Genomic DNA, 65,826 nt, shown 5'->3' on the forward strand with positions numbered 1-65,826 from the left:
AATAAATAAAACTATTTTACACTACAAAAATAATACAATATATATAAAAAAAGTATATAAATATAATATAAAAAATATATAAAAATGAAAAATAATAATAAAAAAAATATATACAATGAAATATATAAAAATAATGTATATATAATATATAATAAATATTAAAATATAATAATACGACATAAAAAAACATGACACAAATAAAGTATAGTATTAAGGACACATATATAATACATGAAGAATATACATAATACTAAAATATTTAGGTAATATATGCGTATATTAAAAACTAGTAATAATATTACCGAGGTATATACAAATATGTCAAGTATATATACGTATTATAAATATATAGATATATAACAAAACATAAACTAATAAAAATAAAAATAATAATAATAATAATAATGATAACATTGGAATATAAAAGAAACAAACATAAGATTAATAAAATATTAGAATAAAATGAAATAAAAATATTAGATATGAAAATATATATATGTATACACATACATAATAAAAATATACTAATACATAATAATATACTAATACTAATAATACTAATAATATAAAAATAACAAGGATATTTAATAAAGATATAAAATAAACGAAAAAAAGGACTAAATTGAATTAAAAACAAAGTTGTGGGGCAAATGTGAAAGGAAATGAAGAGAAATGGGCTTATTGAGCGCGCACAAAACATAGGGGGACCGAAACAACAATTATTCCATTCCATTAAAACGCAGCACATTAGCGGGGACTAAATCAAAAAGCGCGAGAAATTATGGGGCCAAATTGGAAAAAAGAAAATGACTTAATTGCAAAACCCTGAAAAAGCGGAAGGATTGCGCGCATAAATATCCCATTCAAATGAGAACACGCGGATCCTCTAGCGGGTCGGGTCGGATGGGTCGGGCATGGCTAAAACGACGTCGTTTGGGGCTTAAGTGTAGCCCCCAAAACGACGTCGTTTTGGAGGCTATATAAGGCCTAAACTAACCAAAAATCATTTGGGGAGAGGGAAAGAAAAAAAAAGAAGAGAGAGGGAAGAGAGAAGGGAAAGAGAAGGGAGGGGGAAGGAAAATCCGGCCAGGGGGCCGGTCACCGGACGGCCACCGGAGGCTCGCCGGCACCGGCGCCGCGCCGGCCACCGCACGCGGTGGCCGGAAAAGGTAAAAAATATTTTTTTATTTATTTTTTTGTTTATTATATTGTTATTTTTATATTTTTTTAGTATATATATATGGGAAAATAGAACAAAAGACAAAACAAGAATAGATTCACAACCACCTTAGGTTTCCGGTTCTGATTTTTTGACTTGTTGATTTACTGATTTTTGGGTGTTCGAATCTCTGCCTTTCGATGTTAAGATTGTAGTATTTCGGATATCAATTGTTTGCTTTTGGTTAAGAAATTGAAAGAGAGAAGAAGAAAAAAAAGAAAAAAAAAAGGGTCCCCCAAAATACAACCGATTCTTCCCTTTGAAATCTCCAAAAAAAATCCAAATCCCCCCCTTTCGATGACCATAGGGCTTTTATATAGCCCAAAATCCAAAAAAAATACAAAGAATTTCATTTTTGGTGTTTTTCTTTGCTGTCCTTTTTTGTCTTCTTTTGCAGGCATAGAGTGGTGGAGGCAAGTGGGTGTGCTGGTGGCAGACAACTGTAGTGGCGGGCCAAGGTGGGCGGCGGCTAAGGTTCTTCTCCTCTCTTTTTTTGCTGAAAATTGTTTAGGTTTGGGCTGGGCTTAGGGTTTTAGTCTGTTGGGCTAAATGGGTTTGGTTAGGGTTGGTTTAATTTGTGATGGGTTGGGCAAATATTGGGCTATACAGCAATGTTAAACTAATTCTAAATATTTATATCTTAAACCAAACTTTCAAAAATCACTACTAATAAATACTTTTTCACAATACTTTTTAAAAGCATTTATGAAGAGCAATAAATTAAAACAAAAAATTTCTACCGCCTACTCTTTCTCTCATCTTTTCATCTCTTTTTTCCTCTTTTAAGTTCATATTTATCTCACGATTCTCATACCTACCCTTTGCTGTTTTGTGATATACTGCTATTTGACAAATAAAAAACTATGATTATGTTTTCCCCTTTTTTCTCATATTAAACGCACAAAATATGGAGCAAATTTCACTGTTTTATCTCCAACTTTCTCCTTGGGTGATTTTGTACGATATCCTGAAAGCATTGATCGGTGATTTTAGATAAGTGATGTGTTTACTTGTGGTTAGTATAAAAATAGCAGTGGCGATGATATTAAATAATATAATGATATTGTAATGTGAAACAAAAGGTAAACTAAACGCATTGCACTACACCACAAACTCACACTAAGATGGTAGCTAGCTAGTGGCAACAAGGAAACAATAATAGCAGTGGGCTGGTTGCAAAAATTGATTCCCCCACTTTTTTATTGGTCCATCCAATTTTCAATTCAATCGATTTTTTACGTTTTACAAATGCGATACAAGTAAGTGATGATACATTTGAGGTGGATAAAGCATATTGTAACTAGGAAATGGCAAATAGTAGTTATGTGGATTTAAGTAACCATGAGGAGGTTGAAAAAATGGAAGTTGCTCACCTTAAGTACTAGCAAATGAATCACTATACCCAATATTACTAGAAGTTGGTCTCCTGTAAGAAGAAGAACCTTCAAAAGTATGCTTATTTTGTTTTCCTTTGGATGGATCTCTATGTTTATTTCTCTTTCTCCTAAGTTGCTTTGATGGATTTTTTTCTCTTACAATCATTTAGATAGTAGATCATCATCTTCGAAGATAGGACCAACGCTAATAGAATTAAAACTATCATTTTAGCTCATCAATGCTTGTTCTTTTATGATATCTCATCTTAAATTTCATGTGTAATAGGAAAATACTAATTTTCAATTCTTTGAAACTTTAACCTATTTCTATCATTGGTATGGATGTAGCTACCTCTTGTTGAAACCCAACAAAAACCTAGTAAAAACGAAAAAACAATTGATCACTTGAAATTTTAGAACAAATCTTAGAACTCACATGACCCAAAAATGATTGAAACTTCTCAAATTTAAAATCGATTCCTTAAACCAACATAAACCGATATTCTTAAAAGAAAAACTTAAATATTCATATGAAAATTTGAATAAACCCATAAAATTTCCCAAGAATTTCCATTTGAAACACTCAAATCTTTTATGTAAAACCCGCAGCACACATATCCTAACCCCAAAAATATTCTTATCCAACAAAATACGTTTATGGGAATACACATTGACAAAGACCGAAAAGTACAAAATATATGTTTGAGTGAGTGAGAAATTTGTAAAAAGAAAGTTATTTGCATGAATATTTTTAAAATTTTAAAAATGAATTTACTAATTTGAGTATATTAGAAAATTTCAAATTTTGTGAGTAATTTCAAGAAAGGGATTTCAATAGCACAATTTTCTTTTTCAAATTTGATTTACATGGGTAGATTTTCAAAATCTTATTATTTTATTTGATTTAATACACATAATCGTACTATAAGATAAAAAAATTAAAATTAAAAACCCTTTTTATTTATTTTTATTAAAAAAGAAGAGAGAGGGAAGAGAGAAGGGAGAGAGAAGGGAGGGGGAAGGAAAATCCGGCCAGGGGGGCCGGTCACCGGATGGCCACCGGAGGCTCGCCGGCGCCGGCGCCGGCCACCGCGTGCGGTGGCCGGAAAAGGTAAAAAAAATATTTTTATTTTTTATTTTATTTTTTTTGTTTATATTATATTGTTATTTTTTATATATTTTTAGTATATATATGGGAAAATAGAACAAAAGACAAAACAAGAATAGATTCACAACCACCTTAGGTTTCCGGTTCTGATTTTTTTGACTTGTTGATTTACTGATTTTTGGGTGTTCGAATCTCTGCCTTTCGATGTTAAGATTGTAGTATTTCGGATATCAATTGTTTGCTTTTGGTTAAGAAATTGAAAGAGAGAAGAAGAAAAAAAAGAAAAAAAAAAGGGTCCCCCCAAAATACAACCGATTCTTCCCTTTGAAATCTCCAAAAAAACATCCAAATCCCCCCCTTTCGATGACCATAGGGCTATATAGCCCAAAATCCAAAAAAAAATACAAAGAATTTCATTTTTGGTGTTTTTCTTTGCTGTCCTTTTTTGTCTTCTTTTGCAGGCGTAGAGTGGTGGAGGCAAGTGGGTGTGCTGGTGGCAGACAACTGGTAGTGGCGGGCCAAGGTGGGGCGGCGGCTAGGGTTCTTCTCCTCTCTTTTTTTGCTGAAAATTGTTTAGGTTTGGGCTGGGCTTAGGGTTTTAGTCTGTTGGGCTAAATTGGGTTTGGTTAGGGTTGGTTTAATTTTGTGATGGGTTGGGCAAATATTGGGCTATACAGCTGCCCCTCTTTGCTCGTTGTCGTGTAACGAGAACAGAGCAAAGACATAGAAAGACCAATTTTGCCCAGCCTTGCAGGGCCTCGACTTCTTTTGACACTTCTCTTCTTCAGGTAGCCTCATTCCGTCCACTGTGCCTTGTTGCTTCGATCCATTCTACTGTACTTCAGGAAGATCTGATTTGTAGCTTTAATCTTCTTCGCAAGGGAACGAAATTTATGTTTTTAGTCTATTCCACTGCAACATCAGGGGGATAAGACCTGACACGATCTCCTCTACTGTAACTTCAAAAAGGTAAGATCCTTTATTTTAATCCACTCCGCTGTAATCTCAGGCAGATAGGATTACTATCTTCAATCTACTCCTCTGTAATCTCAGGGAGATAAGATTACTATCTTCAATCTGCTCCATTGTAATCTCAGGGAGATAAGATCTGAAATTTTTCGGTCTGTTCCACTGTAATCTCAGGGAGATAAGATCTATCATTTTGATCCGCTCCACTGTAACTTCAGGGAGATAGGATAGTGTCTTCGATCTGCTCCGCTGTAATCTCAGGGAGATAAGATCTCTGGCTTCAATCTGCTCCACTGTAACCTCAGGGAGATAAGATCTGGAATTCTCCGGTCTACTCCACTGTAACCTCAGGGAAATAAGACCTGATGTGATCTTCTCTACTGTAACTTCAAAGAGATAAGATCTTTTAATCCGCTCCATTGTAATCTCAAGGAGATAGGATTACTATCTTTGATCTGCTCCGCTGTAATCTCAGGGAGATAAGATCTCTGGCTTCAATCTGCTCCACTGTAACCTCAGGGAGATAAGATCTGAAATTTTTTGGTCTGTTCCACTGTAATCTCAGGGAGATAAGACCTGTATAATAAACCTAATTATGCCTAATGATTAGGATGACATGATCAAAATGAAACAAATGCTCCTAACTAGACATATGTGAATGGTGTTTGCATGAATGCAGAATTTTATTTTTCCGAGAATGATCTCGCTTAGGTTATCACTACTCGAAGTTTATCAAGGTTTTGTGACTGATGTGCTACAACGCCTTCTCGCTTGACTGATTTTTCTGAAGAAACATTTAGCCAGACTGTCCCCATTGTAAACCTCAAAGTTATATCCACTGGGACGCCAAAATTTGTACCATCATTCTCTCACAGTAATCTAAGGGTAGAAATATGTGGCCTTTCCTCTGTCCTCTTTTATCACAATTTGGGGATATAGGATCTGAACCGTTCTGGTTTCCTACACCATTCTCAAGGTGTCGTACCAAAGTCTTATGCGCAAGTGAAGGCTCTCTTCTCCGAGGTAACCTCTTCCTATTGCCTGATGATCATTGCTTGCTTGTTCATTTAAGCTTTGTAATTAACACGACAGCTCGTCATTTTGTTCAATCAATGTTTAGACAACAAAATCTGAAAGGATAGTCTTTAGCTTAGACTTTCCTTCTTAGATATTTCACCCTTTAAACTTGGTATTTTCTAAACAATAGTCATGTTTCAGGTCCCTATATTATTTAGAAATTTTCCAGAGTAATGTGCAAAACTTCTTTCCTGAAAGTTTCATTAGTTCGTTAATCACTATTCCTATGCAACATGTTTGCAAAAAGATCATAACAATGGATAAGAATAAAGCTAGTTCTGATCATAACTCAAATAAAACATCACAGATGGCGAAAGAAAAGGTAACAAAGAAATGGATTGAGAATGTGCGTTTTCACAAAAAGAAAGGAAGAAAAAAAAACAAGATAATGTATTTTCAAGAATACACATAAGAACTAGGTGCCCCAGTTATCGCAGCTTGAGTTTCTCTGTACAAACTTTCCGAATACCCTTCTAAGTTTGACATGTGTTCAGGAGATCTGCAATACTCTGTCAATGTTCCAAGACGTTGCATATCCTTTCTTATTGGTTCAAGTAAAGGAAGATCATCATATCCCCCGATCAAAATTTGATCCGCTCAAATCCTGATGTTCCAATCCTGCCCAATACTTGAGTCGCCTTTTCCGGGTTTTCGACTCAAGCCCTCTTTGGTCTCAAAGTGCCCTTTACGGGTTTTCACCTTAGCCTCTCCAAAGTTTTTTTTTTTTTCAAGTGAAGTATTTCTTGACGAAGTCTGCGTTTACAGGATTTGGTAAACTTTCGCCATCCATCTCGCATAGGATCAAAGCTCCACCAGAAAAGGCCTTCTTTACAACATAAGGGCCTTCCCAATTTGGCATCCATTTTCCTCTAAAATCTTTTTGCATAGGAAGAATCTTTTTTAGTACCAAGTCCCCTTCACGAAATTCTCGGGGGCGAACCTTTTTATTATAGGCTCGCATCATTCGTTTCTGGTACATTTGCCCATGGTGAATAGCTCTTAGCCTCTTTTCTTCTATTAGGTTCAACTGATCGTACCGAGATTGGATCCAATCGGCTTCATCCAACTGTAGCTCAGATAACACCCGTAGAGAAGGGATTTCAACTTCAATGGGTAATACTGCCTCCATTCCATAAACCAGAGAAAAAGGCGTTGCCCCAGTAGAAGTTCTAACAGATGTTCGATAGGCAAGGAGAGCAAATGATAATTTCTCATGCCAATCCTTGTAGGTTTCAGTCATTTTCCCCACAATCCTTTTAATGTTCTTATTGGCCGCCTCCACTGCACCATTCATTTTGGGACGATACGGCGATGAGTTATGATGCTTAATTTTAAATTTGCTACAAACTTCAGCTATTGTGCTATTATTCAAGTTCATCGCATTGTCGGATATGATCCTCTCAGGCATTCCATATCGACAAATGATCTCCTTCTTCAAGAATTTGCTGACTACTGCTTTCGTGACATTTGCATATGAAGCAGCCTCCACCCACTTAGTAAAGTAATCAATTACTACGAAGATGAAGCGATGCCCATTAGAAGCCTTTGGTGATATTGGCCCAATAACATCCATACCCCACATGAAAACGGCCAAGGAGAGGTCATGACGTGAAGAGGTGAAGGGGGCGCGTGTATTTTGTCTCCGTAAATTTGGCATTTGTGGCACTTCCTGGCATAATCAATACAATCTCCTTCCATGGTGGGCCAATAGTACCAAATCTCATGATCTGTCTGGCCATCGTGAAACCACTGGCGTGCGTCCCACAAATACCCTCATGGACTTCTTCCAAAATTTTCTTGGCTTCCACAGCATCCACACACCTTAACAGTACTTGATCCTTCCTTCTTTTATATAACACTTCTCCATCTAAGACATATTCAATGGCTATCTTTCTCAGAGTTCTTTTGTCATTCTCTGTCGCTTGATCAAGGTATTCCCGATTCTTCACATATTGTAGGATACTCTGATACCAAGGACAATCATCTTTTCCCTCCTCCTCAATATTGCAGCAATTAGCCGGGGTCTCAGAGATACTCATCTGAACAGGCCTCATTGCCTCAAGTCTATTCACCTGAATCATCGAAGCTAGAGTAGCTAAAGCATCAGCCATTTGGTTTTCCTCCCGTGGGAGGTAATAGAAGGTGATATCGTCAAACTCCTCAGCCAATTCAAGAACTAGTTTTCTATAACCGATTAGCTTAGGATCCCTAGTCTCCCACTCCCCTTTGAGTTGGTATATCACCAACGCTGAATCCCCGTATACTCTCAGTACTTTGATGTTCCGTTCAATGGCTGCACGAATGCCCATAATACATGCTTCATATTCTGCCATGTTATTTGTACAATCGAAGTCCAACTTGCTAGCAACAGGATAATGATCTCCACTTGGGGATACCAAAACTGCCCCAACTCCATTACCCGTAGCATTTGAAGCTCCATCAAAATTTAACTTCCATACGCGATCCATTTGAGGATTTTCTTCAGTATTCGCCACATACATCAAGTCCTCGTTTGGAAAATCGAAATTCAAAGATTCATAGTCCTCCAAGGCTCTACTAGCTAGGAAATCGGCTATTGCACTTCCCTTTATGGCCTTCTGACTGACATATACTATATCAAATTCTGAGAGCAAGATCTGCCATCTAGCCATTCTCCCGTTCAAAGCAGTCGATTCCATCATATACTTTAAAAGATCTAACTTTGAAATCAGCCAAGTCGTGTGATACAACATATACTGCCTCAGTCTTCGAGTTGCCCAGATTAGAGCGCAACACAACTTCTTAATTGATGAGTACCTCATTTCGCAATCGGTAAATTTTTTACTGAGGTAGTATATTGCCCTTTCTTTCTTTCCTGTCTCATCATGTTGGCCCAATACGCATCCCATGGAATTCTCCAACACTGTTAGATACAATATCAATGGCCTATCTGGACTTGGAGGTGATAAGACTGGGGTATTAGCCAAGTACTGCTTTATCTTATCGAAAGCCCTCTGACACTCTTCATCCCATTCACCCAGATTATGTTTCTTTAAGAGCCGGAATACTGGATCACATTTCTCTGTCAGTTGTGAGATGAACCGAGCAATGTAATTCAGCCTCCCTAGGAAACCTCGAACCTCCTTCTGAGTGCGCGGGAGAGGTAAATCTCGTATTGCCTTTACTTTGTCTGGGTCAACCTCGATCCCCTTTTTGCTAACTATGAAGCCTAATAACTTCCCTGATCTGGCTCCAAACGTGCATTTGGCCGGGTTAAGCTTGAGCTGAAATTTCTTTAATCTCAAAAATAACTTTTTCAAGACCTGAACATGCTCTTCTTCCGTTCTAGACTTCGCGATCATATCGTCAACATAGACTTCGATCTCTTTGTGCATCATGTCGTGAAACAAAGTCACCATAGCTCTTTGATATGTTGCTCCCGCATTCTTCAATCCGAAGGGCATTACCTTGTAACAGAATGTTCCCCATAAGGTAATGAATGTGGTTTTCCTCATGTCTCCAGGATGCATCTTTATTTGATTGTACCCAGAAAAACCGTCCATGAAAGAAAACAATGAATAGCCCGCCGTGTTATCTACCAAAGTATCAATATGAGGCAGTGGAAAGTTGTCCTTTAGACTAGCCTTGTTTAAATCCCTATAATCCACACACATTCGTACCTTTCCATCTTTTTTGGGAACAGGGACGATGTTGGCTACCCAATCCGAATACTTGACCTCTTGTAAGAATCCAGCGTCGAATTGTCTTTTGACTTCTTCTCTTATTTTCAACACAATGTCAGGTCTCATTCTCCTAAGCTTCTGTTGAACGGGTTTACAATCCTCCTTTATGGGCAGACGATGCACCACAATGTTAGTACTTAGCCCAGGCATATCTTGGTACGACCACGCGAAAACATCCTTGAACTCTCGGAGCAAATTAATGAGGTCTTGCATTGTCTTTGCGGTGATTTCAGTTCCAATTTTCACCTCCTTTCCATCCTCTAGGCTCACTATTTCTAACGATTCCCTATGAGGTAGGATATGCTTATCCTCTTGTTCCATCATTCTTAACAAGTCCGGAGATGCATCATAATCTTCGTCATTTTCAAAGTCGTGGGATCCCTCTGAACACACTTTTTGCTCAAAAATAGGCTCCGTGTTTGAGGCAGCGTCACTCATGTCATTGATATCTGAAGACCTATGAGGGCATATCAAAGAATATACCAAGAATATAAATTTATGAATATGTTTGTGCAAAAGAATTACAAATGAAAGAATTATTTGTAAGACAATCAACCAAATGAAAAATATAAAAGGAAAAAAAATGACTGATTGAGATGAACGTAGGCACGTATTTCATTAAAATAATGATATTTAGGCCCAATGCCTATTTCACAAAAGATTTCATATCGTTTCTAGGCCAACAAACAACAGGAATGTTTTGAGCATTACTCTGAATAAGCCCTAAAGACTACAGGGATTTCTTCAGCAGTCCAATTGTTTAGCTCGCTTCCAGGCTCATAAGGGCAGATCTCCAACAAAGCCCTCCTTTCCGTTGCTTCTATGGCGTTGGTATAAACATTTTCCAACATTCCTCCCATGTCGCTACCGGACACTCCACATTCAGAATGAATAAATCCTCCCGACACAAAAGATGTAGATATGTGGGGAAAGGTTAAAGGCTCACACTTAGCTTCATGTCCATTCAAACGCGCCCTTCTTCTCTCTTGTCTCTTCTCTACCTCTTTCTTCTTCTGCTTTATGTCTGGCCTGTACCCTAAACCAAATCTATCAAACTTTTCCTTCGGCATTGGTGCCTCAATCCTTCCCTGAAGATATTTTCCCAATCCTTTCCCGGGTAAGGCTCCTCTTCCTACCATCAATCGCAATCCCATCTCAGTGGTCCTGGATATTTTCGGTACTGGAATTCTATTTCCCTCCGCAATAAACATCGCGTTTACAAATTCTAACGACCGAAAAGAACATTCTAGTGCCTCATTGTTGATGTCCACATAAGGTGCATCGCTAGTCATCATTGCGATAATATCCTCCTCTGCATCTATTGTTACCAACCGATCCTCCGATACCAACTTCACCTTCTGATGTAATGATGAAGGTACTGCCCCTGCTGAGTGTATCCACGGTCTCCCCAATAGACAGTTGTAGGAGGGTTTAATATCCATTACCAAGAAATCCACCTCATAAGTGACTGGGCCAATCCTTAATGGTACCTCAATTCTCCCCATAACCTCTTTTTTGTTCCATCAAATGCCCTTACTATGCTCTGGCATGCTTTCATGTGCGAACTGTCTATTGGTAATCGACTAAGAGTGGACAAAGGCAATACATTTAGTGCAGATCCATTATCAACCAAGGCCCCCAGGAGTGTGTACCCTTTGCATCGGACAGTAACATGCAGGGCTTTAGTAGAACCTCTTCCTCCGGATGGTATTTCATCATCATTGAAGAAGATAAAATTGTCAGCACCAATATTGTTGATCAACCGATCCAGCTTGTTTACCGAAATATCGTCAGCCACATATGTTTCGTTTAGCACCTTTAAAAGTGCATTCCGATGTACTTCTGAGTTTAGGAGTAAAGCTAATACAGAAATGCGGGCTGGCTGTTTGTGCAGTTGCTCCACAACACTGTATTCACTGTGTTTCAAAAACTTCAAAAACTCCTTTGCCTCCTCTTCTTTTATTGGTTCATTTACCAATGGCTCAACTTCTACTGCTTTCCCTTTCCTCTGTTCTTTCTTCCAATTCTCTTCCCTGGACGACTCTGCTTGAGCGTCATATCTTTTTCCATTGCGCGTGTAAGAACCTATTTCCTGATTTCTTTCTGCTCCTTTTCCCAAAATGGTCACATTACACCCGTAATTCCACGGCACCATTTTGTTATCCCTATAAGAGAAATTTGATGGTTTCTGGATTACAATTTTCGGTGTTACCTGAGCCCTAACCTCATTACCCCTAGGGCGTGAGATAATGACCACAGGATGATTTATTTTTGGAGCCTTTGTTCCCAACTCTGTCGCGCATATGCTTCTCATTTCCTTCGCATCTTCATAAAACCTCATCTCCTTGTTATCCATCATGCTTTGAACCAAAGCTTGAATCCTTCACATTCTTGGATTTCATGCCCTGTTTTATGGTGAAATTCACAATAATTTCCCATCTCATGCCCTTCCTCAGAATCTGAAATAACCAACCCTCTTTTCGCCATTTCTTTCCAGACCCGTTTCAGTGGAGTTTTTACTTCAGCAATGTCAGTCTTGACTTCTTCTCCCGTACCTTCGCTAACCATATTCACCCCTTATCTGCGTGATTAGGTAACGGATTCTTTGCGTTAGGTGAGTCGTCAAGTTTGACGACACCTAAATTGATAAGTCCTTCTACTACCTTCTTGAAGGCAGTACAATTTTCTATCGAGTGCCCAGAAATTCCCGCATGATAATCACATTGCGCGTTCATATCATACCATTTTGGATACGGGGGTTGTAGAGGATTCAAGTAACGGGGAGCAACAACATGTGCATCGAATAAAGTCTGATACAACTCCTTGTATGACATCGGGATTGGCGTGAATTGGGGCTTTTCAGTAGTTTGCCTAGCTCCCGACTCTTGTCTTGATGATCCCTGTTGATTAGCAACCACTTTCTTTGGTTGATTCACGGTAATTGACCTACCATAAGCATTCACATTATTCACTTCATTTTCTCTTTTCCTCGGGGGTGCCCTCCTATTATTTTCTCCTCCATCTATTTTTCACTTTTAATGGCATGCTCAATCATTTCACCATTCATGATTATATCCGAGAAATTTTTTGAAGCGCTTCCCAACATGTGAGTGATGAACGGGGCTTTCAAAGTATTAATAAAAAGCGTCGTCATCTCTTTTTCCAAAAGCGGTGGTTGCACCTGAACCGCCACCTCTCGCCACCTCTGCGCATATTGTCTGAAGCTTTCGTTCGATTTCTTCTCTAAATTTTGCAGAGTTATCCTGTCAGGCATCATTTCTGAGACATGATTGTATTGTCTCAGGAAAGCCTGTGCTAAATCCCTCCAAGTAGCAATTTTAGCTCGGCTCAGCTGATTGTACCACTTTGACGCCGCTCCCGTAAGACTTTCCTGAAAACAATGTATTAATAATTGATCATTATTAATATGCCCCGTCATTCTTCTACAAAACATAGTAATATGGGATCCTGGGCAACTAGTCCCGTTGTATTTCTCAAATTCGGCATCTTAAATTTGTAAGGGAGCACCAAGTCCGGAACCAAGCTCAGATCCTTTGCATCTATTCCATAGCTTTCGATGCTTTCTATTGCCCTAAACTTCTCTTCTATCCATTTCCATTTCTCCTCAAATTGTTTTGGAAATTCCTCCTTCGCCTTGTCCTTTTCAACCATCTCGTCAATATCTGAGACAGCAATATTATTCGGGCTATCACCGGGATTAAAGCCCGCTCCGAGTTGAAAATTCATTGGGATTGAAGCATCGCCTTGGAACTGCTGGGGCCTAACCGACACAGAGGGTCTCCGCGGATGCAGCTCAGTCTGTACTTGCGCATGCGGAGGCGTGAAACCTGGAGGATAAAGTGGTTCCCCATTGTTTTCTTCTTCACTAACAATCACAGGACCTTTACCCCTATCTATTCCCTTCAATAATTGCGTCATCTTAGCCACCAGATTGTTTTGGGACTCCTCCATCTTTCGCACCATGTCACGCTGAATCTTTTCTATTTGCTCTTTCATTTGCGCCTGCAACTGGTCTTGCATTTCTTTTTGAAGTCGCTCTAGCTTCTCCAACCTTTGGTCCATAATTTTTGTCTTAGCTCGGGTGCCGTAACTTTGTTGGTTTTCCAGGTTAACTGAAATGATTTTATTCGATTAGGTTTTTAATGGTCATTAATGCATATGATGTGATGCAATGCATGAAAAGAATGCAAAGAAAAAGAGGCACTGATTCTAATTCAACTTCATTAGAAAACTTTACTAGATAAAGAGTTTCTTTACATAAAATAGATTACATATATGGCTTTGCCCTTACACTCAAAGCCTTAACCTTTCTAAGAAGCCAAGCTAATTCTCGGCCCCTGTCTGACTCTGACTCATACTTCAAACTTAATAGATCAGCCTGAACCGCTAGAGTTTGCAGATGATCAGCTACTTCGCGCACTTGAGTCACCGCCTCTCCCATAATATAATCTCTTTCTCTAATCTGCTCTTGAGACCGACAGAATTGTCTTTGCCACTGCTCATTATTTTCTTCCAGAAGCTCTATCCGGATTTCACTATTTTGTAATGCATTCTCTAGCCCTCCTATTTGTCCTTTTAATTCTTCAATTTTGTCTAAGCTCGCCCTTAATTCAACCGTAGCATTACGATTACAGTACTGGTGAAGTGATCTTTCTAGTTCAGTTATTCGAACCTTCAACTCCGTCTTCTCGTCTTGGCAAACTAGTAGACTCTTTCCCAAGGCGACTTCCCGAGCCCGAGTATCCTGAAATTTCTTTTCCCATTGATTAGCTTTCGTCTTTTCCTCCTGAATTTCTTGTCGCCATTGTTCTGGCGTTTTACCCAAGCCAGCAGCTCTTACCGACCTACGCAACTTCTTGTAATCTGTCTTCAGGCTGTCCAAATCTTCTTCTGCATTGTTCTTTCCTTTTCTCAATTTATCGGCCTCTAATCTTTGAATGTCCACATCCAGTCCTAACTGCATTTTTTCTTCCTCTAGTTGTTCTATCTTCTTCCCCAATTCTAAACTCCTTTTTTCAAATTCTTGTTTGATGATTTCTATCTCAGAAGGCAAAACTTGTAAGTGTTCCTCTAAAGATCGAGCAGTTTCTGAATTTGACGCCGGGATGTTGTCGTTGATCCTTTGATCACGCCACTGACTATACTCGGGGGTAATTGTCGGACCTACGGCTAAGATCTTCATTCGACGAGTCTGGTTCCAAGCACTAGATATTTTTCGAAGCTTCTTCTTGTAGTTGTCCTCCCTATAGGAAAAATCACAATAGGCCAACCCCTGCGTTGCTGGTATGAATTGTCGTGATCTATACTGTCTTGATACGAGTAGAGGAGCATATCCGATAGCTCTCCATATCCCGAGCAGCGGAACCCAGTCAAAATCTCCACATCGGTACAATATCTCATCAGGAATTAACCAAGGAGCCCTCCATTCAATATTTTCATCCTGGAGATTCTGGAGTATCTCTATCCATTTTTCTTCTGGAAGATCATCCCGTCTTGGCGTGGCCACCAATTCTCCTAGAGGGGAGTAGCTATCAGAGAATACCCGATAAGAGACCTTTTCGACTTTCCAAAAGTGGCTATGGAACCATGCTAATAAGAGCTGCGCGCATCCAATAAACCTTCCCTCCCCTGCTTTTCGACACGCATTCAAGGATCTAAAAGTTTCAGCGAGTATTGCCGGAACCGGTGTAACCCCTTTACTAAGCCGATCAAACAAATCAGATACAGCCTCGTCTATGTGTCCTAAAGCTTTGGGGAAAACCACTAGTCCATAGATACCTAAAGCGAAGACATCGACCCTTTTCTTTAAGTCAGGATGTACCAGCACCAAATCTCGCAAACTTTTCCAAGGAACACATTTACTGTCGCCCTTCTGTTGGATCCGGGCTGCGACCCACTGCTCGCTCATTCCAGTGATGTTCATTAATTTCTTTAACAACGGAGGGACACAAGCAGCTCTGGAATAAGCCTTGTCGACTTGAATCTTTGGGCACCGAAGCAAGGTCGTATACTCCTCCACAGTAGGCGTCAAATCTACCTTCCCAAAAGTGAAACAACTGTAGGCAGGATTCCAAAACTGAGCAAGGGCTCGGAATAAATACTTGTCCACTTTGACACTAAGCAGATAAGGTAGGTCACCGTAGTTACAATAGAACAGCTGCTTGGCCTCGACATCCCATTGATCCCAGACTTCTTTCATTTCTCGAAGGTTATTCTGGATTACACTGATACGGGTAAAATCCCACAATTCTGACACGTACCCTTCGGTAAGACTATCGCCTTTCTCCCGTTGTGTCGTTTCAGCCCACATTCGCACAGCCGCATTATCCTCTACTTTATCAACAAACCCCTTTTCCATGATAAGCTTTCTACCAAGAAACTGAACGTAAATCGATACCTCTTTTAGAATGAAGATGCCATGCAATCACACACAAAGTAAATTAGCATTAAACACAGAATAAGATTTAAAATAAGCGACAATAAATACAACATTCATTTAGGTAAGCACTAAAAATTTGGAGTAGCTCTACCTAGGTCAGTTCCTATGGCTCATTACATATGGTTTGGTTCTAAAGTAGGGTACCTGAACCAGCAAATTCCTCGATCCTCACCCATTATAGGCTCATACGGACCAAGTTCGATTCAGGGGGATACATTTCCCTATGGCCATGCGGAGATGAAAATCTCACGAAGACATAGGTACGGATATATCCCGAAAGCGATTCACTATCCCATGCGGAGGTGAAAACCTCACGAAGGCGTAGCTTCTCACTCCCACTTAAAGGTGTGACCAACGGTCATGCAATGCAATGCGGAAAGATACCAAAATTTAAACAAACAGAGCAAATATAAACCCCAATGGTGATGATTATGATAAAGACAGATAAAATGCGATGAAAGGATCGTAATTTTAAACCGAATTTTCAATTTTTGACAAAAGACAAAAAGTAATCACCACGTGGCTTGACCCTCTTATCGGTTTCCCCAGTGGAGTCGCCAAGCTGTTGACACCATTTTTGATGAAAACGGGGTCGACTTGGATTTTAAAAAAAAGAATGAAAACGGGAGTCGCCACCAATCCTTTTTGACGAGGTGTGATCGGGTCACCTCAAAAAAGTGGTTGTTTTTAATAAATGATTTAATTTTATTTAAACAACGATTTTGGTCTACGAAATTCAGAAAAATGAGTTCGGGAGTCGGTTACGCACGAGGAAGGATTAGCACCCTCGATACGCCCAAAATTGGTACCTAGTTGATTAATTAGTGTCTTAGTGTCGAAAATTGAAAATTTGAAGAGTTTTAAAAATACGATCCTTAAAAGAAACTCTGATAACGTGAATTGAAATATAAGATTCTCTTGTTCCGAAGGAATATCACATCGAGCACGTTAGGACACGATACTCTAAACCATCGAAACCAAGATCACCTTATAGTTTAATGAAACCACACTTTGAAGCTTTAAGAGGATATTTGGCTATTTAGTCGAACGAGAAATCGAAACCCAGCACGTTAGGGCACGTTTTCTCGATTTTCCAAACGCGAAATATTGCCTTATTTAGAAAAATTTCCTTTTGATGCTTGGTGTTAATGCTTGACAAAACAATAACGAATACGACAAGGTAAGCAAAGTAAAGTGAGTAACAACAATACAATAGGCAAAAATGAAATGACGAGGCGATTACATAAATAAAGCATACAAATAAATAAATAGAACTAACATTTTAGAAAAAGCACAAGTGTACATGGATAAATAAACAAACACCAAATAACAATGATGACAATAAATACAATTATGTAAAAATGTATATACATGTATAATTTTTAGCCATAAAATAAGAAACGCATATAAATTATAGAATATGAAAACATAGATAAATATATACATATATAAAAAAAATCGGTAAGTATTATAAAAATAAAAATGTAAATATGTGTTTATATATATTTACAAATTGTGATAATATAAAATATATGTATGTGAATTATAAAATATGTGAAGTATACAAAAAGCATTTTTAAGAATATAAAGAATATGTATAAGTATGTATATGATGTAAAATATGCATAAATATATGTAAGTATATAAAAATTATGAAATATGAAAAATATATTTAAGTATGTATAAGTACGTATATATACATATATGAATTAAGATGTATGTATTTATGCTTATACCTATGTATACATAAAAATATGAGATATAAAAATATAAAAAGTATATTTATAATAAATGAAAAGTATGTACGTAAATATATTATAAAAATGTATCAACAATTTGAAATTATGAATATTAAAATATTTTAATATAAATAATATATAAGATGATGACATATATATTTAGCGATATTAAGAATCCATATAACATACGTAGAACATATATAGTATATGCATACCTTAGAAATGATAAGAATGATAATAAAACTATTTTCTACACTACATAAATATATACACATATATATATAAACAACAGTATATACAATATAATATTAGAAAAATATATATAATAATGTAAAATATAACTAATAATAATAAAATATATACAATGATAATATATATAAAAGATATATGTATATATAATTATATAATATAATATTAAAATATAATAATACGACATAAAAAAACATGACACAAATAAAGTATAGTATTAAGGACACATATATAATACATGAAGAATATACATAATACTAAAATATTTAGGTAATATATGCGTATATTAAAAACTAGTAATAATATTACCGAGGTATATACAAATATGTCAAGTATATATACGTATTATAAATATATAGATATATAACAAAACATAAACTAATAAAAATAAAAATAATAATAATAATAATAATGATAACATTGGAATATAAAAGAAACAAACATAAGATTAATAAAATATTAGAATAAAAATGAAATAAAAATATTAGATATGAAAATATATATATGTATACACATACATAATAAAAATATATACTAATACATAATAATAATACTAATACTAATAATACTAATAATATAAAAATAACAAGGATATTTAATAAAGATATAAAAATAAACGAAAAAAAGGACTAAAATTGAATTAAAAACAAAGTTGTGGGGCAAATGTGAAAGGAAATGAAGAGAAATGGGCTTATTTGAGCGCGCACAAAACATAGGGGGACCGAAACAACAATTATTCCATTCCATTAAAACGCAGCACATTAGCGGGGACTAAATCAAAAAGCGCGAGAAATTATGGGGCCAAATTGGAAAAAAGAAAATGACTTAATTGCAAAACCCTGAAAAAGCGGAAGGATTGCGCGCATAAATATCCCATTCAAATGAGAACACGCGGATCCTCTAGCGGGTCGGGTCGGATGGGTCGGGCATGGCTAAAACGACGTCGTTTTGGGGCTTAAGTGTAGCCCCCAAAACGACGTCGTTTTGGAGGGCTATATAAGGCCTAAACTAACCAAAAAATCATTTGGGGAGAGGGAAAGAAAAAAAAAAAGAGAGAGGGAAGAGAGAAGGGAGAGAGAAGGGAGGGGGGAAGGAAAATCCGGCCAGGGGGGCCGGTCACCGGACGGCCACCGGAGGCTCGCCGGCACCGGCGCCGGCGCCGGCCACCGCACGCGGTGGCCGGAAAAGGTAAAAAAATATTTTTTTTATTTATTTTTTTTGTTTATATTATATTGTTATTTTTTATATTTTTTTAGTATATATATATGGGAAAATAGAACAAAAGACAAAACAAGAATAGATTCACAACCACCTTAGGTTTCCGGTTCTGAATTTTTTGACTTGTTGATTTACTGATTTTTGGGTGTTCGAATCTCTGCCTTTCGATGTTAAGATTGTAGTATTTCGGATATCAATTGTTTGCTTTTGGTTAAGAAATTGAAAGAGAGAAGAAGAAAAAAAAGAAAAAAAAAAGGGTCCCCCCAAAATACAACCGATTCTTCCCTTTGAAATCTCCAAAAAAAATCCAAATCCCCCCCTTTCGATGACCATAGGGCTTTTATATAGCCCAAAATCCAAAAAAAAATACAAAGAATTTCATTTTTTGGTGTTTTTCTTTGCTGTCCTTTTTTGTCTTCTTTTGCAGGCATAGAGTGGTGGAGGCAAGTGGGTGTGCTGGTGGCAGACAACTGGTAGTGGCGGGCCAAGGTGGGGCGGCGGCTAGGGTTCTTCTCCTCTCTTTTTTTGCTGAAAATTGTTTAGGTTTGGGCTGGGCTTAGGGTTTTAGTCTGTTGGGCTAAATTGGGTTTGGTTAGGGTTGGTTTAATTTTGTGATGGGTTGGGCAAATATTGGGCTATACAGCAATGTTAAACTAATTCTAAATATTTATATCTTAAACCAAACTTTTCAAAAATCACTACTAATAAATACTTTTTCACAATACTTTTTAAAAGCATTTATGAAGAGCAATAAATTAAAACAAAAAATTTCTACCGCCTACTCTTTCTCTCATCTTTTCATCTCTTTTTTTCCTCTTTTAAGTTCATATTTATCTCACGATTCTCATACCTACCCTTTGCTGTTTTGTGATATACTGCTATTTGACAAATAAAAAACTATGATTATGTTTTCCCTTTTTTTCTCATATTAAACGCACAAAATATGGAGCAAATTTCACTGTTTTTATCTCCAACTTTCTCCTTGGGTGATTTTGTACGATATCCTGAAAGCATTGATCGGTGATTTTAGATAAGTGATGTGTTTACTTGTGGTTAGTATAAAAATAGCAGTGGCGATGAGATTAAATAATATAATGATATTGTAATGTGAAACAAAAGGTAAACTAAACGCATTGCACTACACCACAAACTCACACTAAGATGGTAGCTAGCTAGTGGCAACAAGGAAACAATAATAGCAGTGGGCTGGTTGCAAAAATTGATTCCCCCACTTTTTTATTGGTCCATCCAATTTTCAATTCAATCGATTTTTTACGTTTTACAAATGCGATACAAGTAAGTGATGATACATTTGAGGTGGATAAAGCATATTGTAACTAGGAAATGGCAAATAGTAGTTATGTGGATTTAAGTAACCATGAGGAGGTTGAAAAAATGGAAGTTGCTCACCTTAAGTACTAGCAAATGAATCACTATACCCAATATTACTAGAAGTTGGTCTCCTGTAAGAAGAAGAACCTTCAAAAGTATGCTTATTTTGTTTTCCTTTGGATGGATCTCTATGTTTATTTCTCTTTCTCCTAAGTTGCTTTGATGGATTTTTTTTCTCTTACAATCATTTAGATAGTAGATCATCATCTTCGAAGATAGGACCAACGCTAATAGAATTAAAACTATCATTTTAGCTCATCAATGCTTGTTCTTTTATGATATCTCATCTTAAATTTCATGTTGTAATAGGAAAATACTAATTTTTCAATTCTTTGAAACTTTAACCTATTTCTATCATTGGTATGGATGTAGCTACCTCTTGTTGAAACCCAACAAAAACCTAGTAAAAACGAAAAAACAATTGATCACTTGAAATTTTAGAACAAAATCTTAGAACTCACATGACCCAAAAATGATTGAAACTTCTCAAATTTAAAATCGATTCCTTAAACCAACATAAACCGATATTCTTAAAAGAAAAACTTAAATATTCATATGAAAATTTGAATAAACCCATAAAATTTTCCCAAGAATTTTCCATTTGAAACACTCAAATCTTTTATGTAAAACCCGCAGCACACATATCCTAACCCCAAAAATATTTCTTATCCAACAAAATACGTTTATGGGAATACACATTGACAAAGACCGAAAAGTACAAAATATATGTTTGAGTGAGTGAGAAATTTGTAAAAAGAAAGTTATTTGCATGAATATTTTTAAAATTTTAAAAATGAATTTACTAATTTGAGTATATTAGAAAATTTCAAATTTTGTGAGTAATTTCAAGAAAGGGATTTCAATAGCACAATTTTCTTTTTCAAATTTGATTTACATGGGTAGATTTTCAAAATCTTATTATTTTATTTGATTTAATACACATAATCGTACTATAAGATAAAAAAATTAAAATTAAAAACCCTTTTTATTTATTTTTATTAAAACCATTTATAATTTTTTTAAAAATATAATAATATCCATATTGAATTTTTATATTATTTTTAAAAAATAGTTATTCTTACTTTATAAATTTTAAAATATCAATAAGATAATTTTTTTCTAAACCAATTATTTAATTACAAATTCTAACATTTAAATTCTAAAATCTAGCATTTAAAAAATCTTAAAAATTTTAAAATTTCTCATTCAAACCCAAAAATACGAATGTGCTAACCCATCTTGGCTTTTACAATGTTAGAAATTTGTATTATCTACCTTTTATTTTTTCTTGTGTAAATTATGGTTTATAAAACACGTCAAACAATTTTTCCAAAGTATAAATATAAAGATAATACTGAGGACACCCAACCCTATGTTATTTTGGTAACGATAGATGTGGACCACGCATGCCTTTTGTTCATATTTTCTCACCCATTTCATCAACTCGCTCTTCCTCTCTAATGATATATTTCTTAGTTTTTCTTTTATTTAATTATTTCATATATATACTTAGAGTTTTTATATAATTTTATATTTTTTTTCATTTTTATAATGTATAGTTTTAGATTACATATATTTTCTAAATTTGGATATGTTTATTATAATTTTAATAATATTTTTAAGTTTTATATATATTTATAAAATAAAACGTATACTTTTTTATAAAAATAATGTCATGTGAGTTTAAATTGGATTAAAAAAATATTAAAGTAATTTTTTTTTCAAAACCTTAAAATTTTTTTCTCTAAGTCTTTTGTTTCTTATTTTTTTATTTTTACCTAGCGGCGGTGTTAGGTTTCGAGCTAGCTACCGCCCACCTTTTTCTCCTACCCATCAACTTTTTTTTTCCTTCTTCTTCTTCTTCTTCTTCTTATTCACTCCATACGTATTCTCTCTTTTCAGTTTACAGATCTATTTTGTGGGTATCTTTGTTGTCTTCAAAAATTATGGTGGACAGATGACGGTGCCTATCATCGTTGAAACACCACCGACCACCGACAGTTTCTTTTAAAGAGTGGGTAGCTCTTCGTTGACTTCTTAATCTGTTTCATGATTCGGTTTGACTCGTGCTACCTTAAGTTTTATATATATTTTGTTTGTTTTTTCATTATTTAATAAGCTTTCACTTTTAGAAGTTTTTGTCTACTATTGTAGTACGCTTGTTAGTCTTACTTATGCATGTAGTCTTGCTTTTGTGAGTGATTTTAAGGTTGGTTTTTTCGCCACCCTCTCTAATTTGGAGGATGCTCGGTTCTTTTGCCGATTTATGCCCGTTGCTTTGGACCATCCGAAGCTGATTTTCTTATTATATTAAGTGTTTGGAATCGCTCCTGATATATATGCTTGAGTTGTGATAGAGCCAATTGTCAATGTGTCGTAATATTCTATTGATGCTAAAGCTGAAGCTTTTGTTGTGTTGATGGAGTTTGTCCTTAAGTGTGTACAGCAGATGTTTATTAGTTTTTCCACCAAATTGTATGATCTCATTCATTGAATGAATTAATCAATTTTCCTTTAAATAAAACATATATGTTTTAGAATTCAAATGGTGGATTGAAATTTTCTTTTGATTGAAGGGTTTAAAGTGAGAATTCTTCATTGCATTGTTGGAAATTATTTATTCACGAATTTTTTAAATAAAAATATATTAAAAATTAATATAATAAATTTGTTATTAAAATTTTAATTTCATAAATACAAGTACAACTTTTGAACTCAATAGTTATATACATATAGTACTATATTATAATTAGAGTAAAAAGTCAATCTAAAGTTGTTGTAATTCATTCTTAAATCACGTGTATATTCTCTCAAAATTTATTCTAATTTCATGACGGTATCCTATCTTAGAAGCAACCTAAGTGTGCAGTTGATTACGTCGACTACTTGTATCATTATTTTTATCTCCATTTTTAGATTTAATCTAATTTAGCAAATAATTTTTAAAAAATTTATTTATCTCAAGTTACATTTTAGTAACTTATGTTTGAAATGTTACGTTTTAGTCACTTACTTTATCGTGTTGTAATATTTTAGTCACTAAGTTGCTAATTGTCGTTAACGGTGTAATAGTAAGCTGACGTGGCACGTTAAACAATTGTTTCAAACAAAGATTTTAGGTTAATTTATATAATCAATCCCCATATTTTTTTGTTTTGAGGAATTTAATTTTTTTCTTTTATGTTTTTCAACTTCCCTTTTTTTATCTTTATTTTTCATTCTCTTCTGCTTCTACTTTCATCCCTTCTCCATTTGTTTTAATGTAGTTTTTTTATGCGTTCCATTTGTTAAAACTAGTCCCTATACTTTTCTTTTTTTAAACAATTTAATTTTTCTGAGTGAGGCGAGCTTGTGGACTAATTTTAACAAATGAGAAATATAGAAAAACTACGTTAAAAGAATTGAATAAGGGAGGAAATTAGAGGGAGAAGCAGAAGAGATTAGAAAAAAAAAGGAAAGTTAAAATAACATAAAAGGAAAAAAATTGCTCAAAATGAAAAAAATATAGAGACTAATTGTAGAATTTAACCTAAAATTTTCGTTTGAAATGATGATTTAACGTGCCATGTCAACTTACCATTACACTGTTAACGGCAATTAACGGCACAGTAACTAAAATGTTACAACATGATAACGTAAGTGACTAAAACGTAAAATTTTAAACATAAGTGACTAAAATGTAACTTGAGGCAAATGAAAGTGACTATTTTGATAGTTTACCCTTAAAAAAATAGATGTAAGGAGATGATACCGCATTAACAATATTAACAGGGGCAGAGCTAAGGGGGGATTGGTAGGGGCCCTAGTCCCCCCTAAAATAGAAAATTTCACTTTTAGTCTTTTTATAATTTTAAAAATTTTAAAATAGTATATAGTAAAATTACACTTTGACTCCTTTAAGAATGAGAAAAAATTAATTTAATCTTTTTAAAATTATAAAAATATAAATGATTAAAATGATGAAATTCCACTTTTACTATTATAAAAATATACAACTTTATTTCGGCCCTTAAAAAAATTTTGAATTGACCCCTAAATATTAATATATCTTATTTAAAAAATGTATATCTTATAAAAATGGAGTAAAAATGATGTATTACTTTTAAATATTTTAAAACTTTTTTTATAATGTAAAATAGTAATACATTTATGGTTTCAGCTTATTTTAAAACTACTTATTTATTATATAAAAAGAATGATAAAGGAAAGAAAGGAGCGGCATTAATGTTGCAGACAAGTTGCAGGGGGAAAAAAATTATACATTAATGTTAGAGCTAACGCATTGAATGCGCAATAATGTAATTATGACACATCACCTACTTGGAACGCCAACTTAGAATACCTTTTCATATATATATATATATATATATATTCTTTCTTCCATGAGGAAAACTGTTTTTATGATTTTTTTTAAACAAAATATCTTATAAAAATACAGATTTTTCAAGTATAACATAATCAAAATATAAATACATTTTTAAGTAATCACAAGTATTCAATTATTAATAAATTGATTAAACTACTTAGATTAAGACATATTTATGATAATCACATATGATGAATCTCAAAAGTTTATACATCTTAAATTTAGATATTTAAAACCCAAAATTTCAATCTTTATCTATTCAACTAAGAATTTATTCGCATAATCATATTTTAATCTTTAATTAATGGATGAGAAATGGTCTAAACTACTATCAACTCTAGGACTATTCAAGAATTTCTTCAAATAAGCTTTTATTATGATAAAAGCACCATCGAATTTAGTGGATAAAAAACTAGAATTATATCACGATTTTCTTGACTAAAAAAAGTACAAATATAATAAATACTATATTATGAAAAATTCATATGGATAAAGAAATAGATATAAATATATTTATTAATGTTTAAAATTTGACATGTAAATGTTTTTATGATTAAATTTTTATTGATTTTTTTAAGAAGACAACAACACTGTGGTATTAATATGATTTACTTTATATATTAAAAAAATATTTTATATAAAAATATAAAAAATTATATTTTTATAATAATATAACTAGAAAGATATTTTATTAATTTTTTATAGAGATTGATAAAAATTTAATATAAATATAAATTTTACGAAATTTTTTAGTACTTAAGTCATTGTTTCATTGGAAACGCAGGAATAAAGAAACATTAATGAATGAAAAATGACACCACTATTCAATTTTGAAGATAATATGGATATCTTTCAAAATAAATATAATATGGATAAGCAGTCGTGAATTCAGAAATATAATTTAAAGAGTTAAAAATTATTTTTAAGAGTCAAAATTAAATTATATATTTTTATAATAATAAAAATATAATTTTATCATTTGAATAGTTTATAGTTTTATAATTTTTAGACGATTAAATTAAAATTATATTATTTTTAATTTTATTATTATTAATTTAAAATTTTATAAATTATAAAGAATTTAAATAAAAAAATTTCATTTTAAGAAGAGTTGGCACCTATAGCTTTCATATCCGTCCTAATTAAAATATGATAGGAAAAAGGTTAATATTAATATATTAACATTTATATAAAAATAAAGACAGTTGAGAACAATTAATAGGCAGCCTTCTTATTTAACACGAAATCAAAGTTGGATATATGAAGAAAAATCATACTCACCTTATTTAGCTAACATTGGTCATAAATAATTATACTTATTTTGTCTAATACTGATTTAGATTATGTGACTTTTACCAATTCATTCATATGGGTAATGAGAAAATATTTGTGAAAAAAGTCTCTCTTGTTTAGGAGCTTAAACCAAACAATTATGAAATTAATGATTGCAATATTTGTGTTCCTTTGGTAAAAATGGCTATACTTTGTTGGAATATGAAATAGAAATTGAATGAGCATTGGCCAAGAGATTGCCAGCCGACCTTATACTATACCAAATTACATTAGTTTTTCTTGTTGACGAGAATTAAATTCTCAACAGGGTTTGAAAAAAGAAATTCCCAAAACGACGAGTAAGACCAGTTCAAGATTCCATAAACAAATTCCACCATTTTTTTTAAACACCTGTTTACACGACATAGAATTCAAATAAAACGAAATGTAGAGATAAATTTGATGAATGTCTTAGCATTGTCTCACAAGGGGACAACGATCGCACTCCTACTTCCTCGACAAATTCACCGCCAAACTGCTTTACATTAAAACTAATGTTAAGAAAATTATACCAAGGGAAAGTGTCAATGACCAATGCTTGGTGTGGCTTCTTGCAAGTGGTGTTTTTATTTCAACTGCCGCATCCCACTTTCATTCTTCTGATATCGAAAGCTTTGTTGCTTTTATAAGTATTGATTGTTTTTCGGAATCTTGATCAGAATCGTACTTAAGAAAACTTGCGTATCTGAAAAAGAAATAAAAAAATAGAATTAAAAGTTTTGATTGAGTTTTCGAAAATTAAAAATAATAGAAATAAATAAAGTTGAGGAAATTGTGTTCTTATAAAGAGATTCTAGCCACCAGTTGTCTCGATCTGCCTTGGATTCAATCTTCAGCTTTTAGGTGATCATTCTGAAATAGAATAAGCCAGTTATATTGGAAGAGGACGCCTACGACCACCAACTCCAAGAATTTAGACTTACAATTTTAGCAAAACTTGACTCTAGCCAACAATCGCTTCTGTGGGATTATCTTATGTTAAATCATCACTTCTCAATGACAAATCCTACGCCATTTTGTCTCTTGGGCTTGCAAACCTTCGACACATTAAGCTAACGAACCAACTATACAACCTTCTCAAAATATACAAAGCGGCCACCTTTGCACATGTTGAAAAGATCATCTTTTAAGGGATATGGATGGAAACGTCATCCCCGTAATACGGAGTAGCGATGAATATTCGTTGAGAAGGCTAAGTACGGGTTCTAAGCCTCAAGAACCTTTTTTGGGGAATTTTGACAATATTCGGCTAAATAGATTTAGTGGCTCGTAATTTTTTTGGGAAAAAAAGAGACTAAACTTGATGGGGAGAGAGTATTTACAGAAAAAAAAGGATGTGAAACTTGTGTTACTCCATCCCCTATTTAGAAAAGATAGTCTAGTCCTACTTAAATTCTAAAAAATAAATACAAATAATTAAATATAAATAAAGATAAATAAAAATAAATTCTAAAAATCTAACTAATAATCCTTAATAATTATCCTAATATAATTGGAATTAAAATAGAGTCTTGTGATAAAATTTCTTCTTTTGCACTTTAGCTCTTATGTTGTCCATGCTTGCATTTTTTGCACCACCTTTTTCCTTATGTTGCATGTTGGCCCATTTTATCTTTAAATTCGTGATTTTTTCACTTAAATTTCTTTTTACCTCTAATTTAGTCTCTAAAAAATAAAACTATAAATAGCTTAAACTAGTAGGATAGTACTCAAAATAAATATATAACTAATACATACAAATATGTGATTTTAGAGTATTCTATGTTTGGCGTGGCTTCTTGCAAGTGGTGTTTTTATTTCAACTTCCGCGTCGGACTTGCATTCTTCTGATATCTGACAGCTTTGTTGCTTTTATAAGTATTACTATGGCTCACACTACCACTCAAAAACATGCATGGGTAAAAGGTATTCACACCTTTTCCTCCAATATATTGGATATTTTCGACCCATCCCTTTCGTTTCCCTTCCCACAATTACCATATTATTTAAGCTTTACACCTAATGGACCCTGCTCCCCTCATCAAATTGGCCCTTTAATTCTTAACTCAACTTGCTCTGGGGGTTTTTAAGAGGCTTACAAAAGCTGTTAGCATTACAGTGTTTTATCTGTATTGACAAGGGGAAGATGAAGTTCGGGAAGGAATTCGCGTCGCAGATGGTGCCGGAATGGCAAAATGCGTACATGGATTATGAATACTTGAAGACTCTTTTAAAAGAAATCCAACGTTTCAAGCATAGGACGAAGCCACCGTCTACTGGTTTAAAACGAAAACTTACACTTTATAGAGCTTTCAGTGGGCTAACGCAGAAGAACCACCACAACCCCACCAGCCCTTCTTCTGCATCACCCGATATCGAAAGCCAACCCATTCTGGTAAACTCCGTCGAACGGAACGGTTCTGAAAGTTACGAAACCACGTTCCTTATGTCGTCGGATGAGGGGGGAGAGTATGAGCTGGTTTACTTTAGAAGGCTTGATGATGAGCTGAACAAAGTGAACAAATTTTATAAGGATAAGGTGGAGGAAGTGATGAAAGAAGCAAATGTTTTGAACAAACAAATGGATGCTTTGATTGCTTTTAGGATCAAAGTTGAGAATCCCCCGGTGAATTTCGATAGGTCCGTCGAGATGACTCGTCTTGCTTCCGACATTGCTGTTTCCACTGCATCACTGTCGGTTCCTACTACTCCATCTGGGGGTAGATCAAAGAGCAGTAAGTTGCAACTTACAATTATATTTATATCGAGAATTATCGTAAAAATAATTAATTGAACTTCAACCTGTTTGATGTGCAGAAAGAGCTGCTCACTTGGAAGCCATTGAAGAAAGCATCCATGGACAAACTGAAGATGATAAAGATGATGAGAAAGAGATGGAAACTCCAGTTCAGGAGCCAAAACCGCCGAAACCCAAAATCAAGGGGGTGAAGCCCGCACCGCTAGAAGTACTAGATCGGGTGAAGATGAACAACACTCTCGAAACTCCTCGTTCCACCATTAAAGGTGTTCTGCAGGTTCCAAAACAGGCGGAGATGAGTTTCAGTAGGGAAAATCTAAGAAAAGTTGAAGATCAACTCAAGCGGGCTTTCGTTGAATTTTACCAAAAGCTTCGCCTGCTTAAAAGTTACAGGTACATAACTGGCCAGGCTTAATTTATTTCATCGTTAGGTCTTATTACTCAGTTTTTGTTTTTCCTGGAACTCAACAGCTTTTTGAATACCTTGGCATTCTCCAAAATCATGAAGAAGTATGATAAGATCACATCGAGAAGTGCATCGAGATCTTACATGAAAATGGTGGATAACTCCAACCTTGGTAGCTCTGATGATATTACAAAGCTGATGGAGAGAGTTGAAGCTACATTCATCAAGCATTTTTCCAATGCCAATCGTACTAAAGGGATGAATATCTTAAGACCCAAAGCCAAAAGAGACAGGCATAGGGTAACTTTTTCAACTGGTAAGATTTCTGTTGTTGTTGAAAGTGGCTTTTTTCTTAATAAAAATAATATAAAAAATTAATTAATTATAAAAATGGGATGGGAGAAAATTATTTACAAAAATTTTGTGTTGCATAACACACTTGCAGCACAGCACCTTTCAATTTTTCAGTAAATCATTACAATTTTTTTTATTAATGCCGCTACTACGTAGACAGCATAAAAATATATCTTTTAAAATATTTGTTTTTTCACGAAAAAAATTAAATAAAAATTTATTAGAAAACACCTTTTGAAGTAAAAAAAGAAAAAGAAAAAAGAAGTCTACTACGAAAACAAACAGCTAAAGATAAAAAAGAAACTTCTCACTAATAGATCTTAGCAAGTCTTTTAAAGCAGGAAAGGGAGTGTTATCCCCCCACTTATCTCTTGTCCTGTTAAATTGAAAAAAAGTGTATGTCAAAAATCACCATGTATGTAAATGATAGTGTATAATCTCAAAAGAGAAGTAATTGACAGTCTCAAAAATAAGTGAGATATTTTTTAAACACTCATTTACAAAAATATATATATATATTTTATGGTATATGTACACGAAAATATAAGTATTTTAAAAAATATATATATTAGTATTATATGAGACAATAACAATACCAATAATTTTTTTTTAAAAAGGATCATTATAAACTAATAATTGACTGAAAAATTAAGTGGTGTCATTAGTGTGTCAGAAGACACCGATTTGCATTATACCGAAACAATCTATTTTCATAAATATTTTTTCTTCCAACCTAATTTTATAATTAATTATTTTTAATATTATTTTTTATAACAAAGGGGTTGAAAGTTGATGTTCTAAACTATCATTTTCTTTTTCTTCACACACGATTTCCGCTCTAAACTATATACCTTTTTTCATTTTAGTATTTAATTTTTTTCCCTATTTTATTACCTAAATTTTCTCTGTTATCCTTTAACGGACGTACTGTTGACTGACGATGTCAACATTGACCTGCGTTGACTGAAAAATTGTAAAAACATGTACGAATTATTTAAAACTGTAAAAATATTTTAAAATTATGAAAAATTATTAGAAAGTATAAAAATATGGATTTTTCCCAGCATTTTAAATAATTTTACAATTTTAAGAATCTTTTAAGTCTTTCTTAATTTTCACGATTTTTGTAATAAATTGTAAATTTTTTATAACTTTTAATAATTTTTTATTTGATCAAGGTAAATCAACAATCAATAGCTGATACATGATACGTTTTGATTGGTTGAAGGTTTTTTAAACACTATTAGTTTTAGAGGCAAAAAAATATAACGAAACAATAATTTAAGTATCAAAATGAAAAAAAAAGTTTAAATATAAATTTAAAAAACAAATAAATTTCAAGAGCCAAATCCTAAATAAAACTTTTTTGGAAAGAAATTTTAGTGTACTACTAATAATATATAATTTTACACACTCAACTGGATGCATTTTAAAAAAAAATTACAGGATATTGACAGAATCCTGTGTTAATGTATTCCCTGATTACGTCTTTCTCAAAAAATTCAGGTTTTCTGGCTGGTTGCATGGCCTCTCTTCTTCTAGCCCTTATAATGATCGTTCGGCTCCGTAGAATCATGGATAGTAGAGGGAGGACTATATATATGGAAACCATGTTTCCCCTTTATAGGTACTTACAACTCTTTCTTCTTATCAAAATGCATACATGTTAAAAACAAATACTTGAAGAAATTAACAAGTTGTGATTATCCGGGTTACAGTTTGTTCGGATTCATTGTTCTACACATGCTGATGTATGCAATTGACATTTTCTACTGGAGAAAGTACCGAGTGAATTACGCCTTCATATTCGGTTTCAAGCCGGGAACCGAATTAGGCTACCGAGAAGTTCTTCTTCTGAGCTTCGGCCTTGGAATATTAGCATTAGCTGCTGTGCTCTGCAACCTTGACATGGAGATGGATCCCAAAACAAAAGACTATAAAGCTTTCACCGAGCTTCTTCCCCTACTCTTGGTCCTGGTAATTAAAAAAAAAAAATCACTCGATAATCAATATATATACACTCAACATTTTGGTCCCATTGATCATCAAGCAACACCGTATGTTTTTGCAGGTTCTACTTATCATCCTGTTCCTGCCATTCAAAATCTTGTATCGAACGAATCGTTTCTTCTTCCTTACATGCTTGTTTCACAGTATCTGCGCTCCACTATACAAGGTCACACTGCCTGATTTCTTCTTAGCTGATCAATTAACTAGCCAGGTACAAGCCATTAGGAGCTTGGAGTTCTATGTTTGCTACTACGGATGGGGAGATTTTAAACACAGGGAAAACAAGTGCAGAGACAGTAATGTGTTTGCGACTTTCTACTTCATCGTGGCGGTGCTTCCCTACATGGCTCGTCTTCTCCAGTGCCTACGCCGCCTGTTCGAGGAGAGAGATCCGGTCCAAGGATACAATGGACTCAAATATTTCCTCACCATCGTAGCCGTTTGCCTGAGAACGGCTTACTACGTTAACACGGGGATTGGATGGAGAGTAATAGTTGGGATAGTGTCGGCCATTGCAGCAATATTTTGTACGTACTGGGACTTCGTGTATGACTGGGGACTACTAAACCGACAATCCAAGAACCCTTGGTTGAGAGACAAACTCCTTGTTCCTCACAAGTATATATATTTTGGAGCCATTGTGAGTTTATCCGAGTTAACATACATTAGTTTGTCTGAGTAACATAGGATATGGTCATCATCCCACCACGAATAGCTAATCAGCTCCTCACAAATTACTTGAATTTCAGGGTTTGAATGTGGTGCTGAGATTTGCGTGGCTCCAAACTGTGTTGAATTTCAAGTTTGATTTGCATCGAGAAACGCTGGCTACTCTTGTCGCCAGTCTTGAGATCATTCGTCGTGGCGTATGGAATTTCTTCAGGTAATCCATACTATATAATGCTCGTATTATGATTGTGTAACTCTACTATGCTGAAATTAAGAGTTCAGTCCCCATAATTTAGCATAATTTCACCCTCCAACTCTCATAATAATAATATTATTATAAACACAATTATCAATTTCAGTTAAAAGGAGGGAGATCTGGAGCCCTTATATTATGAGTTAGATTGCATTTTATCCTTTTATCAAAAGAAATAAGCAAATTGATCCATATACATTGGTTTGAAGAGCAAATTGGTCATTCAATTAAAAATTTCATCCATTTCTGCTATTAAAAATTAGTCTTTGTATATTAGCATGAGGTACATGTGGCACGTGGCACGTTGCATGCCATTGTCTTATTATTTCGTCAACTACATCATTTTTTAACAGTACAAATGGATAAAATTTATAATAGAAATGATTAATTAACCCTTTAATATAATATAAGGGACTAATTTGCTCAGTTTTTGTGTTGAGGGGGCAAATTGCAATCTAATTCTTTGTACGGAAACTTTCTTAATACTTTTACCAAGAAAGATCAAATTATGTCAACTTGAAATTTAAATTATTGCATAGTAAATATACCAAAATAAAAATCTGAGCCATATATATCCATTTAAAAGTAGTTCAATTAATCTTTTATGACGCTTCCTTTATACGAATTCTACTGCATCAGGTTGGAAAATGAGCATTTGAACAATGTTGGGAAGTACCGAGCATTCAAGTCCGTACCGTTGCCGTTCAATTATGACGAGGACGATGACAAAGATGATTGAGTTTGTTTTGCTCACCATCTCGGCCGTGACACTGCATAGATGGGCCTCGGCTTTAATCTGCTATTCATTAAACTAAAAACCCAATGAAGGCAAGATTTGGATGATTTGACACAGACTTGGGGGCATTGCCTGAACTGGATTGTATGATCAAGAAAGTATGATGTTTTATTAGAGCTAATGGTTTGGCTAATTCTTTGTTTTTTTTTTTTTGTTTTGGTTTGTTTCAAAATCCATGGCTAACATGGAAAATATATACTAATAGTAATAAGTGGTTTATGAAGAATGACATTTGTAAATGAGGTCAATTTAATGAAGCACACCATAAATATAACCTTATTTAAAGATACTACACTTTATCTATATTTATATTAATTGTCATTCCACTGATTTCCAGCACTTAATTGTTGACACATACAATATGTGCTAATATAATTATTACTTATGTTGATATCACGTATTTATAGTATAATTTCCATTTTGTTTTATTAGTTAATGGTAAAATTACACTTTAAATACCTTAATTTTTTAGTTCTAAATATCAATATATTCTAAAACTTATTTTTACATAAAATAATTAATTGCTTCTATGCCATTTTTTTTATGATCAAATTGCATTTTAGTCATCATACTGTTAAAAAAATACAATTTAATCTTCACTAGAAGTGTTTATAGGCTAGGTTGGGTTTAGGCTAAGCTTAAACATTATATTAACACACTTTATACTTGTTCAAGTTTAACTTGGCCCAGATATGACATAAAATTTTGACCAAGCCTATCTATATTTGTAAATGGCTAACCAAACTCATTTTAGTTTCACGCATTTTTTTAAAATTTTAAAAATACTTATATTATCTTTAATTTAATATTTAATAAGTTTATATATTTTTCATTTATTAAAATATATATATATAGGCATGCTAATTTTTTTAAAAATATTTACATTATTGTATTATATTGTAGATTAAAGTTTTGTATTATAAATTACACAATATATAAAAAATAACAGATGCAATATATTTAACATAGAAAATGAGTCGGTTAGGCCTTCAATGTTCGATCCCAAGCTCATCCATATTTTAAATAGGCCTAATTTTTTTTATCAAATCTCATTTTCCGAGTCTTATATTTTTATCCGAGTTCACCCAAATTTCAGACGGACCTTTGGACTTGGACGAATAACCCGACTCGTGAATAGATGTAGGCCCAATTTAACATTACTTCTTAGAAGCACTTCTGAGACAAAAAACACTTTTGAGATAAAAAATATTGCTAAATAATATGCTTTTGAGCTTTTCAAAAGTGCTTTTAGGACAAAAAAAATATTTTTTAAAAATACTTTTTTTTGCCAAAAGTAGAAGTAGAAAATTTAGTTTTTACTATAAAGTGCTTTTTAACCCAAAAGTACTTTTGAAAAGCAATGCTAAACTAGTCCCTAGTCCTTACCAATAATTCACTTTTCATATTTCCCCTTCCTGATGCCTAATTTACTACTGACTTGGAAATTTTTGGATAGTTGTCACCTTAACTCTCATCTATCTTTTAAGGCAAAAAGAAAAGGGATAAATTTAAAAAGTTAAGATTTAAGTGACAACAGGCAAAACTTGAGCTCCAAGATGCAATGTCTGGGTTTTTTGTAAGCTCAAGTTTTCTTTTGCTTAGGCATATAAATTTTTATATATTAACTTTATTTTTTAATATCTCATCATTAATTATAAATTAGTTACTAGAGAATTTACACATATTCGACTCATACTTTATTTAATAATTGAAGCCCAATGGGCCTTAACCAAATTAGATCACTTTTAATTTGAACTAACATTATATGATAGTAAATAATAACATGTAATTATTCTTATTATATATGTGATGTTCATATTTTCCAACAATCTCCCACTTGGACCACATGTATACTAATTACTTATAATTGCATGTCATTATATAACTTTATGAGCTCCGTACTTTACTATCAAATCCAAAATGTATTTCAAGCAATCTCATCCAATAATTATATTAACATAAAACCAAGTCAACTTTCATTACATATATATAGCTAAATCCATCCTTGATCACATATATTAGCAACCAAATGGCATAGATTAAGTATGGATGTGTAGCATAGAAATTACATGCAATGTGATTAAACATGTCTATTTCCATCTGACCCTCTTTAACCTTAGCAAAATCAAAGTGTGAATAAACCAAATAAACGTTATTTTTGCAAAAAATAACCTTAATATTCGTAAACTGAAATAACTGAAATTGTGTCTATAATAGAAAATCATTTAAATTACAAACTCCTATTAAAATTGAATATCTAGAAATGACATTACACCCATATGAGTAATGTGCTTATAAAAACCTTGGATGGTAGTCCCTTAGTAAGCGAATCCACAATTATGAAGTTTATCCCAATATGCTTTATAGGTACCTAACCACCCTAAACTCTTACTTTAACAACCAAAAATTTGAAATCTATGTGTTTTGACTTTGATGTGCTCCCATTGTTATTAGAATAATTGACTGCAACTTTTTGTCACAATTTGCACTTTAGTGACAATTTTGCATCCATATTCCATAAAAATCGAAGTATGTATACATGACAATCTCTAACTTATTAGACCTTTGATATGTGAGCATTTAATGTTTTGTTTTCTAAAGATAATGTATAAATTTTTTGGTTGTTTTCCAATGATCCATACCTGAATTGTTCAAATATTTGCACAATATCCCAAAAATGTACGCAATATCCAAACGTATACAAAACCAAAACATACATTAGACTTCCCACTATTGAAATGTAATGAATCTTATGCATTTTTCTAATATCAAATTATTCTTGATTTAACTTATTACTGGCAAGCAGTATATCATTAACATTGCCACATCCTGAAAATCGGGTTAGAATAAATTGGGTAAGTGAAACCAATAGTGGTCACGCCCTATATTAAATTACGGTTGAGAAAATTATGACAAATAATTTAATTTGGTTCAGTGGTTATGTGATATGTATGTATATGAGAGGTTCTAAGCTCAAATCTTAGCTCTTGGAAGTTTGTTCAATTTTTTTAGCTAAATTCCTATCCCTAATGTTTTGACTTAAATTTTATTTCTGTGCAAGTTATGACAAAATGAGTGTAACACCCCTAACTCGTAACCGTCGCTAAATTAGGGTTATGAAGTATTACCGTACAATCAGAACATTTAACATACATTTCATATATATAACCATAAACATATTATAACCCAATCATTCACATGCATATCATCCCTAGATTGAGCATTCGAGGCCCTAAAAATACCTTAGAAACAATTCAGGACCAATTTGAAATCATTTGGAAAATTTAAGAAAAAGTTAAAAAATTTTGACTACCGAGGTCACACGGTCATGTGCCTCATACGGCTGAGACATACGCCCATGTCCCAGGCTGTGTCCCAGCCCATGTCCTCACCCGTGTAATTTTCAAACTTGCCCCACACGCCTGTGTGCTAGACACACGACTGAGACACACGCTCATGTCTCAAGCCGTGTGGACTAAAATTCACCTACAAACAAGCCCTTTCAAAACCATTACAAGCAGAACCATTCAAACTATCTAAGCACACTTTAAAAAGGGACCTTAAGAAACATCAAAACACAATAAAACATGCTGAAAAACATATCAAAATAAACATTTTAAGTGCCTAACCAATGTGCCCTCATTGACACCACATTTAAATCATCCATCAACACCAATATACCATTCATAGATACCTTAAATAAAGTTCAAGCATTCAATAATTGAATATAGTAAATGCATAAACTATACTAATCATTCTCAACCAATTATCTACCAAAAAGGCTCAATAAATAAACTTTCCTTCATTTACTAAACAAGCATCACAAGTTTAATACCAAAATGACCAAATCATTTAAGCAAACACTAATTGAAAGCATTTACATATTAGTTCCAAACATGTATTTACAATCATCTTTAACTTATAGATCTATATTCCCTAGGACTTACTAAAAAAAATGACATTATCTTAATATTGACATCCTAAGTACATGCCAAGACTTAAAAGAAATACATCACCAACATTGATTACGGGATTTGTCATGGATGCTGAGATGTAGAACAACAATAATACCTAACCAATGTATAAATAACTCATGATCTCAATGTATCCCACTTTCAACTATTATCCATAATTTACATTTCACAACATATAAATAATCTCATGAACTGTTATACCTTACCAAAATACATAATTCAAAAAATGGCACCTGGTGCCAAACTGTTAGACCGTGATTAAGATTTTGCGCCCAGCGCTAGTCATTTATCTCGACGAAATCATTTGTGTGCCCAGCGCTAGTCGAACGAGTTGACAAATAATTGCGCTTAGCGCTAGTCGGATTGTAACGCCCCAAAACCCGACCTAAAAGTTTTGGCTAAATTTTGAAGGTCACATTGATCACCGAAGTGATCGTAGGAAAAATAAAAAATTTACCACAGGAAAACATTACAGCATTTCAGTTGTGTAAAAAGTTTAGAAATAAAGTCTCGTTATAAAAAAAAACTTCTCTCTAAAGAAAACCATCTATGAAAAGCCCAAATTAAAACTGTACCACAATTTTTATAACCGTTTACATTTCAAAACCATTTACCAAAATAGCAATCGAAAGAAGACTCTTAAACATGTTTTCTTATTGAGACTGTCCGAGGCCTTCGTGTACCAGGTCCAAGCTTCAAAAGGTACAAGTAAGTACCTGAAAAGGGGAACACTATCGGGGTGAGCTAGTCAAGCTCAGTGTGAGTTTAAGACATGAATAATAACAAAATTACAGGAAACAGTTCGATAGCGAAACATACTTACAGAGATTCACGAAATCAGAAAGTAAACTAAGAACCAATGTCCTACTAGGACATAACAATTTAGGCACACCATGTACACACAGACACTCAGTCACAAATGCCAATCGATCAGAAAAAATACAGATAAATAATCTATACCTATTCATTTAAACAGATGCGTATGAATGCAATAAAGTATTTAAAAAAAAACCCACCCTCCTAACCAAAACACCTCTCCGTCCTCCGATCACTCCCCAAAAGAGTTGTTTAAGCTCATCCAACCAAACACACCACATAGGACCTCGAAAGGCCCATCCAACCCTACACACCATGTATGTGGACTAAGACACTCAGATAATAATATGCAGCAAGGCTAGCGTATATGTCATGTAATGCATTGCGGTAAATCACCGTATAGGCATGTTGCTGTTAAACTGCCAGATATGAATCAGTCTTCCTTCTCTTCACAACCAGCCCAAAACTTATTTTATGCAAGTTCATGTATGCTTACAACCTGACAGAATCAGTGAACACATTAATAGCCAGTCAGACAGAAATAGACATGCACATACCTAACTAATCGGGTTTAGATTCAGATATCTCACACAACAATCACAAATAACACATAAATCAGAGCCCAGATCATAGTATTAACTATCCTCAATACAACCCAAATTTATAATAATTTCACATCAAATCCTTGCATTTTTACTATTTCAATAATTTAGTCTCTAATCGGTAAATTCATCAAAATTACTTAACAAAATACTTTTAAATATCAACCAACATTTCAAATTCATCATTTAATATCTAAAATCACATAGATTCATTAATGGAAACATTCAATAACTTTAACAGTTTAAAAATCAAAGGTATGGGCTAGCTAGACCTAATTGCAACGATCTTAAATGTAACGCCCCAAAATCTTAAGAATGTGTTTGTGAAAATCTGTAGTAATTAATTTCTGTATCTGTAGTTCTGTGCTCTGCTTCTGTGTTTAAGGTCTAGAGTTCGAGTAGCATTACTAAAATGTTTTGTTGTTATAGAATCAACCCACAAGCATGCATTACTCGCTTAAGTTCAATTCTTTGTGAAAGGGTAACAAGAATGAGCCTATTGGTTTATTGGTTAAGCATCTGTCTGTATTCTGTTTGGTACCGAGTTTGAATCTCATATTATGCGTAGGGAGAATATTTTTGTTAACCGCTGGAAGTCTGGATGGAAGTTAATTGACAATCAATTAACGTTAGTTCTTTTCCATTTTTTTCTTCTCTTTCGTTTTCCCTTTCTTCCTTTATTTTATTTCTTCTTTTTTTCCTTTTTCCTTTTTAATTGTCATACGGAATTCAGACTAATTCATGTTACGCTATTAGCTTTCGCTGTTGGGAGGTTATAGAGTAAGTTTTAATCTCAATTCGTTAAATCTTCAGGTTTCTTATCTTATATTTCATTGAATAAATTGAAATGGTTGTTTGAATGAGTTGCGAGAGTCTCTGATAGTCAATCGTTTGTTTCCCCTAATAGGCGGGGATATTGAGAATAGCAAACCCTATCATGTCAATTCGAGTAATCGTTGTTGATCTTCTGTAAGTATGAATTTTGTTAAAAGTTGTGTCTAAACTTTCGACATAAGTATTTTGGGAATAACTGTGCATTGCTGTTGATAAATTTGATTGATTGAGTTATTGAATGGTCATTTTAGGCTCTTAAACTCCTCCACTTTGTTACTACTTTGGAATCGCCTCAGGTGCGTATCGGAAACTTTACTTTTAAAGTTTCGAATCACCAAAAGTAAAGGCTATCAATGTCACATGGCCAGGCACAAAGGTGTGTGGCTAAGCCATATGTGCTACACGGGCGTGTAGAAGGCCTATGAACGACCATGTAACTCACTGTTCATTATATAAAACCACATGGCCAGGGACACGGGCGTGTGCCCAGGCCGTGTAAATCACTGTTCATTGTATAAACCATACGGCCAGGGACACAAGAGTGTGCCCAGGCCATGTAACTCACTGTTCATTGTATAAACCACACGACCAGGGACACGGGCATGTGGCCAGGCTGTGAAACTCACTATTCATAGTATAAAACCATATGGCCAGGGACATGGCTGTGTGCCTAGGCCGTGTGACTCACTTTTTGTACTTAAAATCTACATGGTCAAGGCATATGGGCGTATGCCTGGGCTGTGTGGCAGTATGCTGGATCCGAGAGCTATTTTTGAGGCCGAAAAGGTTAATTAGCTTTGGTATTGGTTTTCTCGATATATGAATGACTGGATTTACATACATGACACTAATCTCTGAGTCACATACTTGAATGTGCATTGTAATACTACTCTGTTATTGAACTACTGTATTAATTATGTAATGTATTGGTATGACTGAACATGTGATATGGGCTACTGTATTCTTCATTAACATGTGATGGGAGATTGTGAAGAAGATGGGTGTCTATATTGAAATCGTGGTTATGCCACAATAAGTAACATTCTGATTCTGGCGCTTGTTGCTTATTGAACTAGCAGCTAAGCTGCATTTCTGTGAAAGTATTACTGAGCACTATAAAGGTGTGTAGGGATGGATAGGCATTAAATATCTATAATGATGTGATGGGGTGGCTGAATTTGGTGTGTAGTGGATGGAATAGGGACATTGCATTTGAATCTGATTTGAATTACTTTTGAATTGGAATAACATATATATGTAAAATCTCTGCTCTGAACTTAGAACGAACATGCCTCCGTGTTGAACCTAATCTCTGAACTGGATATTCTTTATAAGTTACCAATGTTGCGTTACATTCCTTTTGATGCACTGAGATCATATCTCACTTTGTTACTGTTTAAATTTTAGGTGGTAATCAGACTTGATTGGGTCGATTTCATGGAAGCTCGGTCCATTGTTAAACGATGTTCCTAGCATAATTACTACTAGTAGGAGTATTTGTCTTATGATGTTATGAATTTAGTAGAACTGTGTGTTCAAATTACTGTCGTGTTGATTATTATGTGACTTTTGGTTTACTTTGGTTGCTTTATGGTTGTGTGATATTTGAAATGCTTGATGTAACTCACGAACTTGGTCTGAATGTTTAGTCCGGGTTTAGGGTGTTACATTAAAAACATAAAAAAATTATTAGAAACAGGGCTAAAACGGACTTATATGCATACATGGAAGCTTGGTCGAAGCTTCAAGGTCTAACAATAGTTTCTTTCTGCTTTCAATTCGATGAGGAAGACATGAAAATGATGATAATAACTTTTATTTTTATTTTAGACATGAAAATGATGATAATAACTTTTATTTTTATTTTATTTAATTTAATTATAAAATTACTATTTTAACCCTGGTTAATAATTAAATAAAACACCAAATCCATTCCCATATTAGCCCCCTAACTCCTTAAATGGTTTAATTACCATTTAAGTCCCTTTTCCTTTATTCAATAAACCATTTAATCACTCAAATCAAATAGTGCTCAAATTTGACATTTTTTACGATTAGTCATTTTTAATTAATTAACTATCGAAACATTAAAATTTTTCAACAAAACTTTAATATGGCCTTTGTAACACTTCATAAATATTTATAAAAATATTTACTGCTCGTTTTATAGAAACGAGGTCCCGATACCTCATTTTATAAAACCACTTGATTTTAGGATCTTACCACTTGAATTTAATAAATCATTTATATAACACAAATTACCTTATCAAAAACCTTTTTAAAACCATATTTGACTTGTAAATATTAAAGAATAATATTTACAAACTTACTCGTCGAATTTGTGCCCTCGAAACCACTATTTTCGACACCACTGAAAAACGAGTCGTTATAATGAGCCTACTGGTTTGATGGTAAGGTGTTAGCTTACCTTTAGGTCTTGTGTTTGAATCTTATGTTGCGCACGTTTGGATTGTTTTTGCTTCGAATTTTGTTGGGAAGTAGAGTTCAACTTGAATTAAAAAAAATCAATTGGATAAATCTTTATTTATTTTTATTTTAATTTGTTCCTAAATCCTTATTTTCTCTCAGTCATTAACTATCCGCTTCCCTCTATTCCCTCACGTTAATTTTGTTTTCTTTTCTTCATGTTCTTCATTTCTTTCTTTCCTTGTTTTATTTTGTTCTTTTGGTTCCTTGAGATTCTTTGCTCACATTCCTTGTTGGGTTGTGCATGCTGCCGTTTTATGTTTCTTTTTTTTTTGTGCTCAATAACCACTCTTTGATCGTTTCAAGATGGTGTAAGTCCTGTTGAACTAATTTAGATTACTTTGCTATTAATCATTTATTGATCAAGATAGGATTATGTTTATGTATAACTGTAACACCCTATACCCGGACTAGACGTCCAGACCAAGTCAGGAAAGTTACGTCACTTGTATTAAAATTCATACTATCATAACACAGTCGAATGAACCATTCATGCATAACATTCGTGATAAATAATAGTTAAAACATATAATCTTCATAAATTCCATAAAACATGAATCTCTAGTGGTAATGCTTAAAAGAAAAGATAAAGTTTGACCGAGCTCCTGTGACCCGACCCTATCAAGTCTGGGAATTTCCTGATATCCGGCCAAAAATCGAATGAGTTGTGAACTCAGTGCGTAACCGAAGTTAGGTTGTTCAGTGATATTCATTTATAAATTAGTTATCTTTAGATATTTGGTTCAGTACAGTACTATTTACAATTCAGATTCAGAACAGATCAGTTATACACCAATAGACAGTTATATATGCGTTTTCTTATATATATATATATAGCAGATCGGATTCAAATGCAATTATTCCTAAACCCCATCCGCTACACACCATCTTCGACCATTCAATCACATCGTTATGAACGTTTAATGTCCATCAAACCCTACACAAGGTGAAGTGTCTTTTTGACATGTTTATAGTAACACAACTTAGCTACTGTATCTTAATGCGTCAAGCGCAGAATCAGAATTATACACATAGTGGCTTAACCACTGATTCAGAGTAGGTTACCTCATTCTTCACAACACCCCAACCCATGCATATGTAGAGTACAGATATTCACAACACAATACAATTATATCATTCATGTGTTAGTTACAGAGTATTAGAGAGTTCTCACTCAATCCAGTTCAGATCATTTATACAATGGGAAAACACTATTAATCATAGACCACATTTACAGCTTCAACAATGGGTTTCGGCCTCCTTATACTGCCACACGGCCATGTCCTTGCCCATGTGGCTCACATGGCTTGGGCACATGCCCATGCCCTCTGCTCGTGTGGTTTTAACCTATAAATAGAGAGTTGCACGGCTTAGACACACGATCATGTCCTTGCCCATGTGACTCATACGGCCTGGGCACACGCTAGTGTGCTTACCCGTGTGGTCTTAAGACACAAATAGTGAGTTACACGGCCTAGGCACACGCTTGTGTCTTATACTCGTGTGAACTCTACACTATTTTGGCCACACATGGCTTGGACACATGCCCGTGTTCCTGCACGTGTGGCACCAATTTGATGAACCGTGAGTTACAAGGCCGATCACACAGTAGACCACACGCCCGTGTGGCTCACACGACTTGGTCACACGCCTGTGTGCCTGGCCGTATGGCACCAACAGTCGCCATTTTTTAGCGACCAAAACTTGCAAAATTGAGGTTTTCGATACGCATCTGAAAAGATTTCGAAGTGACAGAAATCCTAAAGATCCTCGAAGCCTAAAACAAGTATTTAGTAACACAATTTAGTTGATTAATCAACAAACTTCCCGATTACTCACTTAATACCTACGTCGAAAGTTTTGACACTAAACCTTAAGATATCCCAAACTTACCGAAACCTCAGCAGTAATCACATAGATTATATTGTTGTAATTCCTTATCATTAATAGCCTTGCCTGCTAAGTAAAAACACACTCATTTAGAAAAGATTCTCGAACTCTAAAAAATCCTCCGTTCTAAATAATTTACAAAATGACAAATTTCACGGAGACACTCGCATTAACAGTTACTTACCGACAGCCTTATGACCATGACTAACAATAGAAATTCTGTTAATCCCGTAACCCCTCACCACTTCTGGTTAACAATAAAAATATAGGAACGAAAAGAAGAAGAACAAAAAAAAGAAAAATGGGAAGGAAGAAGAAACTATCGTTAAATTAATTCCTTAACTTCCAAGCAGATTTCTAACATATAACAAAAACATTTTCCTAACGTATATGATGGTATTCGAACTTGGAACCAGACAAAATTCAGATAGATGCTTAACTAGTGAAACAGCAGGCTCATTTTTGTCGTAATTTCACACTGAATCGAACTTAAGCGGGTTACGCATGTTCATGGGTTATTTTTAAAACTAACAAAACCTTAATGATGTGACTCAAACTCTAGACCTTAAACACAAAAGTAGGGCACAGAGCCTCATATACAAAAATTAATTACTGCAGAATCTTACAATTAAATCCTTAAAATTTTAGGGCGTTACAATAACTCTTATTTTAATAGTGCTTAACATTATGGTGTTTTGGCTAGGCGAAAACCAATTTCCTCTAGCGGAGTAGGTCTCGATTCGAACGCTGATTTTTAAGTGGTAAGCGTTTGATTTCAATTTAGGGGCTAGAACTTTGGTAAAAGAGCGCTGTTTTGGATGGTTTTTGAGAATTAATTTGTATGGTTTGATGAATAATTGTAGGACATGTGAGTTCCAGTTGTGTGGGTTGAACAAGTCTGCTATCAGGTGTGTGTTGTAACCCTACACATCGATTAGAACTCGAAAAAACTAAAAAACAAAAGTTATTTTAAAAATTTCTCTACATCACATGACCGTGTGATTGGCCGTGTGCAGGTTGTGTGTGCAACATGGGCGTGTGTAATCACACGGGCAGGTTAGGTAGGCCGTGTGGGCCAATTTTTGAAATTTTACTTTGGCTCGTTTGACTCTAAAATTTGTTATTAGACCTTCCGTATGGTTTTTTTTTAGCTTAAATAAGATTTGAAAATATGGAATCTACTAGTGGGATACTATAAGTAGTGTGTGTTTTTAGGTAAAAACTGTGCATTGCCTATTTATGTTTTAACTTTAGTCAAGTATGACTAATATATGTTCTGAAACGTGATTAAGTGACGATTGAGGGGTACTAAAATGCTTACTAATTCTGAATCTAAGGTAAGTGCTCTGACTTGTATTTTGCGGTGTTTGATTTGTTATGTAATAATGAATATGTTGTAATCTTCACTCATGTTTGTGATATTATGGCACAATTTTGTTTATGTTAATCAAATCTCTTAATATGAGATCAACTTCTGAAATTGCCATATGTGTTTGCATGATAAGCACGCCATTGTTCTGACTTTGTTTTTTATGACATATCATATACATGGGGTTAGGTTAATTTTGAAAGGAGGAAGTGATTATGATAGTTTTACTGCAATTTTGGCGGTTAAACCGCAATATATATTTGGCAGCTTAGCTACATCATCATGAGTGGCATACCATCACGACTCGGTGTGATTGGATGGATGTACTCATGTAGTCCTATTGGTGTGATTGGTTGGACGGAGTTGGTGTTTAGCGAATGGGGGTTGGATTTTTTCTGATCTAATATGACATTTTGATATAACATGTGTTTTAGAAATATGATATTCTGTTTTGATAACATGTTTCTGGTGTGGTATCATTCTGATCTAATTTTTCGTATGTGTGAACATTGTAAGTAAAAGTTCTGTGTTGGTATTTACATTTGTGTTTGTTTTATTGGAATTTTGTTTTGTGGGCAGAGTCACACACTGGGCTTCTAGCTCACTCATTTGTTAATATGTTTTAGGTGAACTACAGACTTAGGATCGGACGACGTGTGGGAGCTCAGATTTGTTATTGGTTAAACATATATGTTGGTCTATGCTTTAGTTATTTTTGGACTATAATTTATTTTTGGTTTTATTTTTATTTTTATTTTATTCATCAGTATTTGATATTTTCGAATGTAAAACTGCAAAATCACATGAGTTAACAAAACAAATTTCAGTTTTCAAAACTAAAAATCTGAATTTTTTTTACTGCAAATTAAGAAATTTCTTAAGTGTTTTCCTGTAAATAATTAAATGGTTTTTAGCAAATGTTTGCCCTAGTTTTGGAAATGATCTGCCAACATTAGTATTTTTAAAGCATACGATTTTGAATTCAAATTCTAGGTTGAGATAAGTGATTTCAAACATAATTTTATTAACATTTGTGAGAGTTTTGTTAAATATTATGTTTTCAAAATCCACACTTAGTTTGATTGAAACAAAAGCTTTTGAACAAGTTAATTTAATTTGTCAACATCCGGTCATAACTTTTAGGCTGAGTTTAAGGTGTTACATTTAGTTGTATCAAAGCCAAGTTACAAAACTCGGGAGAATAGGGAGAAATGTAACATCCCAAAATAGGGCCTAGTCAGAATAGTAGTTTTGGGACCACAAATCTGACATCAAAATATTTAATTTATGATTACTATGAGTCCTAGAATATGAGAATATGCATGTGTTAAAGTTTCATGAAGAAATTCTTTAAGTAAGGTGTTCAATTGGAAATTAGGGACTAAATTGAATAAATTGCAAAACTTGAATTCTAGAAGAAATTTGTATGAAATTTCTTTGGGTTATGAATTAGAAGGCCTTGGAGAGTAATTTGCCCAATTTCTAAATTTTTGGACAAAAATGAGCTTGCATGGATGAAGTTTTAAAGAAAGGGCATGAGGACATTTTGGTCATTTGGCTTTTTAATGAAATAAAATGGAAAAAATCAAGCCAAAATCAGCCATTCTTCTTCTCCACGCTGCCAAAATTCTCTTGTCACCATAGCTAGGGTTTCCAAACTTTTCAAGCTCAATAGTAAGAACTCCTAAGCCTCGTTTTTAATATTCTTTGTATTTTTAGAATCTCGGTAGCTTGTTCTATTCATTTCTACCCATATTTCATGCTAGGGTTCATGTTTAAAAATTTACCCATGCATGAGTTGCTTGTATTTTGATGGATTATGGAGGAATATGAAAGTTGAATGTGTGTTAAACATCTTTTCCTAGGTGATTTTCATGAAAAACCCTTATAGGGACCTTTTTGTAAAAGTTGTAAAATGTGTGGTAGAATGTGATAATAATGGAAAATGTGGGCTACCATAAGAAGAAAAAGTGTTCGGCTAGGCTTGGGTAAGGTAGAAATTGCATGTGTTTCATTATACGAGCCTAGGGACTAAATCATAAAAATATGAAAGGTTAGGGGCAAAACGGTCATTTGTATCGGGGGTAGATATTAAGCTTGAAATGTATAATGTAGTGTATTAATGAGTTAATTTTGTGGATATAGGCCTTGAGGAACAAATTCCGGAGGTCGATCGAGGTAAACGCAAGGTTTCAGAATAGCTGAAACACAACTCCGAAACGAATACCAGGTAAGTTCGGATAACTTAAAGTAAACCCCTAATATGTATAATTTTATGATTTTTGAATGCATGATGATTGCATTTATTATTGGCGTGAAATATCATAGAAATGCATATTTGATGGTAACATGTGAAAAATGTCTCGGTTGAGGTTAAAAAGGTAATTAGATGGATAACCCTGATTGACATGCGAATTGAGATCCTACATGTGTCGCAGTAAGGATTTAGCATAGATGGGTAATCCGTGATCTCAAGTATGAAAAGGATCTTGTAACACCCCAAACCCGGCCTAGACGTTATGGCCGGATCCGACGTGCCACATCGAAGCGTTCAAAACATTTTATATTGTTGATCTAGAAAAACTTACTTAGTGTTTTAAAAGATAATTTCATTGTAGGTTAAAGTGAATGGAAGCTGTGCACCAGGTAGGAAACCGGGAAAGAGGAGGTAAGTCCATCGGACTGCTTAAGTACCAAGCTTCCTTCGAATCCAATCCTAGACATGCACACTGCCATTGCCACACCTTAACGTCATGTATATTTCCAGGAAACCAATTTGATTAAATCCTTTTTAGGAAAAGTGAATAATTTTGGAAAATATTTTCACTGCGGAAGCTTTACTTGTTGTCGTGTTATTTTGAAATCAATTACTGTTTTTGAAAACGCGCCTTAAAAGCTATTCAATTTCGACAGTTAAATATAAGTAATACCTATCTTAATAAAACATATTAAAACCATAAAAATAATTAAGCGGCCTTATTACAATTAAAGAATCCAAAACCTTAAACGTAAATAAAAAGGATGTCCAGTTCACCAGAAGAAAATCAACTTGCGGAACGTGTGGCCACTCCGAATCCCTCACAGCTCCAAGCCCACTATGGTTGGGGATTACCTGCGTGGATGAAAATAAAGGGGTGAGTTTGGGGAAACTTAGTGTCTAAATTAACCCAACCATAGCCTATATCGGTTCAAACTACAGAGAACAAAATAAGTTGGCTTTAGCCCAGAACAGAAGTCAGAATAGAGCCCATAGGCCCATAACCGAACAGAATAGATATCACATGTTTATGCAAAAACCCAATCCATATCCAACGACATGCATCCCCATACCAACCTTTCACCATGTGGGGAGACTACTCGACCCACCCAACCGCTACACGCCACAGAAATATGCAGCATGGCTGCCAGAACAGAAAATGTGACAGAGTCACCAGATATAGATAATCGTGGCAGAGCCACCAGAACAGATATATGTGGCAGAGCCACCAGATCAGATAATTGTGGCATAGCCACTAGGACGCTTCCTCCATAATATAACCCATGTCCCCATACAACACACATACAATCATGACATACATCATATACAATCAGATCATCATGCTTTTTAGTCAAAAGTAACCCTAGGGGTATAATGGTAATTTTGCACCTAGGGGTATAACAGTAATTTTCCATACATAGGGGTATTCAAGTAATTTAACTATTCTTAAGGTTTTCATGCATAACATAGCCATTTACGTACGACCAAAAACACTTACCACGTTTTCTTACCGAAATGGGCCCGTTGGCCCACTATCCCGATTTAGGCCCATTAAGCCCAAAAACATCGAAATGCATGAAATCGTGCACTTTGCAACCTTATCACTTTAATTTACCATATACATCAAACTACTAATCTCACGAGCATTCGCACACTCACAAGTTCTCAAAATACCGACTTTTCGGTATTTCGGCTTTTCGGCTTTTGCCGATCTAGTCTATAAAAGGGTATCAGTTACACACATGTTTGTAATGATATGCTGACGAGATCCACACACAAACTGCCTTCTTGCCGAAATATGGATTAGATATAAGGATCCAACAGAATAGTCTTCAAGTCCTTCGCTGCACGCTCTCTTATTCATGCTAATGCTATCGTTGTTCGGCTTAAAAGAGTGCGCCTATCCACAATCCTAACCCCGATCTACCGTACTCGTGATAAGAAACAGATTCCAACAACCCAAGTTTCGGCTTCCTCCACCACAGGTTTATAGATTTCGGCTTTTATAAGTAAGTAAGAGAAGAGAAGTTCGGCTACTACAAGATTCGGCTCTTGGAGAATATGGGAGATGGTAACAATAATGGATGCGACAGAGAAGGAAGGGTATGAGTTCGATTACGAGGAAAAGAGAAGATAGAAGAAGGAAAAGGATGAGAAAAGAGGTAGTATTCGGGTATGGAGAAAACGGCACAGTGAGGGGTTTCTAGGTTCGGCTAAAAGAAAAAGAAAAGATGAGTAGATAATCCAGTTTTGTGGTTGTGAAGTCGGCACAGGTGAAGTCTTCGGTTTTTAGCAAAAATAAAAGGGAAGAGAATAGAAACCTAATTTTCGGTAGAACAAACTAAATAATCTAGTCCCAAAATACAAAAGAATTCGGCAGCCCTAGACCAAATGCCAAAATTCCCAACATAAGCTGCCCTAGCCGAATGTGCACTTGCAGAGTCCCCTGTACGGCCAACTCCTACTTCATACTCAGATTCCTTGATTTTCTCCCCTTATCAGCTCCTAAATCTTCTCCCCTTATCAGCTCCTAAATCTTCTCCCTTATCCCCTCATTACTCAATCACCTGAGCAACTCAAACTCCTCCAGATAGTATTTTACTTGAGTTCCATTGCTTACCCTTTCTAAACATAAAAAATAATTCCCTTAATATGCTGTCATTGTGACTTGAACCTCAGCTCTCCCTAGCATCCACATGCCACTTTTATAGCCTTCCCAATGGCGTCACATGCCACTTTGCCACCTGCTTCTTTGTGTTTTATTTTACCCAATTAATACTTAAAAGCCCAATTAACCAGAACCCCTTTTTCCTATGGAACTAAAATTAACTAAAGTTACCGAGTTGTAACTTAAACTTGGGTCTTCTAGAGGCCCACTAACATAATTAAACCTACGCCAAACAGACAAAACACAAAAATTTTAAATTTTCCAACATACACAGAATTCTCGAAAATTGGGGTGTTACAGATCTAGCCCGGACGGGTGTTCCTTGAATGATCGAGCCTCTCGAAGAATATGTGTGCATTATGGATTTAGTCCGGACGGGTAATCCGATATGGGATCTGAATTTAGCCTGGACTGGTAATTCAGATCGGAGCTCATTAAGGGTGTTTGTCGTTATGGGGATTTAGCCTGGACTGGTAATCCCAACATCACCTTATGAGTTCATGATATGGGGGATTTAGCCTGGGCTGGTAATCTCGCCATAGGATGTGAGGTTCGCGGGAGTGCATATATGTGAAATGATCATTTGTAAGAATTGACGGATAATGGGTATTTCATCGAGATTTCCTAGAAATTCAACGGGATTAATTTGATGTATGTCAATAAGATGATGAAAGATGAGCTCATCCACATAAATTACATGATGCTTTGTTATGCGACTAACTCGTTGATTGAGTGCATGTGATAGGGAATCATTTCACAATTGATGATTTCATGATTTAAATATAGATGTATGCTAATTGCTTGGTAAGTTTACTTTTCGGTTATTCGAGCTTACTAAGCATGAAAATGCTTACCCTTCTCTTTTTCCCTGTCTCACAGAGCTCGAGGACTTATAAGGACTGAAAGATGATTGGAGAGTCAACACACTATCAACTAGTCAAGCTTTGGTATAAAGACATTTCTATTTTGTTCAATGGCATGTATAGGATTTTTGAGTATTTTGTTATATGTGTCATCTAATTTGCCAAATGAAGGCCTATAAAAATGTATCTATCTTTTTGTAGATGGCCATTGGATTTAGCTTAATTGAAGTAGGCCATGACCTACAAATCTATGCATATTTATACTCTTATATAGAGGGTTGCTATAATTGGCAATGAGTTACCAAAAAGAGCCAAAATTTGAATGCATTACGATAATATGGAAACCCATAAGTATAAAATGGGAAATAACCTTTCACGTATGAAACCAATGATATGAGGTTTCCATACAACAAGCTTTATCAAGACCATCTACAAGTGTATAACTATGTTTTACTTTGAATTTTGTAACCACTAAGCCTAAGTAGTAGAAAGGGATGACTAAAGGCTTGGAAAATAGCCTATTAGGGTCCATATAATTAGACACACGGGTGTGTGTCTAGGCCGTGTGTGACACACGGCTCCCTCCCATGGGTATGTGTTATGGCCGTGTGTCCCCTGCACTTAAAATTTTAAGTTAGTATAGGACACAGGTAGGTCACACGGGCGTGTGCCATAGCTGCGTCCCAAAGTCAGTATTGAACACGAGCAGGCCATATGGGCGTGTGACATGGCCGTGTTTAAAAGTTACTGTTGCCTACAGACTAAGGACATGGGCGTGCCCCAAGCCACACGGGTGTGTGAGTCCACACGGCCCATCCACACGGGCGTGTGACACTTTAAGATAAGGAAAATTTTCTGAGGATCCCAAGGTTTATCGAACGTGCCCGAATTGGTCCCGCACTGCCTCTAGGTATGTTATAGGCCTTGAAGGCCTATATAAGGGGCAAGATATTTGGGGTTGAAAGGTTTTAAATTTGAGCGAAGAATTGCGACCCAAATAGTGTGTTACAAGTGTAAATCCCCGGTAATGCCTTGAACCTTATCCCGGCGTCGAATTCGGGTGAGGGGTGCTACAAGATGCTCATTTTTAAGGGTGATAATCAGGAAACCGGGGACGATGTTGTGTCTCAAGAGTTCCAAAGAGATTTACAAAAGGGTCATTGGGGCTCAATTTGTATCTGTGAGTTGAGGGCTTGTGATTGAGCGACTTCGGTTGAATGAGACCGAGGTAGCAGAAGGGATTAATCACTTAGACATCAAGGAAAAAGAAAGAAATGAGTACAAAATAAAAGGAGTTATGGTCCTGTTGACTTGAATCTACGATCTAGGAAATGGGCCAGAATAGTTAGGCCTCAGCAGGTTGGGGCAGTTGTTGAGCGTATGCTTGGTTTCTATTTGTACTTTTTGTAATGGGTATCATCTGAGCGAGTGTTTTAGTCAAATGGAAGTGTGTTTTAGATCTGAATCTGATGAGCACCGTGTCAGGGTTTGTTCACGACATTACGTTAGCCAGATGCAAGCTTTGGCTCAGAGAGGTAATTGAAGACTACTTTGTACAACTAGACAATGAGAGGGTCGGCACAGATTTGGAAAAAATAATGGTACAATTGTGATCCATGATAGTTGTACCTTTCTTTGATTAAGTACTTAGTGGTACTTCAGTCTTTGATTGTTATTAAAATTTCTAACTTTGGGGTTGTGGAATCGTTAGTGATATTTCTTTAGAATGTTTCTTGAGATAGTCTAAGGTAGAATGGGAAGCTCGTTAGAAAATTTTCTGGAATGGAATTGAAATATTGTTTGGACTGCACTGAAATCAGAGCTGGGCAACGATAGCGTGATAGTTAGTTTGGAATGAAGAATTTTACATTTTGTGGTTTAGTGAAGGATGTGACAAGGCGAAATTCTTTTAAGGAGGGGAGAGTTATCACATCCCGAAAACTAGGTTAGAAGAAATTGGGTTAGTGAAACCAATAGTGGTCACACCCTGGTTTGAATTAAGGTTGTGAAAATTATGACAAATAATTTAATTTGGTTCAGTGGTTATGTGTTCTGTATTTGTGTGTGAGGTCCTAAGTTCAAATCCTAACTCTTGGAAGTTTGTTAAATTTTTTAGCTCAATTCCTATCGCTAGTCTTTTGACTTAAATTTTATTTCTGTGCAAGTTATGACAGAATGAGTCTACTAGTTCGGTGGTAAGGTGTTAGCTTACCTTTAGGTCTTGTGTTTGAATCCTATGTTGCGCACGGTTAGATTGTTTTTTCTTAGGCTTTTGTTGGGAAGTAGAGTTCAACATGAATTCTATAAAAAAATTAGTTAGATAAATATTTATTTATTTTTATTTTAATTTGTTCCCAAATCCCTATTTTCTCTCTGTCATTAACCATCCAATTGCCTTTATTCCCTTACGTTAAATTTGTTTTGTTTTCTTCATATTCTTCTTTTCTTTTGTCCTTTTGGTTCTCTTGAGATTCTTTGCTCACATTCCTTGTTGGTTTGCACGTGTTTCCGTTTTATCTTCCTTTTGTTATTGTGCTCGATAGCCACCCTTTTATCGTTTCAAGGTGGTGGAAGTTCCATTGAACTAATTTTGATTACTTTGCTATTAATCGTTTCTTGGTCAAGATAGGATTACGTTAATGTATAACTATTTTTTTAGTAGTGCTTAATGTTATAATGTTCTGGTTAGGCGAATGGAGCGAAAACCAACTTCCTCTAGTAGAGTAGATCTCGATTTGGACATTGATTTTTGAGTGGTAAGTGTTTAATTTCAATTTAGGGGATGGAACTTTGGTAATAGTATACTATTTTGGGTAAGTTTTTGTGGATTAATTTGTATGGTTTGATGAATAATTGTAGGACTCATGGGTTCCAGTTGTGTGGTTGAACAAGCCTGCTGTTCTAACCTGAAACGTTGATTAGAACTCGAAAAAACTTGAAAACAGAGGCTGTTTTTGAAACTACTCAGAGTTAGACAGTCATGTGGTTGGCCATGTGCGCTACACAGACGTGTGGTCGATCGTGTAAAGTACACGGGCTGGGCTAGTTCGGTCGTGTGGGCCATTTTTCAAAAAATTTCACCTAGGCCCATTTGACTCCATTAGACCTTTCATGGGGGTTTGTTCGACTTCAATAATATTTGAAAATATAGATTCTGATAGTATGATATTGTAAGTAGTGTGGGTTTTTATGTAAAAACTGTCCATTAATTATTTATGTTTTAACGTTAGGAAAGTATGATTAATATATGTTCTGAAACGTGATTAAGTGACGATTGAGGAGTACTAAAATGCTTACTAATTTTGAATATAAGGTAAATGCTCTAACTTGGATTTTGCTACGTTTGATTTGTTGTGTGATAATGAATATGTTGTAATCTGACACTTATGTTTGTTATATTATGGCACGATTTTGTTTCTGTTAATCTAATCTCTTAATATGAGATAAACTTCTAAAATTGACATATGTGATTGCATGAGAAGCATGTCATTGTTCTGATTATGTTTTTATATGCTATATCACACGCATGGGGTTGGGTTATTATTGAAAGGAGAAAGTGTATTCTGACAGTTTTATTGCAATTTTGGTGGTTAAACCGCTAGATATGTTTGGCAACTCAGCTGCACCATTATGAGTGGCATACCACCACAACTCGGTGTGATTGGATGGAAGGAATTATGTTGTCCTATTGGTGTGTTGACTGGACAGAGTTGGTGTGTAGCAGATGGGGGTAGGATTTGTTCCAATATGATATGACATTTTGATATAACATGTGTTCTAGAAATATGATATTCTGTTTTGATAATATGTTTCCAGTCTGGTATCATTCTGATCTAATTTTTCGTATGTGTGAACATTATAAGTAAAAGTTCTACATTGGTATTTACATTTGTGTATGTTTAATGGAAATTTTGTTTTGTAGGTTGAGTCACACATTGGGCTTCTAGCTCACTCGTTTGTTAATACATTTCAGGTGAACTATAGACTTAGGACCGGACGGCTTGTAGGAGCTCGGATTGGTTACTAGTTAAACATAAATATTGGTTTATGTTTGTAACACCCCTAACCCGTATCCGTTTTTGAAATGGGGTTATGAGGTATTACCTGACAAAACACAACTTGAAATTTACATGCATTTCATTTCATACTTAATATATTATTCCCATCAAATCACTCAAGCCATTCAATTTTTAAAACCTTATAGCTAACATAATCTCTTTACAAATCATTTCATATCATATAACGAACATATATGTAGTCACATAATTCATAAACAAAAATATCAATTATATCATTTTACCACATAAGCATGTGTGCATATCCAAACTAATATAATTATTTCATTCCATTATTTCATACATGAATCATATAAATCAAACAAATCAAAACACATATCATTTTGACCATGTCATAATCGGCACAATATGCATTTTCATTCTATGATTAAGTTGGTTTATGACCTAAATGGTTAACTAACCAAGTTTAAAGCATGCCTGAACATTACCATTTCCTTATCATCAATTTGGCTAAGAAATAAACCATGAAATCTGTAACACCCCGAACCCGAGACCGACACCGGAGTCGGACACGAGATGTTAACAAACTTTGAAAAATTTTTCCAGACACTGCCCAGTCTGAGTACTAGTCGCTTCAAAAATCATATCTTGAGTTTCACAACTCAAAAATCAGTTTTGTGATTTTTCCCTGAAACTAGACTCATTTCCCCACCTATGGATTTTTTTCTAGAATTTTGGGTCGGGCCAACTAGTACAGTTTATTAGTCAAAGTCTCCCATGTTACAGGGGTCGACTACACTGACCTTTTCCCATTACGACTGAGATATCTCTCTGCACAGAGCTTCAATACTGATGCCGTTTGTTTCTATGGAAACTAGACTCAGAGAGGAATCCATACATATATGGTATGACCCCTAATTATCTCTGGTCAATTTATAGTGAATTTCCAAAGGCGGAACAGTGAATCCAGAAACTGTTCTGGCCCTGTTCCACAAGAACCCGAATATCTCTTTCTGTACTGTTCCTATAATTGTTTCGTTACTTCCATATGAAAGTAGATTCATCAAGGTTCGATTACATAATTTATTCACTATTTAATTCCACTCCTACGAATTCTTGTGATTTTTCCAATCCACACCACTGCTGCTATCAGCTTCTGTTTTCAAAGTGAACCTTACCTAATTTGGGGTTTCATGGACCAACTAGGGCCTTGTCATACATAAGCCCACATATGATCATACTTAGCCATTCTAGTGGCTGATCATTTGCTCAACACTTCCATTCCAACATAGTTACATCATGAAACCATCTATACATTCATAAATACGCATGGTCTAATGCCATACTCCACTTCTACAAGCCATTTTCGCATGGCTGTACACTTATACATTTCATAAAGTACTCGAAAGACAACGATGGGTAGTCCTATACATGCCATATCAAATTCAACCAAAATAGTACCCAAAGAGCCTTTGATAGTGTGGGCGACTTCGACTTCAAGATCCCGAGTCCGATAGCTGGAGAACCAAAAATCTATAAAACAGAGGAGCAATGTAACGAGTAAGCAATTTATGCTTAGTAAGTTTGAGCAAGGAATTCCAGCATGCACAAATAATAGCACACATTTAGCTAAACGGAATATTTCATAATACGCAATTTACCGATATCAAACTTGCTTCACAACATTAACAACCCTTATGTACATACACAATAAACTAACTTGGCCGAAGGCCGGTAGCTCGTTTATCAACTGAGCGAACATTTATTTGTAAGGGCTCGATTAATATTTAACACATACGTAACATATCCCCATATTGGGATGTTTTTCGAGTATTCGCTGGAATTTTACAGCAAGCTCATTCATTACCAAATCACGTACCTTCGGGATTTAACCGGATATAGCTCCTCGTTCAAATGCCTTCGGGACATAGCCCGGTTTTAGTAACTCACACAATGCCTTCGGGACATAACCCGGATTTAACAACTCGCACGAATGCCTTCGGGACTTAACCCGGATTTAATAACTCGCACGAATGCCTTCGGGACTTAACCCGGATTTAGTATCTCGCACAAAGGCCTTCGGATCTTAGTCCGGATATATTCACTTAGCACAAAGCCTTCGGGACTTAGCCCGGACAGCATTCAATTAATCATGCACATCTAACAATAATTCATGGCACATTCATATTTCATTTTCGTTTACGAAACTCAAACACAAGGCACATATTGTCCTTGCACATTCGGCTCAATAGCCACACATAGAGCATGATTTAATCACATCGAAATTTAAGCTCTCTTACTCAAGAACTTACCTCGGGTGTTGTCGAACGATCCCGCTAACTATCCGACCACTTTTTCCTTCCCTTTATCGGATTTATTTCCCCTTTGCTCTTGAGCTTAATCAAACAAATAAATTGATTTCATCATTTAGGCATCAAAAGATGAACACAAGGCACTTAGCCCATATTCATACATTAGACATTAAAGTCTCATACATGCAAAAATCATGCATCAACACAACATATTAGCTAATTTCTTTCCCCTTGGCCGAATATGCATGTCCATTTTTGGGGTCGATTTCAACACTTAATACACACATATACACACTAGTAAAGCATCCTCCCCCTTTTCATCGATTTAACACATGCATTGCTCATCAACATGCAAAGTTACATTCGGCCTTAGCACACATCTTGCTAGCCGATTCTTCTCCCTTTAGCAACCAATGCACATATGTGCTCACACAAAAATGCTAAAAAGGAGGTTCAAGAATCATCAAGCCATCATCACATGCATCATTAACAAGCTTCATATTTTGCATGCAATGGCATTAACACAACCTCCACCTAGGCCGAATCTTAACTCATCCTCATGCCTCATCACCACAACATCAAACACCAACCAAGAATGATGCATCCATGGTCAAGTGCCATTTCCATCACATAGCAAGATTTAGACCATGGGCTAGGTAGAACTCAAGCTAACAACTAAAACATGCATGCATCTCATGGAACATCATCAAACATACCTTGGCCTAGCTACATGCATGGCCGAATCTCTTCACCTTTCTTCTTCTTTCCTCCTTAAAATTTTTGGCCAAGGATGAACCAAAGGATGAGAAATTTTTTTCTTTGTTTTTCTTTCTAATTTAGGCTAAAATGGAGGTGAGAAAGGATGAACACAAACTTTTCTCCTTTCTTCTCTTGAGCTCACGGCAATGGGGGGGGACAAACACTACACACACATTTTTTTTCTTTTGCTTTCCATTTCTTTATTACCCATACTTCTTATTTTATTCTTCCACTAACAAAACATGTTTCATGACATGTTTTGCCCATCATTCTTTGTCATGGCCGGCCACTACTCATTAGGGGGGAATTTGACATGCAAGTCCCCCCTTTGTCCACATGCACTAGTAGGTCCTCACACATTGACCTATCACATTTTAGAATTTTCTCACATAAGTCCTATTGACTAAATTCACATGAAATCAACCAAATTGAAGCTTGAAATTTTCACACATTCATAATTACATATTCTACACAATAAGTATCACATTCAAACATTTCGGTGACTCGGTTTAGCGGTCCCGAAACCACTTCCCGACTAGGGTCAACTTTGGGCTGTCACAACTCTCCCCCTCTTAAGAAATTTTCGTCCCCGAAAATCTTACCGGTAAATAGGTTTGGGTATCGTTCTTTCATCGAGCTCTCGGTCTCCTAAGTAGCTTCCTCGATCCCGTGTTTGAGCCATAACACCTTTACTAGCGGAACTTTTTTGTTTCGCAACTCCTTCACTTCACGAGCTAGGATACGCATCGGTTCTTCTTCATAGCTCATGTCGACTTGAATTTCAACCTCTGATGGGCTAATTATATGCGATGGATCAGATCGATAGCGTCGAAGCATCGAAACATGAAAGACATCATGAATCTTTTCAAGCTCCGGGGGCAAAATCAATCTATACGCAACCGGACCAACTCGTTCGGAGATTTCGTACGGCCCAATGAATCTTGGGCTCAACTTGCCCTTACGGCCGAACCTGAGTATCTTTTTCCAAGGTGAAACCTTAAGGAACACTTTGTCTCCCACCTGATACTCGATGTCTTTTCGTTTCAAATCTGCGTACGATTTCTGACGATCCGTGGATACCTTCAGACTTTCACGGATTACCTTTACTTTCTGTTCAGCATCTCTAATCAAATCAACTCCGAAAATTTTGCTTTCACCGAGCTCGGTCCAAAACAATGGTGTACGGCATTTACGACCGTACAAAGCCTCATAAGGTGCCATCTTAATACTTGATTGAAAACTATTGTTGTAAGCGAATTCAATCAAAGGTAAATACCGTTCCCATGAACTACTGAACTCGAGGATGCAACATCTCAACATATCCTCAAGTATCTGAATTATCCGCTCGGATTGACCATCGGTTTGGGGGTGAAAAGCAGTGCTAAAATGCAGCTTAGTACCCAGAGCTTCTTGCAATTTCTTCTAAAATCGTGAGGTGAATCTCGGATCTCTATCCGACACGATAGAAACAGGTACCCCGTGTAATCTCACAATTTGATAAACGTAAAATTCAGCTAGTTTATCCAATGAAAAATCCGTACGTACGGGGATGAAATGAGCCGACTTAGTCAGTCTATCAACAATAACCCATATCGCAACCCTCTTACTTGCTGACAAGGGCAGTCCGGACACAAAGTCCATTGTGACTCGATCCCATTTCCACTCGGGTATCATGATCGGCTGGAGTAATCCTGAAAGCACTTGATGTTCCGCTTTCACTTGTTGACATATTAAACATCTCGAAACAAAGTCAGAGATGTCCCGTTTCATACCATGCCACCAAAATTGACGTTTCAAATCATTGTACATTTTCGTACTCCCCGGGTGAATTGACATTCGGCTACAATGGGCTTCGTTCAGAATCATCGAAATGAGTTCCGAATTCCTTGGAACACACAAACGATTTCTGATCCTCAAACAATCATCATCATCAATTTGAAACTCCGATTCCTCGTTCGGAAAACACTTAGCCCGTTTTGCAACCAATTCATCATCGACTTTTTGAGCTTCACGAATTTGGTGAGTCAATAATGGTTTAGCTTTTAATTCAGCTACTAACACACTGTCTGGTAGAACAGACAAATGCACGTTCATCGCTCGTAAAGCAAACAATGACTTCCGGCTTAAGGCGTCCGCAACCACGTTAGCCTTTCCCGGGTGGTAATCAATGACAAGCTCGTAATCTTTCAACAACTCAAGCCAACGTCTTTGTCGCAGATTCAAGTCTCGTTGAGTCATCAAATATTTGAGACTTTTGTGATCCGAAAATACATGGCACTTCTCACCAAACAGATAATGTCGCCATATTTTTAAAGCAAACACGATGGCAGCTAGTTCGAGATCATGGGTCGGATAATTCCTCTCGTGTGGCTTCAATTGTCTCGACGCATAGGCCACGACTCGACCTTCTTGCATCAATACGCAACCCAACCCAAGTAGGGATGCGTCACTATAAATGACAAACTCTTTACCTGATTCGGGTTGCACCAAAATTGGAGCTTCAGTCAAATGAGTTTTCAGTTGGTTGAAACTTTTTTGACATTTCTCCGTCCACTCGAACTTAACATCCTTTTGAAGTAGCTTCGTCATTGGTGTGGCTATCATCGAGAAACCTTTCACAAATCGTCGGTAATAACCGGCGAGCCCCAAAAAGCTCCGAACTTCAGTAATATTTCTCGGAGGTTTCCAGTCAAGTATGGCTGAAATTTTGTTCGGGTCAACTCGAATACCCGACGCGGATACCACATGACCCAAGAAGCTAACCTCTCTTAACCAGAACTCACACTTACTGAACTTAGCATATAACTGCTTATCCCGCAAAATTTGGAGCACTAGCCTCAGATGCCCAGCATGTTCGGTCTCATCTCTTGAATAGACCAAAATGTCATCAATGAACACAACTACGAACTGATCCAAATACGGTCTGAAGATCCGATTCATCAAATCCATAAATACCGCAGGGGCATTAGTGAGCCCAAACGGCATCACTAAGAATTCGTAGTGACCATATCTCGTTCTGAAGGCAATTTTGGGAATATCTGGATCTCGAATTCGCAACTGATAATAGCCCGATCTCAAATCTATTTTTGAGAACACTGAGGCTCCCTTCAGTTGGTCGAACAAATCATCGATGCACGGCAACGGATATTTGTTCTTTATCGTCACTTTATTCAGCTGACGATAGTCAATGCACAACCTCATGGTTCCGTCCTTCTTTTTCACGAACAATACTGGTGCACCCCCAAGGTGAGAAACTTGGTCGAGCGAAACCTCTATCCGTCAGTTCTTGCAACTGAGCTTTCAACTCCTTTAACTCAGTTGGTGCCATACGATACGGAGCTATCGAAATCGGCGTAGTCCCAGGTACAAGCTCAATACCAAACTCTACCTCCCGAACAGGTGGTAAACCCGGTAATTCTTCCGGAAAAACATCCGGGTATTCATAAACCACCGGCACAGATTCGGGTTTCTTTTCTAAACTCTTCGGCTTTACAAGCTCGTTCAACAAGTACCACGAACTCTCGTATTTCAAGAACGCCAACGAACATTTTTATATCTTCATTCAGCCCATCCTCGAAGCGTTTACACATAATAGCTTCGGACGAAACACATTCCCGAGCGTATTTGCTAAGTCTAACAAATTTTCGCTCGTAATCAGTAACCGACATGGAGCCTTGCTTAAGCTCAAGAAATTCCTTCCGTTTTTGATCAACAAATCTCTGACTGATATACTTTTTCCGAAACTCAGTTTGGAAAAACTCCCAAGTTACTTGCTCTCGGGGCACAATAGAAGTCAGAGTACTCCACCAATAGTAGGCAGAATCACGTAGCAAGGAGATAGCACACTTTAGACATTCATCGGGTGTACAAGATAGCTCATCGAGTACCCGGATAGTGTTGTCCAGCCAAAATTCAGCTTGCTCGGCATCATCGCTATCCATAGCCTTAAATTCAGTAGCCCCATGTTTTCGGATTCTGTCAACTGGGGGCTTATTTGACCTTATTTGGTCAGTTACCGGTGGTATTGTAGGTGCGGGGGTAGTATTTGTCGGGAATGGAGGTTGTGGAACAGCCATATTAGTTCGAATGTATTGGTTGAACCAATCATTCATCACGCTATAGAATGCTTGTCTAGCTTCATCATTCGGATTACTAGCATTAGGTTGAGAGTCTACCGGCACTGCCCCTTGCGCGGGAGCAGGCCCTACACTCTCAAGATCATCAGCTACCTCTCGGTCACGATCGGGATCCATTACTATAAACACATTTACAATTGTCAGAAGTCACCACACTATCAAGTAATCACATAAAATGGCATGTATAGCTAGACCCAACACATTACGGTAGTCCTAGAATCGACTAAACCCTGGCTCTGATATCAATAAAATGTAACACCCCGAACCCGAGACCGACACCGGAGTCGGACACGAGATGTTAACAAACTTTGAAAAATTTTTCCAGACACTGCCCAGTCTGAGTACTAGTCGCTTCAAAAATCATATCTTGAGTTTCACAACTCAAAAATCAGTTTTGTGATTTTTCCCTGAAACTAGACTCATGTCCCCACCTATGGATTTTTTTCTAGAATTTTTGGTCGGGCCAACTAGTACAGTTTATTAGTCAAAGTCTCCCATGTTACAGGGGTCGACTACACTGACCTTTTCCCATTACGACTGGGATATCTCTCTGCACAGAGCTTCAATACTGATGCCGTTTGTTTCTATGGAAACTAGACTCAGAGAGGAATCCATACATATATGGTATGACCCCTAATTATCTCTGGTCAATTTATAGTGAATTTCCAAAGGCGGAACAGTGAATCCAGAACTGTTCTGGCCCTGTTCCACAAGAACCCGAATATCTCTTTCTGTACTGTTCCTATAATTGTTTCGTTACTTCCATATGAAAGTAGATTCATCAAGGTTCGATTACATAATTTATTCACTATTTAATTCCACTCCTACGAATTCTTGTGATTTTTCCAATCCACACCACTGCTGCTATCAGCTTCTGTTTTCAAAGTGAACCTTACCTAATTTGGGGTTTCATGGACCAACTAGGGCCTTGTCATACATAAGCCCACATATGATCATACTTAGCCATTCTAGTGGCTGATCATTTGCTCAACACTTCCATTCCAACATAGTTACATCATGAAACCATCTATACATTCATAAATACGCATGGTCTAATGCCATACTCCACTTCTACAAGCCATTTTCACATGGCTGTACACTTATACATTTCATAAAGTACTCAAAAGACAACGATGGGTAGTCCTATACATGCCATATCAAAATTCAACCAAAATAGTACCCAAAAGAGCCTTTGATAGTGTGGGCGACTTCGACTTCAAGATCCCGAGTCCGATAGCTGGAGAACCAAAAATCTATAAAACAGAGGAGCAATGTAACGAGTAAGCAATTTATGCTTAGTAAGTTTGAGCAAGGAATTCCAGCATGCACAAATAATAGCACACATTTAGCTAAACGGAATATTTCATAATACGCAATTTACCGATATCAAACTTGCTTCACAACATTAACAACCCTTATGTACATACACAATAAACTAACTTGGCCGAAGGCCGGTAGCTCGTTTATCAACTGAGCGAACATTTATTTGTAAGGGCTCGATTAATATTTAACACATACGTAACATATCCCCATATTGGGATGTTTTTCGAGTATTCGCTGGAATTTTATAGCAAGCTCATTCATTACCAAATCACGTACCTTCGGGATTTAACCGGATATAGCTCCTCGTTCAAATGCCTTCGGGACATAGCCCGGTTTTAGTAACTCACACAATGCCTTCGGGACATAACCCGGATTTAACAACTCGCACGAATGCCTTCGGGACTTAACCCGGATTTAATAACTCGCACGAATGCCTTCGGGACTTAACCCGGATTTAATAACTCGCACGAATGCCTTCGGGACTTAACCCGGATTTAGTATCTCGCACAAAGGCCTTCGGATCTTAGTCCGGATATATTCACTTAGCACAAGCCTTCGGGACTTAGCCCGGACAGCATTCAATTAATCATGCACATCTAACAATAATTCATGGCACATTCATATTTCATTTTCGTTTACGAAACTCAAACACAAGGCACATATTGTCCTTGCACATTCGGCTCAATAGCCACACATAGAGCATGATTTAATCACATCGAAATTTAAGCTCTCTTACTCAAGAACTTACCTCGGGTGTTGTCGAACGATCCCGCTAACTATCCGACCACTTTTTCCTTCCCTTTATCGGATTTATTTCCCCTTTGCTCTTGAGCTTAATCAAACAAATAAATTGATTCATCATTTAGGCATCAAAAGATGAACACAAGGCACTTAGCCCATATTCATACATTAGACATTAAAGTCTCATACATGCAAAAATCATGCATCAACACAACATATTAGCTAATTTCTTTCCCCTTGGCCGAATATGCATGTCCATTTTTGGGGTCGATTTCAACACTTAATACACACATATACACACTAGTAAAGCATCCTCCCCCTTTTCATCGATTTAACACATGCATTGCTCATCAACATGCAAAGTTACATTCGGCCTTAGCACACATCTTGCTAGCCGATTCTTCTCCCTTTAGCAACCAATGCACATATGTGCTCACACAAAAATGCTAAAAAGGAGGTTCAAGAATCATCAAGCCATCATCACATGCATCATTAACAAGCTTCATATTTTGCATGCAATGGCATTAACACAACCTCCACCTAGGCCGAATCTTAACTCATCCTCATGCCTCATCACCACAACATCAAACACCAACCAAGAATGATGCATCCATGGTCAAGTGCCATTTCCATCACATAGCAAGATTTAGACCATGGGCTAGGTAGAACTCAAGCTAACAACTAAAACATGCATGCATCTCATGGAACATCATCAAACATACCTTGGCCTAGCTACATGCATGGCCGAATCTCTTCACCTTTCTTCTTCTTTCCTCCTTAAAATTTTTGGCCAAGGATGAACCAAAGATGAGAAATTTTTTCTTTGTTTTTCTTTCTAATTTAGGCTAAAATGGAGGTGAGAAAGGATGAACACAAACTTTTCTCCTTTCTTCTCTTGAGCTCACGGCAATGGGGGGGGACAAACACTACACACACATTTTTTTCTTTTGTTTTCCATTTCTTTATTACCCATACTTTTTATTTTATTCTTCCACTAACAAAACATGTTCATGACATGTTTTGCCCATCATTCTTTGTCATGGCCGGCCACTACTCATTAGGGGGGGGGAATTTGACATGCAAGTCCCCCCTTTGTCCACATGCACTAGTAGGTCCTCACACATTGACCTATCACATTTTAGAATTTCTCACATAAGTCCTATTGACTAAATTCACATGAAATCAACCAAATTGAAGCTTGAAATTTCACACATTCATAATTACATATTCTACACAATAAGTATCACATTCAAACATTTCGGTGACTCGGTTTAGCGGTCCCGAAACCACTTCCCGACTAGGGTCACTTTGGCTGTCACAAAATCAA

At 35.7% G+C, this 65,826-nt stretch overlaps 1 protein-coding gene across 1 annotated transcript; it reads left to right on the forward strand.

Moving 5' to 3' along the window:
• The first annotated feature begins 28,352 nt into the window (after nucleotides 1-28,352).
• Nucleotides 28,353-33,737, forward strand: LOC107957355 (phosphate transporter PHO1 homolog 3). The gene is made up of 8 exons (XM_016892865.2): nucleotides 28,353-28,941; nucleotides 29,024-29,357; nucleotides 29,436-29,686; nucleotides 31,231-31,351; nucleotides 31,443-31,701; nucleotides 31,796-32,374; nucleotides 32,484-32,617; nucleotides 33,296-33,737. Exons 1-8 carry the CDS (start codon nucleotides 28,353-28,355, stop codon nucleotides 33,393-33,395), a joined length of 2,367 nt encoding a protein of 788 aa, XP_016748354.1. The 3' UTR covers nucleotides 33,396-33,737.
• The last annotated feature ends 32,089 nt before the right edge of the window (nucleotides 33,738-65,826 follow it).

The sequence above is a fragment of the Gossypium hirsutum genome, chromosome A05 (genome assembly GCF_007990345.1).
Source record: "Gossypium hirsutum isolate 1008001.06 chromosome A05, Gossypium_hirsutum_v2.1, whole genome shotgun sequence".
NCBI lineage: Eukaryota > Viridiplantae > Streptophyta > Magnoliopsida > Malvales > Malvaceae > Gossypium > Gossypium hirsutum.

Excerpts from the sequence above, each read along its gene's own strand:
- LOC107957355 (XM_016892865.2), top strand. The coding sequence starts at position 28,353 with ATGAAGTTCGGGAAGGAATTCGCGTCGCAGATGGTGCCGGAATGGCAA. Across the intron at positions 31,702-31,795 it reads TTCCCCTACTCTTGGTCCTG|GTTCTACTTATCATCCTGTT; the intron begins GTAATTAAAAAA and ends ATGTTTTTGCAG. Across the intron at positions 32,618-33,295 it reads GGCGTATGGAATTTCTTCAG|GTTGGAAAATGAGCATTTGA; the intron begins GTAATCCATACT and ends CTACTGCATCAG.